This window comes from Mercenaria mercenaria, chromosome 11 (assembly GCF_021730395.1).
Source record: "Mercenaria mercenaria strain notata chromosome 11, MADL_Memer_1, whole genome shotgun sequence".
NCBI lineage: Eukaryota > Metazoa > Mollusca > Bivalvia > Venerida > Veneridae > Mercenaria > Mercenaria mercenaria.
Genome location: NC_069371.1, coordinates 2551569 through 2623657, shown reverse-complemented (window position 1 = coordinate 2623657; position 72089 = coordinate 2551569). Strand labels below are relative to the sequence as shown.

At 34.1% G+C, this 72089-nt stretch overlaps 2 protein-coding genes across 2 annotated transcripts; one reads left to right on the top strand and one right to left on the bottom strand.

The window, feature by feature from the left end:
* Window positions 1-12676: 12676 nt before the first annotated feature.
* LOC128546941 (uncharacterized) lies at window positions 12677-53356 on the bottom strand. Its single transcript, XM_053518362.1, has 21 exons — window positions 53341-53356; window positions 50666-50908; window positions 48222-48329; window positions 46138-46254; window positions 43078-43275; window positions 42650-42755; window positions 41744-41861; window positions 40112-40633; window positions 39323-39461; window positions 36063-36168; window positions 35589-35716; window positions 31617-31735; window positions 30372-30502; window positions 29050-29216; window positions 28408-28545; window positions 28090-28206; window positions 24250-24756; window positions 22821-23865; window positions 16058-16590; window positions 15398-15525; window positions 12677-12799 (listed from the first exon to the last, which is right to left on the bottom strand). The coding sequence occupies exons 1-21, from the start codon at window positions 53354-53356 to the stop codon at window positions 12677-12679; spliced, it is 4809 nt and encodes a 1602-aa protein (XP_053374337.1).
* Window positions 53357-53612: 256 nt separating this feature from the next.
* On the top strand, window positions 53613-55568 carry LOC128546940 (DNA ligase 1-like). Its single transcript, XM_053518361.1, has one exon. The coding sequence runs from the start codon at window positions 53613-53615 to the stop codon at window positions 55566-55568; it is 1956 nt and encodes a 651-aa protein (XP_053374336.1).
* The last annotated feature ends 16521 nt before the right edge of the window (window positions 55569-72089 follow it).

The window sequence follows — 72089 nt, the reverse complement described above, 5'->3', positions numbered from 1 at the left end:
AAAAATCGTTCAATCAAACCACATGGTTTACATGCACGGACTGCACGAGGAAATCATGACCAGGTACACGAAGTGAACAAATGGCTGAATGAAATCGCGCGAGTTTTTGTTCACTGTGTTTGTCGGTCAGAGTACATGTAGATTTACTACATTTCACAACAATTGAAAGCGTTAGGAAAAAAATAACGCCAAATTTCAATGAGGCGTTTCTTTATCTCGTCAGTACAGTTCAATGGTCTTTCTGACATTGCAAAATATTTAAAGATGTTAAAATCATAAGATTTAGAAATTTTTCTTTCTTGTTACGGATAATGTACATTAGACAAGCGTATACGTTCACATCTATCAATATTCAACTTTATGAAGGTTTCGTTACAACAAAATAATGTAAATATGTAGAAATAATAAAAAAAATACCTATCAGTAGAAATGGGATAATGACAAAGACAATCTGGTAAACTCCATACCTCCACATGGCGGCACGGCTCACCATGAACAGTCGTGTCCCGAGCGAATTGTCACTTTCAGCCTTTCTTTAAGCCTTTTATAGTAAATAGTTCGGTCTCGGGAGCATTTAAATGCTATCAAATGTTTTACAATGTCTTATTTTTCATCTCTATTGGGAAAAAAAGACGTCATTTTTCATAGTCCTAATAGAAAGCTTTTAACGTCAAGAAATAAAAGTGGTATTAAAACTTGTTAATATGAGAAACAGTAATGATTCTTACACCCGAGTCTTTCAGTCGTAACTTGCGGTTCCGATAATTTAATCAAAACCTTGAGACGTCTTGTGGTGGTGGGTTTTGGTTATTTTTTATTTAATACCAACTAATATGTACCTCAATGCTGTTCATTAACAACTAGAATAAAGCAGAGAATACCTGAAATTACATTTTGTCTATTAAAATTTCATGCCACCTGCACAAAATGTAACTTTATAAAAAAAAAAAAACAGTTTACATGCAAATAAAAAACAAAACATCTCTGTGAAATATCAATATTCACCACCTTTACTTTATATACTTCTGATTTATTTGTAACACTCTATTTGAAATAAAGCAAATGCCAACACATGTGTGGCACCGTTAAATGTCGCAACACCGCTAAATGTCGCAACCACCGGTAAATGTCGCAAGGTTGACGTTAAATGTCGCAACCACCTCTAAATGTCGCAAAATCATCTGCCGCTCTTCTTATCTCGAGTTCACGACTTCTTATCTCGATCACACGTAATCTTATCTCGAGCGCTCAACATCTTATCTCGAGCTCGCGACTCCTTATTTCGATCGCACGACATCTTATTTCGATTGCTCGTGATAAATGAAAAAACAACATAAGTGTGCGTCCTATACGTATACCACCGTACTCGTCTCGATGTGGTGAACATTTGTGCCAAGTTTCTTTAAAATCCTTCAAGCAGTTCAAGAGTTACAGAGCGGACACGAAACAAAGTCATATGACCTTTGACCCCTAAGTGTGACCTTGACCTTGAAGCGAGCCATCCAAAACATGCGCTCTGCACGTCGTCTCGATGTGGTGAACATTTGTGTCAAGTTTCTTCGAAATCCTTCAAGGGGTTCAAGAGTTACAGAGCGGACACGAAATTGCTAACGGACGGACGGACGGACACCGGAGTCATAACACAATACGTCCGCTCGGGTGTATAAAAAGCGTGTTGCTTCTATCAAATATATAGGCTAATCTAGCCCAGCCCAACCCAATCTGTTTCATTTCAGTAAAAGCTGCAACAAAATATATTTTTGTAATGGGAAAATGTAAGATATGTGCGACATTAAAATGCCTTGCAACCAAAGGATCGAACCAAGATAGATTGAAAGACATTCAATCGCAATTTGATGCACATGCGAGTAATGAGAACTGCACCGATCTTGTAAAGCCAGTTCATATAAAGGGGTGCACACGAGAGACTTAAACCTGTCCGTGTCACTTATAATATACCCGCAGCAAGTTAACCTAAACAGTGTTACTGTTTTTTGTACCAGTGTAGCTGTAGAAAACGAAGATTTTCTATTAATCAGCCATGGGTTCTATTTCTTTGTTGGAGGTTAACATTTAAAGTCATAAGGCGACTATCCAGCGTCTATGGCGGAGGAAAATCTTATGTGTCCCTCTGTACATTATTTCAAATACGAACGGGAATTTTGATTTTTTTTACTTTTAGTTTCTTAAAATTGTCTGTCTTAGTCTCATTCTCCCTGCCCACATTATCCTCCTTTCTCCACCACCCCATCCCCACACATAAACCCCCTCCCTCTATCTCTTCAAAAAAATGTAAATATATTTTGTATTAATTGTCTTGGTATTTGTGTCTTAGATATCTGTGTCATCATTCACCCCGTTCCCCATCCATACCCAACCCCGATAAACACACAACGCCATTACAGAATCGTATTTTCTGTTCTAAAAAACACTGGCCCTATTACAAAATAATTTTACAGTATTTTTCTTGCGTGACTATTCAAGCAAGGTGTGGAACTCAGGTGAGCGATCTAGTGCCACCAAGGCCCTCTTGTTTCAATACGTAACAGCACTTATAATTAAGATAATTATTTGTATAACATAAACCTGTTAATTCTTCTTCCCTCGAAAAATATACAAGAATGTACGAGTATGACTTCCGCCGGGCTAAAAGCTAACATAGCATTATTCTATCATTGAAGATTCACGTTAATTACGTAAACTAAAATTTTGAAATATACACAAGGAATTGTTTATATATGTCATAGTGTCAAATAGGAAGTGCGACATTTAGCGTTGGTGTTGCGACACATAATGGTGGGCAAATTTTTGCGACATTTAACGTTAAAGGTGCGACATTTAGCGGCAGATGATTTTGCGACAGTTAACGGTGGTTGCGACATTTAACGTCAACCTTGCCACAGTTAACGGTGGTTGCGACATTTAGCGGTGTTGCGACATTAAACGGTGCCACATGCATGTATGAGAGACAAACACAAATGTGCCTGAAATCTAAGATCTCACATGAAATTATCTAAATGGCTAGCTGGGTAACAGTGTAGGCTGGGAAGCAGTGTAGGCTGGGAAGCAGTGTTGCAATTGGAACTATTATGTGTAGCGCATGAATATCTTTTTGATATGATTAGGAATAAAATAAAGATTCTTTAGTTGTCAGAAGTACACTTATAACTTTGATAGAGGGTAAGCCCGGGTAGGTTTACGTGACGTCAAAGCGTCACTGTGTTTTGACGGTCTTATTATACATGAAGTAACACTTATTATTGAATTATCATGCATATGGTTTGTGTCTGAGAACATTATCTTTCGTCAACGTTGCCATTAGTCACCAAAATATGAATTGCTCCTCGAAATATTTGAATGTAACAAACATTGATAAACAACACAAAAGAGAGATCCAAACGACTTCCTTTCAGAATTAAAAAGCACAAACTACGAGGTATTAAGAACATTTCTTTCGGCCAGACAGGTTTTCCCCCGTGTTTTTACGCTGCTGGAAATCTAAGATGACTCTCATAATGTATTCTATGAATGAATGCGTAATTCATGTGCTAACAGAATTAAAAAGTGCTGAAAAGAAAAGTATTGATTTTATTTCATCTATGGTATGCAAGAAAAAGAATCTGTGACTGGTAGAAGGTGCGGATGGAATTGACTGGCTCTCGGCTGTTTTGCGGTAAATTGGCAGAGCCTCGTCACTGTTTTCTGCATCTTCACTTTACAAGATTTCAAGATTTATTCATAACACTCAGTACATTTTACATGTAACACATTAGGTACAAACAAATATACATACATTGCGAGGCACATACACACAAGATACAATAAATTAAACGACGTTTTGTATTATTATTTTTGTTTGTTTTGTTTTGTTTTGTTTTTTGTTGTTGTTTTTTAACCAACAGTCACTATTCTAGGTTCGTATAAGTGTAGTAGGCAGGAGAAGAAAACACCAGTTTAAAAAAGTATTCTAGCCGCTCCAGTGGTTAGGTCGATCCATACCTAAAGTCGCCGGCTACATCTGCGCCACAGGTCTGATCCCGAACACTGGCTAGCTGGCTGGATGGCTGTATGGCTGTATGGCTGGATGAAAAGCTGTATGGCTGGATGACTGGCTGGATGGATGGATGGATGGTAAACTTAATGCAAGCATTCGCAAATGTATGCCTTTGTTTATCTTACCGAAACGAAAATATATATATAAGACCAACGATAATTGATATTTGCGTATACTACGTAAAAGGACGTATCTAGCTGTGTTTACCTTGCACGAAACGAAAACACAAGGTCAGCTGGATGAGTATATACTTTGGATAGATATATTGCAGAAGTATACGCTGATTATTTAATTAGGACTGCATGCAGCATAGCTACAGTATTTCAGCTCAACATAATAGTTAAGCTGAAGAACAAGATATACACATACACAAAATAACATAGCTTATACGTATTACTGAAATCTGGCTACAATTTATTTCCCAAACATACATAATTGTTTATATGCAACAAAATTTCCGGGGTTAGTATTCATTAATTTTTCAAACCTTTTATAAAAAATATGTGTTAATGTATCTTTTTCTACTGTTATTAAACATTGGGCATTCTAGCAAATAATGTAGTTCGTCTCCGATATTTCCATTACATAACGTATATTTTCTTTCTTCCAACGCTATTCTGTTCTAATTTCCAAATTCTACTGGTAATCGGTGATTTCTTGTTCTGAATTTGATCATAAAACTCAAATATTTGTGAGGTGATTTAGTAAGATACTGTTCAAATCCAAATTTACTTTTGAAAAGTCTGTATATTTTACAGCTCGGAGAATTATACAAGCCAGAGTACCATTCATTTAAGAATATATCTGATAGTTTCTGTGTAACAGCCTCTACTAACCAATTTACATTTGGGAAATCATGAGATAGAGCCAAATATTGTACATTCCACATTCTATAAGTATTTGTTTGATACAGTGCAACCACTGGAAGTTGATATTTAGGTTCATATCAATATAATTATATTTACTCAACATAATAGCGTACATTTCACTTGATAATTTGCCTTTGTCTGAAACAATTAATTTAGACCAAAAAGAAATCATTCTTACTTTGATATCAATAGAGATAGGTTTAACACCGGTCTCGCCATAAACAATAACATTTGGTGTACTTTTTTGAGGTGAAGTATATGCTTTAAGAATTTCAGTTGCACTGTTTCAATAACGTCTATATTACCAGAACCCCAAATTTCAGATCCGTACAGTAAAATAGGTTTTATCATTTTTGAGAAAAGATCAATTTGTACATCAATTGGCAAACAAAGATTTTTTTTATCTCTTTATTAGTGCATACATAGCTTTTGTAGCTTGTCTGGCAATATCTTGTTTAGTTTTATAGAAAGATCCCGATCTAGAAAACAGGATACCAAGATACTTGTATCCAGATACCATTTTAATAGAAGTGTCCTTGAACTTAAAATCATAATTGCGTTGTCTTCCTTTAGAAAATACAAGTTTTTTTGTTTTGGTTGTATTTAACTCTAGCTTCCATGCATCGCAATATTCACTATATATATTCAGTATTGATCGTAGATCTTCAGCAAACTCTGCCGACAGAACTGTGTCGTCTGCGTATAACAATACGAAAAGTTTTAGAAAGTTAGTGGCAAGTGATTCTCTTCCATGCTTATTATAAGTAACAGCCGATACTCGATAACGGTTTTGAATAAAAGCAGCTAGGTCATTCACGTATAGGGAAAAAAGTAAGGGACATTACAGGGAAAATAATCTGACCGCAACCCATATACAAAAATACATGACTTCACGTTTTCAGAAATATTTTTAATCACTTATAAAAATTTACCATTTATACTGTTCAAGATCAGTTTAGACCATAGTCCGTCTCTCATTACGGTATCAAAAGCAGCTTTAAGATCTACAAACGCGCAAAATAACAACCTTTTGCTGTTGTTTTTTTTTTAATCTGAATCAACGAATTTAAAACAAATAGATTATCTGATGTAGAATATCCCTTACGGAAACCAGCTTGGGATCTATCAATGATGTTAGTTTCAGAGCAGTACTTCTAGAGTCTATTATTTAGTATTAATGTAAACAGTTTCCCTAGGCAGCTCAGAAGAGTGATTGGACGGTAATTCGCTGGACCTGTAGGGTCTCCTTTATTTTTGAATATTGGGTTAATCAGGCCAACCGTCCAAGACTTTGGTACTATTCCAGTATCAAAAATAGTATTAAAAATTTAAGTAGTATTTCTCTAATTTTTGGGAGTGCATACTTTATGTGTTCATTTAGAATAGTATCATCTCCGCAAGCCTTGTTGTTTTTTAAATGTTTAATAGCAGGTTCAATTTCATCCATGCTAATGGGAAGGTTTAGCATCTCATTAGTTTCGGGATTTAGAAATGCAGTATCATTTGTACTTCCAGCTTGAGGATCATAATTTAAATTTTAGAAGTAATTATGCAATTCATTTATTTCAGTCCTTCAATTTTCTTGGTGAATCTGCTTTGAGATTTTTAAATTTTTCAGCGTTTGAAGCCATAAAATTCTTATAAGTTTTATTCAGAACAGACTTGGAGCTTTTACTTTGAACTTTTAGTTTGAGTTTATTTTCATCAACCCAGGTGCCCGCTCGTGATGAAATAATGCACGGAGGGGCACCTGGGGTCTTCCTCCACCATTAAAAAAGCTGGAAAGTCGCCATATGACCTATCATGTGTCGGTGCGACGTTAAATCCAACAAAATAAATAAATAAATATTTTCATCAGTTTTTCTTAGTTTACATAAGTACTTGGCAGAGTGGAATCTTCTTCTAGCAATATGGCAGTCCCTGTTAAACAACTCTTTATCTTTGCTTTTGTTTGTGTTAATAGTTTTTAAAGTATTCATGTACCTAACACCAATTGTCATTTCTGCACTTTCGGTAAGTAGATTTGAGATATCACCCGCTATTTCTTTAAGTAAATTTTCTGTTTCATTCTCTGTATTTTCTCAAGTCGTCAATTTGTATGTATGTATGTATGTCAACAAAATTTATGTCAAACTTTAAAGTTAAAGATACTTGACAGTGAACAGTATAACTGAGTATAACTCACAAAATTTGTGCACCAACAAACGTTCAACAGACTCAAACATGCCACTGGTAAAAACAAAATAATTAACCGCGTCGGCAATTTTACATGTAAGTATACCATCAAAATCCCCTCTCGTCCTTCCATTTAATATAAACAGATCGTTTGACTGCAAAAAGTCTATAAATCGATACCCATAATTATTACTATTTTTGTCACTATTGTTTCTGTGGTACCTAATATTTTCATTTTTATCAAACTTACCTAGGGTTTCATTAATTTCAAAATATAAATCATCGAGATTTCTACAGTATCACTAATTAGTTTTGTCTTCGGATTCCAGTCGCCAAACAAACAGATATTGGAGCAGGTTTCAGAAAATTTATTAATTTCAAATTGTATTTCTGAAAAAGGATCGGCAACTGAAAAATCAGAATTTTCGGGCGGTATGTATACAACACCATACAGTGTATTCTGTTGTTTTTTTTTTTTTGTTTTTTTGTTTTTTTTTGTTTTTTTTTTTCGATTTTAAACCACAGTACTAAATTACTATCGTTTTCATAAATTGTAATATAAGGACTTAACTCTTTCTTTACACAGAGAGTAATACCCCCTGATTTACGTTTTGCAACATATTCTATATTTGAAAAACAAATCAAAATTATCAAACTCTACAGTGTCCTAACTATCTAACTTGGATTTTTGTAAACATAGTTTTCTATAAAAGAGCAAAATTCCGGACATCTTTGTTTTGATTTTTGCCGAACTTTTCCATTGTAAAATCATCGGTCACAGAAACACTTGCACGGGAACCTGGAGCTTAGAAACAGGTCTGAAGAAAAACTAATTCATCTAGAAGCATACACTTTTAATATTCTAAAGAAAAAGTAAAACAGAAAAAGAATTAATACGAATTTGAAATATTTGATGGCAAAGTGGAACGAAGAGGAATATAATAAAATCAAATGACACGATGACATGATTGAATATCTATATTTAAATAAAACTTACTTCAGGAACAACTTAGATAAAAATATAGTTGGAAATTTATACCGGATATCATTGCGCCAGATATATATTATTTAAAATTTAGATTCTGAAAACATACATCAACAAACCATACAAGGAGTGCGTTGGTTTACAATTTATAAATCAAATAAAATATGCATGTTTTTCTGCACAAAGAGTGTCATCTACTTGCCATGTCTTTTGTATTTAGAATCAGTTAAAACAAAACGAAGTTAAGTATCAAAGTCTATCTGACATTGGACGATTGTTTCCGAAGGTCGATGTTTGAAATAACAAAAAGGGAGATAACTTTGGGAAGACAAATAACATGATTGTGCCATTTTTAGAGAAATCTAGGTTCAATGTGTTGAAGAAATCATTTATCATTTAGCGAACCATTGGCCGCACATTCTAGCTAAATGCCACTTCACTGGATTTGTAGACACTGTCTAAAGAGAAAGCTGATCAGTCACTGGAAGTATCATATTCGGATAGACTAACAGTTTTCGCAGTAAAAACTTTGTACAGATATAGTCTTATTCTTCAATGCATGAAATATTGTGTGACCCAGAATGTCAAACATCAATTTCATTGAAAATGCAAAAGCATGAACATTGCCTTGTCAAAGCTAGCACCCCTTTTAATTTAAAAATGGCGACATTTGTTCATGGAAAACGTGGCAATAGATATTAAGGTATGTTGTCAAAGCAGTAGGAAAGTATAACAAAAAACACAGTTTAAATTTCATAAATACCATAGGACCACATACCGCGAGGCAACTTAAGTTACATGGTAAAACATGACAAAAGGTTCAGTAAGTAATGGCGACATTGAAATAAGGTGCACTAAACAATATGAAATACATAAGTCAGCCAACTTGACAAATTTTACAAATGTTAACATTTTCATCACAAACACAGAGGGTTAGACGTAATTTCTATTCCAATATCGAGCTGTACACTTTAAACAAAAAGATAAATGACTCTAAAGGGAAAGGCAATGTTGTTCTTATGTTAACTTCGTCTGCAAGGATTTCTTTAACCATTTAAAGAATTGAAAGATTTTTCAAAATCGGCTTAAAAATGAGAAAGTTATGAGCATTCAAATATTTTATCAAAATGGCGGCCATTTTGTTTCAATGGCAACAAAAAAAAAACAAAATGGCGCATTTATTAAATTTCTATATTCATATTTGAACTGTATTTACTTCTTCCTGTAAAATAATTTCTCTGCTTTTTTCCAGCTATAATGGAAGAAATTACCCTGTTTTACATGTTACACTCATGAACTATATGAAATTAATCTATTTAAAAGGTCATTTGCTAAATAAATAATTCAGCAGTGTGTAAATGACGTCATAAACACACTAAAATGGCTGCCTCCATGATCAGCCATTTTCTTAAATTTCAAACTGCCATATCTTCTTCAATAGTGGTCCGATTTTAAAATTTCTTTCAGTGTTTTGAAAGGCTTGAGGACGGCTTTCATATACAATTAACTTATTGCCAGGCATTCCTTGCCCTTTAACTCAGTTTGTAATGTTGTCATTTAAACTAATGGCTATTGGTTCTTTACTATTATTTACCGTTTCTTCGCAAGGCAAGTAACTGACAACTTTAGAACCTCTGTAAGAGGTGAAGGATTAAAGTCTGTCCCACCTAATTTTGGACCTCCGATAATTTGTTGTGACATCTTTAATACCAGAAGGTTAATATCTCTAGGCATCGTTTTCATTTTTTGAAAAAAAGTAAAATGAAGTAAAACATCAAGATTTTGGGTTTTTCCCATAGACTTGCGTTGTAAAATGACGTGACGTTCATTTCAAGATGGTGGCGTCCATACAAACGTTATTTGGGGGTTTGCTCACAGTTGGCGACGTCTGATCTATTTATTTAAGAAATAATATATCTCATTTAGTGATTTGTCGCTGAATAAATCATTGTTTGGAGTTAAGATGCGAAGGAATTATATTACGAGGGCGCAGCCCGAGTGATATAATAATACGCATCTGAACGACAATGATTTTATTCAAGAGCAAATCACTAAATGAGATATATTATTTCGATTCTAACACGATACCAAGGACTTTAAAGGACATCCTTGACGGCATTCATTAAATATTTGCCCGTTTTCAATTGGTTTCTTTTCCAGCGCGCCGCTATGCCGTTTGACGCTATGACGTAATAATTGTGACGTCAGAACAGTGAATTGTTGTGTAATAATTCACTGTTTTCAGCCTTCTTTGTTTAATAGGAAAATGAATCGGATCGTGTTAGAATGTTGAACAACAGACATGTAAAAAACAAACTTTGTCCAAAACTTGTAGGATTTACATGCACGGAAGGCCCAGAACTAACATTTTACAAATTAAGCAGTTATTTCCGTTTCAGGTTTTCAGCTTTTTTTCTGGAAATGTGTTTGTACGTCGTTAGCATTGACGTAAAATAAATAGTCAAGTCAAGTGCGTATCATTGTTTCAACCATAGATAATAGAGGTGGGGACAGCAGAGATGCACGCAACCCATTTAAACTAATTTTTATTATGAGTTACAGTTGTTAACAATCGTATTAAAGGTTCGGATGATAACACTCTGCTTTTTTAGCATGAAAACATGTTTTAGGTACTGACCGTTGCTTTCTATTTTTAGTGACCGTCCGATCTAGTTAAAAAAAACTCAATGCAATTAAGCTGTGTGAAGTTGGCTAAACATACGACATACGACATTCAAAAAAATTGAATGTCGTTCAGTACGCGACATACGACATTCGAAAAAAATTGAATGTCGTGTAACAAACGACAAACGAAAAATTGAATGTCGTTCTGTACGCAACATACGACATACGACATTCGAAAAAAGGTTGAATGTCGTGCAACAAACGACATACGATATACGACATTAAAAAGAAATTGAATGTCGTGCAAAAAAAACGACATTGGACATACGACCTTTGAACTTTAATCTAAAAAATTGGATGTCGTTCAGCACGCGACATACGACATTCGAAAAAAGTTGAATGTCGTCCAAAAAACGACATTGGACATACGACATTCGAACTTTAACCCTTGAAAATGAATGTCGTTCAGCACGCGACATACGACATACGACATTCGAAAAAAAGTTGAATGTCGTGCAGAAAACGACATTGGACATTCGACATTCGAACTTTAATCTAAAAAATTGAATGTCGTTCAGCACGCGACATACGACATTCGAAGTTGAATGTCGTCCAAAAAACGACATTGGACATACGACATTCGAACTTTAACCTATTAAAATGAATGTCGTTCAGCACTCAACATACGACATACGACATTCGAAAAAAGTTGAAGAGAATGATTTAAAATGTACGGTCTGGATATATTTTAATTTGAGACAACGGTCTACCTAAGGGACTACGTTAAACAAATTAATAATTGCCTTTATTCTTTATAATAACATAATATCTATTTTATCAATTCCATCCTCGCGTCTTTATTTCTTATGTTCGGTCGTTCAGTGAAATCCAAAGCCGAGTGGCGGTATGTTAAAACATTTTTGCGCTATTGATAGGCATGACAGATCTATTAGATTGGAAGGATTTAAGGATAGGCTAAAAGGAATTATGATTAAAGAATTTAACAGTGAATACTTAATGGCAGGATTCTTTCGTGCAAAGTAAGTTCTTTTTTTAATTTTCATTTTTGCAATTTTTCTAAATTTCGTTTGTAGACTACTATTTCAAACTGCTTTTACGGGAGGAAAAATAGCTAAGTGTAAAAAAATAAGTGTGAAACGTCCCCGAGGAAAAATACGTGAAATTTCCCGAAAATCTACAAAATTGAGACTATTTGGCAATTGCGGCCAGAAATAAACAACAGCGAATTTCCATAGAGAAAATGAAATTCAGTCGCACGGGAAAAACCAGACGATTGTTGCAAAAAAACTTAAAATTCCCGAGGGTGACTTTTTTTTAATTCATAAAAACATGTTTTATGTTCTTTGATCCCGTTCCATTTCTTTATATCAGTCCAAAGTTAATGTCCATAATTAGGTGGGACAAGCTTTAGTGACTATAAACATATCCTTACAATTTAATTATTTCAGAAAATAAACGCTATGCATGGAAACTGATCCTTAGATATCCAAACGCAAGGTCTCACCTTTGATGAATAATGACATAGACACAAATTAAAAAGTCAAAAACAACAATTATTGTAAACTGAGAAACCATTAAACGAAATATCAATATCATATTTAGAACAGTTCAACCACAAAAATACAAAAAAAAAAAAAAACAAACAATTTATTAAGACTTATACATGAAACCCCTTTTAAATTAATAACGGCCACGGCAATTATCAGGGTAACTGGACTGACTTTCCTGATTCCACCGGCGACATGTAGCGATCTACTTGGATCACAAAATTCATAAAATGCCAACCTGGTGCACAAAATATACATTCCCAAAAACTTACATTCTCCCTACATAAAAAAATACAATATCGAAACGAATGATTTTGCAAAGATACATACTTTAGCAAAAGAAAAGTAACAGATAAAATATGGCCGAAGTAAATACAAAACTGTCATTGCTTTCAATATTTCATTTGAAGTTCCTTAAAATCAGTTTCTTAATGAATAAGCCCAGACAGTAGACGTCTTCTGTTTTGTCAGACATTTTCGCGCACAAGAAAGGCTCATGTCGAATCTGTATATCTCCAGTCACCTGTAAAGCAAAACACACTAAAACAAAATAATTACACGGATCTGCTTACACAATAATAGATATGATTAACAATCGCTCTAACTGTTTCAGACAAATCATCTTCATTTAGTTATAAGATTAAAGTTGCCTCTGCTATGCTTTAAATGCAAAGCGCAATTGAATGATAAGTAATATGAAACTGGTGAAACTATTATTACTATTATACACCAAATCCGATTTTGAAGATGTCAGCATATATTTATATCAATTTCATCAGGTGGTTCCGTCTCGTTATAGGATTAAATTATTATTTCTGGTGTTCGTGCATGTGTATTCCTTGCCAAATAACATAAACATACACCTGGAATGAAGTCATGAATGGGCTTTATGCTAAATGTGTGCTATATGACGCATGGTTTACAAATGCATGAATAAAATACAACTAATCCTTATAATTTAATATAAACCTATTTCCAAATGGTTTTGTTATTTTTCTCTTCTATTAAAAATTTTGAAAACAACGTTTTATCAAATTTTGAACCGAAACTATAACCGTCGGAAAAGAAATGATCTGACTAAGTAAATGAGTGCTCAAACATGTTTTAATTAGAAATAAGAAAATCAACTTAGTTTTTATGGTCTTGCTGTCCTGTTCCGCCTTAATACACCACTGAAACACGTATATGAATACAAACTTGACAAACAAAGAGTAGACAAATTGTGGACGGCTCAGCTAGACCAATATAATTGCTTGAATCGAAAAAATGGAATAAGACCTTCGTACATTTCAAACAGTAATCATTTAGGTTCAGCAGATTGATTGAATATTACTTTTAAAAGTCATACCGATAGAACTCACATCATCTATATAACTGCTGCTGTTTCAATTAATGACTGTTGACATATATACAAAATTATATATATCAATTTGTGACAAAGTATATAAATGTTCATATATTATGCTAATTCCTACCAGTTCGATGTATGTTTGATTAGCGTTGGAAAAGCGCAGACTTTATAATAATGTAGATCTATGTTTGCTAACCTTTTTGGTAGAAGGTCTGACTAGAAATTTGTTTGATTTCCAAAAATGAGAGTTTCATAAAAAGATGGTTTCTTGTCACTCTGAAGGGTACATGCAGTTGAAGGATGAAGGGAACAATATGACCACAAACTCATTCAGCTCAGTGTGGTTTTGATTATCATATGGTTCGGCAAGTGCTCACCATCTGTTAAAATAAAATATTGAAAAATAATATTCTATATACAAACCACTGCTGCATTTGTTTTGACGTAGATAGAATTTTCATCAATGCGTTTCAGAACCAGTGCGTTCTTATGTAAAAACTGAAGACATTCTGTCAGTTGAAAAGCCATCTTCAGGGCGGTTTTGACAGGTAAAGGGTCAAATTTTCGAAGACATTCCTGTACTGTTATATACGAGACTGGTGTGTTTGAGTAGGTAAAATAGAATCGCCGAGTCAAAATTTTCTGGCTAACCAAAACTGTTCTTCCCAGACCTGAAATTAAAAATAATATGAGCCGTGCCATGAGAAAACCAACATAGTGGGTGTGCGACCAGCATGGATCCAGACCAGCCTGCGCATCCGCGCAGTCTGGTCAGGATCCATGCTGTTCGCTAACAGTTTCTCCAATTCCAATAGGCTTTAAAAGCGAACAGCATGGATCCTGACGAGACTGGTCGCAAACCCACTATGTTGATTTTCTCATGGCACGGCTCATATATAGTACAGCATATTTTTTTCTGGGGATATAAGTCGACATGATTTAATTAAAGACTTCATTGCCTTTGGTCAAAGAGGAAAACCTAAGGTGACCCTTCTCGGGTATTATATCAGGTACGGACGGACACCTGGTAAATCCTCCGACAGTCCTTAAGCCAGTTCGAACGAATTCTCACATGCCAACATTATTAAAACTTTAAATAAATCGCTAGTAGTATTCTCAAACGTTGGCTTATCTCTACTCGAGTTGTTTTTATCCACAGTAATGTTTAGTTACAGGGTGAACCGATGGGGCAGGTTTTCTTTAAGGAAATATCGAACAATACAGTGTTATATACCATAACACCAAAATGCAACCATATGTTAGGCTACCCCTAGGGTTAAGAAATTATGGATTGGCTAAATATTTGGAAAAAAGTAATATTCAATAAGACACCGGCGGAATGGCTAAAACGTTTCAGGCTATATGGTGCCCTGTTGTGTTCCTTCTTCATTTACCTTTGTGTTGCCTGTTACTTCTTTGTTTGATTGGAATATCAGTCAAAGTCAAACAAACACACAATCATACAGTAGAAAGAAGTTACAAAAGATATATACAAAACCAAAATTTAGAAAAGTAAAGCACAAACCGGTGTCAATTATGTCCCTTGCCTGTTCGTTTTTACTCGGAGTAAAGCTCTGCCAAAAGAGAAGTATACATTTTGACAGATTTTCTAAACTAAAAGAATTGGTAAGAAATAAATTATTTGTTTCTAATTATTAAACTCGGCATAAATCGGCTATCTATTTTCATTTAAAAAACAACAAAATGTGTTGTGACTTTATTTTTGTAAATAGTCGCGACAAATTGCAAAACGTTTGTTTGAATAGATACCTTTTTGCCAAGAATGGCGGTAAGTGTGTATAATAAAGGATTGAGGGCTGAGTTAACGGGAAGAATAAACACAGCTGCCCATGCATACACGTCACCGGAAATGACGTAACCTGACATCGCCATCAGACCTGTATAAAATGTAAAGGATACATTATACTAATAAGAATAATATACATATCGATGTGTATACTAACGTATATAAATAAACGTCAATAAGCTACAATAGCGAATATAAACTGTTACATATTTTCATAGGCATATACTGATCATTTTTTACACTCACAGTTGCATATAATTATACATACAATGCCAAGGAAATAGTTATCTTTCGTCGATGCTCGTGTGTACTGACCATGTTATTACGCATACGAAAGTCGGATTACATCTTACAATATTGTCAATAATAATATTAAAATGTACAGACCTTATGATCAAATACCGACACAATAAAATATACTTTAATATCAAAATTTATTGCACTGGTTTTCAATAGCGAATTAAAAAAATGTTTGCAGTACAAGGTGGCGTTTTGTGCAAAGGGGTCATTCTGGTGAGAAAAAATTGCTGTATAGTTTACATTAAAAACTGTTTATGAACCGAATAACGTCACACTGAATGAATGCTCTCTGCAGTTAAAGTAAACGATTCAAAATTATTTACCCATGCATCCGATTGGGAACCAGCACAGGAAGTCAGTAGCAACCACCAACAGCAAATTTCTTGCAACGGTTAGATCTTTTTTCCTTGACTGTGATTTCCTCAACATTTTGAGACTACTTGATTTCCTAATTTCCATGTAAATCAACCACTGACCGGCAGCAATTAGTAGAAATGTGGCAAAATTGAGACCGATGAAAACCAACATGGAATACAGCCAACCAGGAGGGCGGTCCCTTGTCAACGGCAAAGCAATGCAAACACCAGACTTGTTGTAAAATCTATTCTGGAAATAGGCAGTTAGCATGAGAGGGAACAGTGCAATAAACAACGATGTTATCCATGCAGCAATGGATACCATTAATGCTTTTCGTGTGTCGAATCGCACCTGGCCAAACGGGTATTTGATGACTAGGAGTCTGTCTAGAGTAATGAGGCACAAAAACATTACACTTGCTTCTGATGACAGTGTTGATAGCACGCCAGCAAATGTACACCATGGGCTGTTTCGCCAATAGTCGTCCATAAAGATATACCTGTTTTGATAAACAACACAGCATTTCTTAAAAATAATGATAAATGTATTACGTTTAACGCAAAACTTTAGTCCCCTTTGAATTTTAATCTTAAGTTTCCTGATACAGCACAGACCTCTGATCAGTCACCAGAACACAAGACAGAATTCACTGTAAAATGCTGACTTTGCTATTCAAATATAACCGTTTATTCAAGGTATGAAATTCAACGCTATTCGATCTAGTGCTACTTCATGACATCGCAACTAGAGAAGGTTATGCACGCTTATAAAATTCCTTCGATCTGAAGTATTGATAATATCCGTTACATATTAAATACAAAAAAAAAACCAACAAAAAAAAAACAAAAACAGGGCAAGCCACTCAACCAATTTTCAAAGTTTGACATGTAAGCTTTGATACGGAAACAAAATATACGTAATGCTACTAATGCTTATCACAATTCTAAGGACTTACTGAAGTTTACACTACTTAATTTTCGTTGGTATAAAACTATAAATGAAAATAACGGGGTCGAAAAAGAGGACTGTGAACAGGTATTGCGTGATTTTTTAGAAACCCATGTGGAAAACGATTCAACTGTAAATACAAGGAATGACATAACAGTGAGCGACATACAATTTGACCGGGTGCACCGATTAGGAGGCCCCGACAGAAAATCTACAAAACCAAGGCCAATTATTGCAAAATTTACATTTCCTAAACAAAAAGAAATAATTAGAGATGCGGGTGTTAGATTGAACATCAAAAAGGGAACATATATAAATGAACAATACCCACAAGAAATTTTGAGAAAATATAAACAGGTTAAATCAAACAAATGCTCGTTAGTAAAAGATAAATTGACCGTAAATGGCTGGGTATATAATTAATTAGACAAAGAAATTTTCGAAAAACCAATAAATGCAAAACCGCCTCTCGCACCCGATCGTCAAATGGACATAAATTTCCAGCCTGAAAATTCGAACGCCAGCCGTTCAAGAAAAACACTTTAATGCATGTATACCAGCATCTAGAAGTCAGTCACCATAAATCGACTTCAGGACGCCAGATAGATATGATGCCCTGAACGCAGGGGAGCAGCCACCATCTTCAGTGCGCAATAATAAACAGAAAGCTGGATCTCCACTGTAGGACGACAATTTCAAGAGACCTCGGGATGAAACAATGAGTAAAACCTTGTTTAATGAGAATGAGGACGAGCCTCATTTTGATTCAACGGTTTCGTGTATTAATAATGACGGTTACTAGGACAGGCGGGGAGAGTTACCGTTATATGACAATGTATTACTAGCGAATAGTCAGAGTTCTGATCATTGTGTCAAACGCTGTATAAATAAGACACCGGATTATAATCTGAAATTGCTTTCTTTAAATGATGTGGCCTCAAATCCAAACAAACTGCCCCTGAATTTAATTCATTTATTGAGAGGAATGATATTGTTGGTTTTCAAGAAACCAAAATGGACTCTTTAGATATGGTCAATTTACCAAATTTTAACATTCATTACAAGCACAGAAAATTCATCTCTAAAAGAAAGTCCGGTTGTTCAGCTTTAGCTGCCAAACAAAATATTGACAAATACATCACTGTGATTGAAAGTGAAAGTAAACTGGTATTATGGTTTGTTACTTCAAAGGCATTGATAAATCATAATGAAATTTTGTATGGTGTAGTTTATTTGCCACCAGAAAATTCCGAATTTTCCATCGAGGATCCATCACTGAAATTCAAAATGAATTTAACTCATTTTCTGAATTTTCTTCAGTGTGTTTATTTGGGGATCGGAATGCTAGAACAAAAAATTTACAAGACTATATAAATGCTGATTTTTACATTTTTCACGAAATCGACCTAGACGAAGTGTATTATAATTTTCAAATGGAATTAGATAAATTCGATAAAGGCAGTGTTAGACTTGAACGAAAAAATTATGACAATTCATGTAACAATTATGGCTGCAGGTTTATAGACTTTTTGCAGTATAACAATCTGTACTTAATTAATGGTAGAACAAATGGGGACATAGAGGGGAAAACTACGTGTAAAGGGGTCAGTACAGTTGACTATTTTCCATGCACGTCTAGTTTATTTTCACATATTTGTGAGTTAAAGGTAGCTGATTTTTGTCATTTGTTGTCAGATGTACACAATCCTTTAGAGCTTTCACTAAACTTTAAAATAGAAGAATAAAGTTATACAGAATTATATGTAAATAAGGTAAAAAACTGGGACCCTCTTAAGTCAAACTTATATTGTGATAACATTGATGACTCTATTGTACAAAATATATACACAAATCTCTGCCGCATTGAAAACTGTAATAGTGTTATTGAAAAGCAAATCGAATTTATTTATAGGTAGTGCTAGTAAAACATTTGGTCAGTGTAAACATAAGCTACATGTAAATGACATACAATATGATAAAGATAAAAATTTTTCACTATTTGCATTGTTCTCGGTGCTTCCGAGGGATCTACTTTCCAGATTTTATTTACTTCACAACAGCGGATGTTAAGTGCTGTGTGGCGGCCGTAAAAAGTCGCCCCGACTTCATTTCAGTGTTGTTATATTTTCTGGTCCTTCGGGATCATTGATTTCAACTCATTTAGATTTGAAGATTGAATACTGCTTATGCCGGTGCTAGGGGGCGTGGGCAGTGTTGCATTTTACATTACTGCTCATGAACAGACTCAATCAAACCGAGTCTGCAATTTTCACTATTTGCATTGTTCTCGGTGCTTCCGAGGGATCTACTTTCCAGATTTTATTAATAAGGAATGTAAAGTGGCACGAAAGAACTTCCATCGGGCCAAATACATGTACAAATTGCGTAAAAATGATGAAAACAAAAGAAACCTGCAATGTAAAAGTAGATCATACAAGTCATCGTTAAAAAATTCATTTGCTAGTTATAAGAGGACAAATGCCGAAAACCTGAAAAAATTGAAATTTTCAAAACTTAAACAGTATTGGAAGATATTGAATGGAAGAAAAACAAATAGATCAGGTGCGAAATTAAATGACTTGTATGAATACTTCAGGCAGTGTAATTATGCAAATGTTGATGAAAATAATGTTGATATAGATGTCACTAATGATAACATTATTCAGGATCTAAATCAATCCTTTTCTATGGAGGAATTAGAGAAAACAGTAAATAACTTAAAGAATAACCAATCAAGCGGTGTTGACAATATCTGTAATGAATACATTAAGGCCACTGTTCCGAAACTTAAACATGTACTGGTTAAACTTTTCAATATCATTTTTAAAACTGGAGTTGTGCCGAATTCTTGGACTGTAGGGAAAATTGTTCCAATTTATAAAAACAAAGGAGAAATCACAGATCCTGCAAATTACAGACCAGTATCCTAACTAAGCTGTTTAGGAAAACTTTTCACAGCGATATTAAATTCAAGACTGGAAAAATTTACATCTGATAATGATATCATAAACAAATTTCAAGCTGGATTTAGAAAGGGTTACTCCACAGTTGATAACATGTTTGTTCTTAGTACTTTAGTTGAATTGTTAAAACACAGTAAAAAGAATGTATTTTGCGCTTTTGTTGATTTAAAAAGTGCTTTTGATACCATATGGAGAAATGGACTTTGGGCTAAACTTATTGTTGATAATATAAATGGAAAGTTTTTAAGAGTTATTAAAATATGTATGACAAAGCAAAATCGTGTATTTTTTCCAATGGCTATAACTCTGATTATTTCCCTTGAAATATCGGAGCCAGACAAGGGGAAAATTTATCGCCCCTGCTTTTCTCATTGTATCTAAATGATTTGCATGATTACATTAAAAACAGTAATTTAGTAAATGGTGTAAAATGTCATAAACATGGTATAGAAAATTATATTAACAATTATATTAAACTGTTTGTTATTCTATACGCTGATGATACGGTTATAATATCTGACTCAGCAGCAGATTTGCAATCAGCACTGAATGTTTATGAATCATATTGTGATGATAACAAATTAACTTTAAATACGTCAAAGACAAAAGTTCTTGTTTTTTCAAGAGGTAGACAAAGAGCATATGATTTTAAGTATAAAGGTGAAAGTATTGAAACTGTTTCAGAATTCAAGTATTTAGGTATTTTATTTAGCCGAAGTGGTTCATTTTACAATGCTAAAAAAGAGATAGCCAAGCAGGCAACGAAAGCAATGTACTGTCTGATTAAAAAATCTAAAGCGTTATGTCTACCGCTTGACATGCAGATTGAACTGTTTTCAAAAAACTGTAAAACCTATACTTTTATATGGTTGTGAGGTATGGGGATATGGAAACTTAGATGTAATTGAAAGGGTACAGTCGAAATTTTTAAAGTATATTTTGAATGTGAAAAATTGTACGGCAAATAATATTGTTTACGATGAAACAGGTGTTACACCAATATCAACTGACATCAAATCGAGGATTGTGTCATTCTGGTCAAAACGTGTTAGCTCAAATGAAAGTAAGTTAACAGGGGATATGTATGCCATACTTTTAAGTCATTTTCTGGAAACAAATGTAAATAACCTAAGACATTATTTATGGATTAGAAATTTTAAAGATATATTGATAAGCAGTGGAATGATAAATGTATGGGAAATACAAACATTCCCAAATGGTAAATGAGTTTAAAGCAAAAATTACGTGATTTATTTCTAAATGAATGGTATTCAAATATTGAAAATTCAAGTAGTTGTAAAAATTATAGGATATTTAAAACAAAATTTGGTTTTGAAGAATATTTGATCAGTACACAAACAAAATATCTTAAGTATATGTTAAATTCAGAACGAGACATCACAGACTGCCTATAGAAACCGGTTGTTGGAATAGAATCCCTTTAGAATTAAGGAAATGTACATTATGTAATCAAAATATTGGCGATGAGTTTCATTATCTCTTAGATTGTTCAGCATTAAATATTGCAAGAAAAAAATTATTAAACCACAATACATAAGGAACCCTAATGTCATATCATTTGAAAAATTAATGACAACCAATTTACACAATCATGCTGAATATAGAAAGCTATGTATGTTTATTAAGGAAATTGTTAAAATATTTGAGTGATGTTTTGAATACAGTGATTTATGCGAGTGGTGATATATGTATACTTTTTGGCAGGCATTATTGTCATTACTACAAATGAAATGTTTTTTGTTATATATATTCTGTTGAAAGGAACATCTCCCTTTGTTTAACCATGTTAAATGTATAATATTTAGCCTCACTGATATTATATGCCAATATTGTATTTTGCCTCATATTATCATGTGTATCATGAAATGAGAGTAATAAATTGAATTGAATTGAACTGAATTGAATTGAACTGAACTATCAAACCTTTGTCAATAAATGTTATCGACACGTCAACTTTGATAATGATAGATGTACCCAGACTTAAGATAATGAGCAGAAACCATTAATGCGCTTGACCTTGACCTGAGTGAACAATTGTTCTATTTTAGTAACGACCCTAGTTGCCCTAAATACAATCCAAATCATCTCCGCCTAAACCACATACTCAACCAGCTTCATCTCTTTATCTCATTTGTAACTAACGTTATTAAGTGGAAACAGTTTTTATATATTGAGTAACAGTCAATTTGACCTTGACACATGTGACCCTATATACAATTCCAAGCTTTGTCTTGGTAAAAGCTATCAAAGCAAGTTTGGTGACAACAGCTGTACACAAACTAAGGATATTGAACAGAAGTCATTTTTTCTATTCAATGTTAGTGACCTTGACCTTGACCAAAGCGGCCCAATGTGTCATCCCAGCTGTCATCTCCCCTTAAACTACCTACATCCCATCATTCATCACTATAACTCATTACTACTAACTAAAGTCATTAAGTTAAAATCGTTAAAGCATTTTAGTAACAGTGACCTTGAGCTAAGTAGTCCTAAATACAATCTAAAGCTTTGTCTGGATACCTACAAATTTACCTACAACTAGTCTATCAAAACTAAAGATTCAAAGCGGAAAATAATTTATGTGACGCAAATATCCCACACGAACAAGGGCATACTTTATTCCGATAACATTTTTGTTGAAAACCTAGTAAATCATTTCTGTTGTTAATTATGTTTTGTTGGACTGCGATGTTATCTTTGGTCATTAGAAATTAGCTGTAAATATGCTATGCTAAAATGATCAACTCTTGGGATAGATTTATTCTTTCTTTCAGAGAACAGAGAAAGTTTGAATAACCTTTTTCTGAAAACTGCATCCGCTACGGCTATAATCATGAGATATATCCCCATCAGGAAATCGGCAACAGCAAGATTTGTAACGAAGATACCGTATCCAAGACGTAATCTTTGTCTATCAAAAATCAGTCTGTAAATGACAGATAATATATTTCCAATTAGGGCACAAAGCCCTATAAGCCAAAGCATAGTTTGTAAGGCAGAAATTCTCATCAAGTCCTCGCAGGATGAAAATTCATCTTTTTGTGGAAAACATTTTTTCTCCGGAACATAGTTTGGCCGTATACAGCAAAATTTGTAAGCCGATGTCTGCAATGACTTTAACGAAGAAACCCCGGTAAATACGCCTTTATGGAAGCTTGATATGTCGTTCCCTTGAAAACGTATGTGATTTACTGCAAGATTGCCAAGACCAAATTCTTCAATTTCTTGAATGTCATTGTTCCGTAAATCAAGTATTTCAAGATTTAAATCCGCAAAGGTGTTAGACCGGATAGTTCGTAATTTAGTTCCTGTTATACGTAAAACACGGACAGTCACAAGATCTTTAAACGCAAATGGATCCAAAGATGCGATATCACTGTTACCTTCTAGAATCAAAATTTGAAGTTGTTTTAAACCTGCAAAAGTGTCAGCTGAAAGCGCGATTAACTTGTTGTTACTAATGTCAAGTATTCTAAGATTTGAGAGTTTAATAAACGCGTTCTGCTCTATTCGTTCTATCCCAGATCCGGAAAAGTTTAAGAGGTATAAGTATGGAAAATCAAGTAAAGTCTCAGATAAAGGAACATGTATTTTCATATTGCTTAATTCTAACAATCGCGTCAATTTTGGAAATCCCCTAATATCAATGATATGAAAATCACGATCTTTGCAAGAAACTGCCAAACCATTACACACACATTCAGATGGACAGGTAAAATTACAAAGAAATTCATCATCGCCATGAATACAATGTCTGTAACCATCGCAAACTTCTGACAATTGCACACACATTTTGCTAGATGCACATGTATAAGCGTCTGGACAATAGGTCATTGTGGCTTCTGCAAAAAAAAAAACAATAGTGATGAAACTCACAGATAAATATATTGCACATTTTAAACATTACTCCTGAAATACCTCGCCAAACCAGATAAATGTAATGTTCGATGCTGTACTTTCATTTTGAATTTATTGTTTTCTGAGATTCGTATTCGATTAAACAATTTAAGACTTTAGGGGTCACATTTAATGTGAAATATAGGAGAAATGGAATACATGTATTAACATCTACTTTTAACATGGTGTTGAATATAATTCATTTTTATCTTTGAAACCTGTGGCCGCGTGTAAACATTTAATGGTATTAAAATTGCATCTAATGTTTAGATGAATAATTATACATAGTTTCGGCATATATCTTGCAGCTCATGGTGTTAGAAATATACCTTTACATAGTTTCGGCAAATATCTTGCAGCTAAGGTTGACATAACATTCCAGTTCTTTACATATACATCTTTAACATAAGGAAATTGACTTTTTGCAGTATCGACACCCTCCATTATCCTATAAACTGTAAAATCCGGCATTTTCGTAATATTTGAAAACATCAGACTAGCTATTACACCTGATTCCGGACTACTCTGTATAAACAGTATACTGCGTGATGTCTTTCTTGAAAACTGTATAACATCCATAAAGTCATTTGCTAAAACTTTGTATTCACATGTATGTTCTCTATTGAAAAGGTTAAATGGCTTAATTTCTTTGTCATTGATATGCATAACTCTGTGGTTGAAGAGAATGCCTTGTGGAACTTCTTCCGATTTGTACATCACACTTCTAACAATACCATTTGTTGAATATAATTGTCTCGCAATTTTGATTACGTCAGGTTCTCTGAATTCGGAATCCTCATGTACAATAATGACTTCTCTCTCTGTATCGTCACAGCCTGAAGGAAGGTGAATTCCAAAATGCAACAAATATTTGGTACTACAAACATCACACTAAATTACAACATCAAGATTCAAGAACATTTAAAAACAGAAGTAGTATTAACAAAACCTAAAGTATATATACTATATACTTTAACATTATCCTTCATATCCTTTGTTAAAAATAAAAAGAAAGAATCTAAGATGAATTGTCTTTGCAGCAGTTGAAAAATGAGACATAAAATAGTTTTAATAATAAAAATTACGAGGCCTTGGAATAGAAATCCTATCCCCGTCTCGGAATGAACCTAAAGAGGAGGGCTTTCAAAGAAAAATGTTGGCGTCTGTAAGGAAAACGAAATATTTTTATTAATCATTTGTTGACCTCAACACAGTTTGTGATACATGAAGGTCGGCTAATTGCCAAATGCTGTATGCGAATAATATTCAATACTAATTACCAAAATGTCAATCTAAATTATTGACTGTCAAACTGAAAGTTTCAAACTGTAAATGTTAAATGTACACTGCCAAGGATAAATAACAACAGATATCAAACGCTAATTGTTAAGTGCTTAAATAAAAAGCTGAGAACATCTGCGGATGAATGCATTATTTGAAGATGTAAATAGTCAATTCGTCAAAGCTGTCCGGTCAATGTATTTTTCAGTGAAATCGACAAATCCAGCTGCTTTATATGGAGAATTGGGACGTTTTCCCCTTTTTGTATATCGTAAAATAACATTAATCAAATACTGGGTAAAGATATTAAAGCAAGAAGAGTCATCATTAATAAAAAAAATATATCAACTTTTAAAAGTAGATGATGATTCTAATAGAACTTATAGCGGTAAAAATTGGGCGTCTCAAATCAAAAGCATTTTATCAGACCATGGTTTTTGTATGTCTGGCAAGAACAAGCTTCTATGGATATCCCTTTAAACGCAATTAAACAAAGAATCATTGATACTTATCTGCAGAAGTGGTATTCAGATATATGTAACTCTAATCGATTACAGTCATATTGCATTTTTAAATATAATTTTGACTTCGAAAAGTATTTACAAATAATCCAAGAGAAAAAGTATAGAATTGCATTATCTCGCTTTCGTGTTTCTTCTCATAGTTTGTTTATTGAAACAGGAAGGTATCATAATACTGCTCGAGAACAAAGACTTTGTAAATCATGCAACTTACTACAAGTGGAAAATGAGTACCATTTTTTTATTGGTTTGTCCCCGTTATCGTGAATTAAGAACAAAGTTTTTTAAACCTTATTACTGTCACTGGCCCACATTGAATAAATCTGAATCTATGATGTCTGCAAAATCAAAAAAAGTTATTTGCAACCTGGCTTAATTCATATATTTTGCTAACAAACTTCGAATTTCTTTGGGTTTTCCAAGATAGTAATAATTCTGATATAGATATTGTTGTCGTGTTAAACATTGAAACATATTGCTATTGTATTACTGGTAATGTTTCACTGAATATATCTCTCCTGAAAATTCTGTATGTAACATCTAGTTCCAGATTTTGGTAGATCTATGTTTACACTGTACATATTTTTGTATAGGCTATAAACATTGTAATGAATGTTTTATGCTTGAATAAATTATTCGTATTCGTATTCGTATTCGTATTTGAATATTAATTTTTTTGCTTCTTGTACAACTTTAACTTTTTTAGGCATTTTTATCTAGACAATTTTAGAGGAAGTACTTTCAGTTCCATGTTCACATTACGAGTAGAACATGCTACTATTTCGAATCATTATATAATTCCAAATAATTGAAAGTTATACATGTATTCATCAGGTTAAGAAAAACACGTTCTTAGCTAAGAAAGCTAGATAATTTGACAACACGCAATTATCATTGAACAATATGTATTTTGCATTTGACATTTTATATTTAGCACATCGCGATTGGTATATAGTATTTAGAATGAAATATTTGGCAATGTACATATTAGACATTTAGCATTAAAAGTTTGCCAAACAACATTTTACACCGGCCGGTCTTACATAAAATTTACTGATTTTTTTTATTACAAGTTTGATTTATTTCAACGGACGTTTGAGAGTTTTGAATGATTTTAGCGAATTTGCACTGATATGGCATGTTTTAAAACTTGATAGTCTGTACTATTGTAGTAAGTAAGTCGAATTATGGTATAAAAACTGTCAAACTAATATTTAAATAAGCAAAGAAAGGCACTGAAGTAATAATGCTTCTTTATATAACATTCACGGACAAATTTACAACAGATTTATTTTGTTATATCAAGGATGTAAGGATTAACATCAGTGGTTGTACGAATTCATTCAAACAGATATCTGTCAACAAACAACCTTTCACTAAATAAGCAAGGAATCTGTAAAACCGAATGATGCTCCCCGATGCTTGTGCTTGTCCCAATATATGGGAATAACGTTTTAGAAACCAAAAAAATGGAGATAATAAAAAGAAGAAAATTGAATAAAGTGAGATAATTAAAAAAGTAGGTAAGGTAGAGTTTTGGTTCTTTGACATTGCACTTTCTGTCATTGGCCTCTATCATTTTGTGAAGTTTCAATGAAATGCCATCAATACTTTTCAAGTAATGCTCCGTACAAGCCTTATTTTGTATAGTAAAGGGAGATAATTCAAAAACTAGATAAAGAAGGGTTGTGGTTCTTTAACACTGCACTTTCTGTCATTTGCCTCTATCATTTTGTGAAGTTTCAATGAAATGCCGTTAATACTTTTCAAGTTCTGCTCCGGATAAGTCTTATTTTGTATAATAAAGGGAGATAATTCAAAAACTGGGTAAGGTAGAGTTATGATTCTTTAACATTGCACTTTGTCTTAACGTTCTTTATAATTATGTTAAGTTTTAATCAATTGCCATTAATACTTTTTAAGTAATGCTCCGGACAAGCCATATTTTGTATAAAAAGGGAGATAATTCAAAAACTAGGGAAAGTAGAGTTAGGATTCTTTAACACTGTGCACACAGTCTCAATAGTCTCTATTACTTTGTAAACTTTCAATGAAATGCCATTAATACTTTCAAATAATGCTCCAGGCAAGCCTTATTTGATAAAGGGACATAATTCAAAAACTAGGTAAGGTAAAGTTATGATTTTTTGACACTGTACTTTGTCACAATGGCCTCTATGATTATGTTTTAATCATTTTTTTAATCAAATGCCTTTAATATTTTTCAAGTTATACTCCGTGTGACAAGAGTTTACACTATGATAATGAGCATAGTTTCATTCTTGACAATACATTTTGTGTCGATGTATGTATGTATAAGAAATGGTTTACAAAACCTTGAAAATATTGTACTTTATAAAGCCTTACCGCATTCATACTCGTCCTCGGCATTTGGACACTGTTCCACACCATCACAGACAAACCTCAGCGGTATACAGTAGCTATCAGGACATTTCACCGTGCCCTCTGCACATTCATGGTACTCTAGTAAGTTAAAGAAAGAATGACACAGTATATTTTTGTATATATCATGCTTTTTCTTTAAGTTCGATACATAAAATTGATATAGTATTCTGCTTCCAGGATTTTCGTATATCTACAAATATTGACACCATATTGCAATATGTCAAAAACTAACTCAAAATAACAACATGTTTATATACAACTTGTAAAAAACACACATACTGCAGTTTTGAAGGTGTGATCCACTTCTACATCCTACAACAGTTCCCGTTCTGTCAGTGTCGTAGACGCACTGCATTGATATATCAAACACATTACGTGCCTCTCCGCAACCGATTGTTGATACATTCGAGTAATACCCTGTCAACACAACATCCGACTTTTGTAATGTGTGATACGTATTATTAGATTGACAAATCTGAAATACTATGTACTTAGTCAGAGAAGGATATATACATGTAATAATGTTTTCAGAATAACAATCACTTAGCATTTGTCAAGCTGGGATTGATACAAACCAGTGAGAAGAAGACGTCATGCCACACGGCGGGAAACCCAAGGTTTTCCTCTGTTTAGGTCATCACTTTAAATCATAAATTCTGAAACAACGAGATTCTTTAAAGATAAGATCTGGAGTTTATATGATCTCCTCGAATCTCTAAACTTGATGTCAAGATATTTAATTCCATTCAGATCAAATTGAGACTATTTGTTACATGACTGAAATACTGTTGAAAAACGGCGTTAAACCCAAAACAAACAAAATATTTATTACATGTTATTAGTTTATATGGACGGTACAAATTATATTTTCTCGACTTTCTCAACTTTTTGTTAAATTAAATTTCATGAAAATATACCTACATTCCTCACATATAGCAGGACCTATCTGAAGACGAAGACTCTCGGATGGTATATCCATATTCTTCCAAGAAATTACTCTGTGATTGACGGTGTAAGTGTAATTAAATAAAATATGGTCTTTTTCATCCTCATTTAGAAGGTCACCTGTGTCACAGTCACTAGCAAAACTTGGAAGTAAACAATAACAATGTTAATATGTGAACAAAACAAAGCTGGTTGATTGTTAACATTGTCTTGTTAATTCTCTTTATACGTACTAATACCGTTAATGGGACAGATTTTTTGGGGGAAGCAAGCAAAGAGAGATCTTTATTTGTAGGTTGAAGTCCATCTGCAAATATTTATGTTATCTCATCTTGTATTAAAAACAGGTTTGACTGTCTTTGTTCCAGAAACAAAGATAATTTTCAGAATATGCCGTATATTGTATATTATTTTAATGATCAGGGCCCAGTTGCTCGAAACTTTAACCGGCGATTAAGCTAACGGTCGATTATCGTTTAGAGTTACATTTCGACATTTAAGAAGACTTATTAAAACATATTAAAATTTAAAAATCATCAACACTAAAATGTCTTTATAGTAAAATTAAAACACCATACTAATAGTTCCTATCATGCCTAATATTTTGAATCAGAATTTAACAGGCGATTAGTTTAACAGCCGATTAAAGTTTCGAACAACTGGGCCCAGATGTTACCGTCTTATACAAAGAATCTAAGAATCTACACGGATATATATAACATTTCACATGCTACGGATTTGATAAATAACATTATAACGTCATTAACTCCCCTGTTTGACGTCGAAATTACGTCCCTTGTTTCCTTGACGTCAACGTCAAAACTACTGAATTAATTCCCTTTCTCTTATTGCTATATATTTAGACACTCTGATGAGCCATTCACGGCGAAACTAGTTTATGACTTTTATATTAAAATTTAAGAAAAACTAAGCGAGCGTGTGAAGTCATTTTATAATTTTACGATATATATATATATGGATATATATCCAAAATGTATTGATTGTAAAAAATAATAACGGCATCTTATTCCTCTTTTTTTCCGATATATATATATATATATAAATATATATTGCAATTCTCTTTATTCTCTTTTATAATACTTAATTTTAACTTCCGTCTTGGATACCAGACGGCATGAGATTTATTATAATTATATCATAATTATTTTCCGAAAATCAAGTTCGCTTGTTTATACATTCAATATATTTATGTTATATTAAACTCTTCCTTGTTTCAGTCTATCAAATATTGAACGAGATGATTAATTTAAAGAAACATGAACTGTTACACAACTTACTTGATAGTTGGTTCCCAATAATCTATTCCAATTGTTATATTTAAACACCGACAGTATATATAGGACTGGTTGTAGTACAGATCGTCTACTGAAGACGCCGCGTCAAACGGTGGAACGCACGACTGTACAATCTAGAATATTAAATATTACACATTTATATTTACACACATATATCAACTTTGCAATCGCTACATAAATATTTTGTGAGGCCAAAAACAACGACATCGTTTGTCGCAATGAGGTGTATTTTTTCAGGAATGTAAAAATACTCTAAGCATATTCAAATATTATAGAACGCATAAGCACAACTTTCACAAGAAATATCAGAAAAACTACAGAATGAAACCCTTAAAACATGCGACTAATGGGAAAGTGTTTAACTACAATAATTAACATTTAAATATTTACTTTAACAGTTGAAAATCCCCATTAAATGTATCTAATTTAACTAATTATATTATACAGTTGACTCTTGGGCCAATTATTGACTCGGCTATCGCCCCGGTCAATATTGCCCTCTTCCGGTGAATATCACGTCATATCCAATAGCTCAAGAGTCAATAACTGTTTTATTGTATGGGTTCAGATTTATGAATAAGTAACAAATATTTGTTGCAACACATTTAATGTAACTGTGTGGAACTTCCATTCTATTTTTAGAACGTAATGTTTAATGGGGAAAACCCACTAACCATTAAACATGAAATATATTTTGAAAGATGATGAGCGGATTCGGCCAATGAAATTTAGGTTATTTTTAGAACATATAGTAGAAATTAATTGTTCATACAGAGCTTCAGTCATCATTTAATATCATAAAGTAACAGTCGACTATCGGATTTTAGTGGTAGTACACATCGATACTGTAAATACACATACTATATGTAGTACGCATCTATACTGTAAATTCACATACTATATGTAGTAAGCATCTATACTGTAAATACACATACTATATGTAGTACAGATCTATACTGTAAAATACACATACTATATGTACTAATTTCAAATATGAAATTGGGTGTAGTATACCTTTAACAAATGCATTTGTTCCAATACTAAATGAAAATTATATTGAATCACGGCTGGTACGGAAAAACAAACGTAATTAATAGTTTCTTAGGTCGCAAAAAGCACTTAACGATAATAAGAGAAAACTTCCACACAGACAACTTAATTCAGCCCGTTCAAAACTTGACTCAATCAACATCATTAAGTAGTAACACAATTACTCAAATCACTCACAGTAGATAAAGCTGCAGGACCTGAAAACGATAACAAAAAGATCCTGAAGGAACCATCACAAGAGCTAGCAAGACCACTCTGCCAAATGTCAACCCTGTTGAAATTAGCTGATGTATTTGCTGTTTATAATAAAAAAAAATATCCACAGACAACTACAGACCTATATCGCTTCTTCGCACTATCAGCAAGGCACTGGTAAAATCATTCATAGGCATAATTTAACTTCGTTTCAGCAAATATCAATATCTCAAATCTGGATTTGTTCCCAATAACACAACTATTAACCAATTTTCTTCTATATACAATACTCTATACGGTCCACTGCATTATTGTGCAGGATGTGTAGTATATTCGGCAACCTGATTTCTTATTCACTGGCCATCTACCTTACACTGTAACAAACAGACAGACAGACAGATATCTTTATTTTCTCCCAAAGTAAATATATTACAACATGGGAATGAACTGCATCCAAAATTGAAGCTACAATAACATTTCCGGCAGCACCTTATTTACTGATGAATGTTGTGCTGATTTTGTTTTCGAGAGGATTCTAGAGTATAAAATTGTAATTGATCGATTATGGGGAAATCCTTCAAGATGTTCACACATTATACATCAATAGATAGAGTGCGCTAAATTGATTTTGTTTTGTTTTTGTTTGTTTTGGGTTTAACGCCGTTTTTTCAACAGTATTTCAGTCAGCGCTAAATTGATCATAATACAATAACACATGTAAGGTAATAGCAAGTACAATGAACAATCCATATAAATAGAAGTCATCATGAAAATATTTTATAGAAACATAACTATAAGGTAATAACAAGTACCATAAACAATTCATATGAATGGAAGTCATCAACAACTGACAGGATATTGTGACAGCAATCAAAACTTTCTATACTGACAAGGTACGGCCTATATATAGCAGTTCACACTGACGTAATGCTTTCATTGTAAAAGTGTAAAGTTTTCTATTTCATTGTAGTAAAGAAAATAGTACGTGTCTCAATTTGCGGTTATTCGGTTATGACTCATATTATTTTGTGTAGTTAGAGATTCAATGGAATTCAGAGTTGGGAATATGCACATGTATTTATGAAAATCAGTAAGTAGTGATATATTTAAACGGCTATTTAAAACTTGAATTAATAATGGAAACAAATTTACTAAGCTTAGTAAGTTCTATTTCAGAGTGGCTCGATAGTATTCTCGCAAAACAATGGACATTATCAGAAATATTAACATGTTGTAAAAAGCTACTTCTTTCCCTAGTAAAATTGGTACATTTACGTAAATAGTGTTGCTCAGAGCCTGGTTCTTCAGAATCGCAGAGCCTGCACGTGTTATCTAGGTACGCAGTTCCACGTCCCCAACGTGCTGTTTTAATTGGGAGACGGTTATTGCAAGTACGATATCTAAAGAGATTAATAAAATCCACTTTTGGAAGAATATTAAAATATCTCTCGTATTTCAAAGTATGTTTAAAAGAACAGTAAATTCTGCCCTTATTGGATTGTTGTAATTGGCTGTACCAGTGCTGCTTATATTGATCGATCAAAATTTGTTTTACAAGTTTGTGAGCATTTCTATGCACTAAGACATGCTGATTTAGCCAGATATCATGTTTTCCAACAGTTTTAAGTATTTCTTTAATTTTACCAATCCATTTGAAGTTGACATTTGTCTAGTTAAGCATATACTGGTAAATTATAGCAGACAATTTGTTTTCTTTACCGAGCAGCAAACGCGACCAAAAAGATATCATTTTCGTATAAACATTTACATGTATATAAATTTGATATCTCCCAAGATCACCATTTAGCATATATTTCGGCGTGCTTTTTCTAGCAGTGGTAATTCGTCTCATAAAAACATTTTGGACTTTTTCAAGAAGATCTAGATTTTCAAAACCAAACATTTCCGAGCCGTATGTTAAAATGGGCAAACCGGTATGATCAAATAACTTAGTCTGGTGGTAAATCCGCGTTGTTTGATTGTGTGAATAAGTGATGCATGGCCTTATTTTTGACGCCGGCTAACATGTTGTCTTGCTTTAAGAAAAGAACCAGATGCAGAAAAAGTTAAACCTAGGTAGTGATAATTGTCAGTTATTTCAAGTTGATGTTCACCTAGATTAAAATTGTGAGCATTGCGATTTCTGTCACCAAATACTATTACTTTGGTCTTATTAGGATTAACTGTTAACTTCCATTGATTACAAAAGTTGTTACAATAATCTAAACAATGTTGGAAATCGACAGGATTATTGGAAACTATCACGGTGTCATCCGCATAAAGAAGAATCAATAGTTTAAGCCAAGTTTCGTCACTAAAGGAGTCATCTAGCTCTATGCCAGCGGCACCGTTAGCTTCCAAATAAGACTGTAAGTCGTTTAAGTACAGTGAAAAGAGGATAGGACTTAAATGTTCTCCTTGTCTAACACCTATTTCAGATGGGAAAAACTGCGACTGGTTACCACTATGCCTTACACATGATTTAATGTTTTGATACATGTTAAAAATAGTTCTAATTAGTTTACCATCAATGAAGTTTTGCGTAAGTTTACGCCAGAGTCTGAATCGCCATATTTTATCAAAGCATTGTGAAAAAGCATCCACAAAGGCACAATAGACCTTTTGTTTTCGTTTCTTCAGTATCTGAATAAGAGCATGTAATATGAAAATGTGATCAGAGCACGAGTACGAACTTCTGAATCCTGCTTGATTTTCATCAAGCAGTTGCGAGTCTTCAATGTAGTTTGTTAACCTAACATTTAAAACTGCTGTAAAAAGCTTTCCTAGGCATGATAAAATACTAATTGGCCTATAAGAGTTGGTGTCTAAAGGATTTCCTTTGTTTTTGTAAATTGGGATAATATATCCCTCAAGCAACGTCCTAGGTATGTTACCAGAATCAAGAATAGAGTTGAAAAGTTTATTATACATCGGTAAAAGCATGTCTTTTGTTGCTTTGATATATTCTTTTTTTTTTTTGGATTTAACGTCGCACCGACACATGATAGGTCATATGGCGACTTTCCAGCTTTAATGGTGGAGGAAGACCCCAGGTGCCCCTCCGTGCATTATTTCATCACGAGCGGGCACCTGGGTAGAACCACCGACCTTCCGTAAGCCAGCTGGATGGCTTCCTCACATGAAGAATTCAACGCCCCGAGTGAGGCTCGAACCCATCTGATATATTTATTTAGTATGTTGTTCGAAGGGCTACACGTTTTTCCATTATTTAAATTATTTATACATTTCAAAATTTCAGCATTTGTGATTGGTGCATCTACATACTGGTTTGAATTTTCTAAAAAGTCATATGTTAAGAACCGGTCATCTTCATTATCAGAATGAGGGTTAGCATTAATATTTTTGAAAAAATCAAAAAAATTCGAAACCGATGGTGCATCATCAACCTTGGACTTTGGTTTAAGCTTTTTAAGAAATTTCCAATTCTGTTTTGGGTTTTTATCATGCATATTTCTCAATTTATTATCATTACTTTGCTTAAATTTCTTAATATAGTAATTCATAACTCGTTTATACTCTTTGCTAGCGTTTTGAAGTCGCAATTTGTTATCCATGTTACGCTTATATCGATATTCAGATTTCGCATTATGGTAATTTTGTCTTGCCTTGTAGCATTTAGGACCAAACCAGGGTTCACAACAGCGGGTGTTAACTGCTGTGTGGTGGCCGTAAAAAGTCGCCCCGACTTCATCTCAGTGTTGTTATATTTTCTGGTCCTTCGGGATCATTGATTTCAACTCATTTAGATTTGAAGATTGAATGCTGCTTAAGCCGGTGCTAGGGGGTGTCGGCAGTGTTGCATTTTCCATTACTGCTCATGAACAGACTCAATCAAACCGATTCTGCAATTTTCATTGTTTGCCTTATTCTCGGTGCTTCCGAGGGATCTACTTTTCAGATTTTATTTATTATTTTTTCTTGGAATAAATGTACCTTTAGATGGGAAAGTTGCAGTGTAGGCGTTATGGAATAAAGTCTGTAGTTCATTTGTTACAGCTTCTACAACCTGTATTGAGTCAATGTGATCAACGTCAATATAGAATTTTTTTGTCATCTCGCCACTGTGGTTTTATGATATTAACATTTTCCTTATAGTATGACTTTGACATGTTTTTCATATTAATAGACCAATAGAGAGCACAATGACCATCTGAGAAAAATGTATCTGTCTCTAAAGTTTCAAAAGAGCTTAGAAGGGAGAAACATTTAGCAGACACAATCAAATAGTCAATCACTGACTTTTCTCGGAAAGTATAGTTTCCTAATAAATCGTTGTCATATCGCCCATTTACAACAAACAAATTGCTATTCCTGCATAAATCGATTAACATTAAACCATTCGTATTAGTTTTCTTATCCACTGACTTTCTATCCAGGCTAATAGATAATTTTTCAGGAATCGTATACTTGTCAAACTGGGACACTAACTCTTCGTCAATACCAAACAGTTCATTGAGAAATTGGTCTGAAGGGAGATAATCAGCAAGTTCTGCAATTCTGGCATTTATACCACCTGACAAAAAGACATATTTGTGTAAACTACATGCAGAAATAATTTCATTTTCAAAATTATTTAGGTCGATGTCATTTAAAAAGCGTGAACTTTCTGGAGGAAAATATATGATACCTAGAACTGCATTTTCTGATAAATGCAATAACTGCTTATCTATAGAAATCCAAAAATGTAGTCATTATTTCCAGGTAACACTTTTACATATTTTACATACTTTTCTTTCACACACAGGCCTATACCTCCAGACTTACGCTTAAAATTTCAATATCAACCAAATCACTATCACCAAGGTGGGTTTCCAGAGCACAGAAAAAGTCAAAAGATTTAACAAATTCTAAGAAATCAGGGTAGTCAAGACGTTTCTTTAGACCATTCACGTTCAGAGAATAAAGGTTTAAGTCAACAGTGATATCACATCGCGTTTAGGAAGAGTTCCCCCATATAACCTACTTAGAGTGAACAGGATCCCTGTATCCTGAGTTTCTAGGGGTGTTGTCATTTATTGTCCACGGTCTCACAAATTTATCGTCACAAGACCGGTCACGGCTATGAGTTTGTGGTCCTACAGTAGGACCACATTCGTATCAGATCGCATTTATAACAGGTGTTACAAATGCGATCGCATATGTAACAGGTGTTACAAATGAGATCGCATATGTAACAGAAATCAAGCACATATGTAACAATTACGTCGTGCAACATGTGCCGATGTAGGGCCGACGTCGGGCCGTTGTAGTGCCGCAAAATATTGAAATCGGTAGATCGACATCAATCAGTGTAACTATTTCGTACGTCGGATTGACATCGGGCCGATATTGGATTCTCTAATATAAATATATTTTTCAAAATATTATTGATAAACGTCAAAAAGTAATCTAATTCTTTATATTTGCTATATATATAATTCATTAAGCAAATATGATGTATGCCAGAATTAATCAAACTAGGTTCCAAACAAAATTTGTAGACGGTATTTATCAAAATTTTATATGTAATAAAGGGAGGTAATAATTAAGATGCATTTTTATTTTTATGTAAAATGCCGCCATAGAAATATTTATATTTACAAAAAATTGAAAATATAAATATGTTTAAAATTCTAATTGAACAATTTTAATAGTGTTAAGAATATACAGAAAGCTTACGTAACTGTATAAAACATGCAGTATATAGTTGTGAAAAATATTATATCAATAAAATCAAATAAGCATCATACACATGATGCGAGACACATCAGTTCTCAAGAAAATTACTCTGAGAATTTATAAAGTGTATATTTTAAGAAAACTTTGATAAAGCACTGCTTGTCACACTATTTCGCGACCCCGATATGATCTGCCAATATCGGGCCGATATCATTTTGATGTTGGCAAAATATCGTTTGCCGATATCGGACCAATGTCATTATGATGTTGGCCCGATACCGTCTGCCGACGTCGGGCCGACATCATTCCTATTTGCAGCCGAAATTGAAGCCGATATCGGGCCGTTATAGACAACAACGTCGGTTTGATATCGGACCGATATAGAATTCTGGCTGGGTACAGATTGTCAATTTATGGTGGTTATTTGTACCAAAGTATTTGGAAATCTGACTAAAGCGAGTTATGATCCGGACACAAACATATATATTACAACAAAATAACAAAACAAATCTAAGTTCAATGGGGAGCTGTGACCTTGATCTTGGATATAGCAACATGGATCATGATCGCAACACACCTTCTATCCATGATGATCATTTGTACCAAATAATTTGAAAATCTGTCTATGCATGGGCAAGTTATACCAAGGACAAGAACCTATATATAACTGCAAGAACGCAAAAACTCCGCTATTTCACAGCGGGATTATAATAAAAGAAGGCATATTACTTATTACATATCACTCCGTGGGGTGAGGGTAATTAAAAAATAAGGTGTATTTTCTTAAAATCTCATAGACATTAGTTCGCAGCACAAGGTCGGGCCCTCCTAGACTTAAGGCTAACAACTCCTTCCATGACAAGTTGCATATAATTTCACCCAGGACATGGCAACTTCCTGTTTGTCACCCAACTTGAAACAGCTCTGGATGACGAAAGATAACTACAAATGTATGTCGCCACCGGGTTCGAACCAGTGACCTGAGCATGTGGGTCTACATTTCAGCTAGTCGAGGTAACAGTAGAAGTGGCTGAACTTGTAATCATATTATAGTGGTAGTGGCAGTGGATGCAGAAATGATAATAAAAATTGAGCCACATCACGGGAAAATTGGCATTCGGACATTTTCGTGAATTTCCAGAAAGTGTATATTTAGGCTGACCTGTGCATTTATGCATCTGAATTAGGGTCAGAAAAGTTCATATTCAGGTTTAATAAGCCTTCTTTGAAATAACAGCGAACGGTGTGGGCCCTGATCAGACTGCGCGGATGTGCAGGCTGATCTGGGCCCACACTGGTCGCAAAGCCTCGAAGATTCCCGAAGGCCCATATTCTCATGATGCGGCTCAAATAATTTTATGACGTCATTGATGTCGACGACGACGACGCTAACTTGTGATGGTGCTTATGGCAGTCATTTATTGATGTTGCGATGACAACCAACTGATTAAACATTTGCAGTATAAACCTCAACATGATACATATGTGCTTCTCATGTCAACCCCCATGTTGGACAAACACATTCGTAACACATTTTACCTGTTACGAATGCGATCGCATACGTACAAAATCTGTTACAAATGCGATCTGTTACGAATGTGGTCCTACAGACGAATGTGGTCCTACAGAGCTTTCTTCCCCGGTGCACGTCCCCGTTGAGAGCGCGGTAATTTCGCTTCTCTCCTGTCTGGTGAAATCGACTCAATCCTTTGCCGACGGGTGCTCCGGGCGGGTGACTTGGAATCTTGGCGCACCATCTGATACGCGCCTGGTTGTTTATCGTTTGTTTGTCAAATCCCGTGCGCTGTCAGTATTAACCTCGGTCACGTGATCACTCATTGACGCGTTTTGTTTACATGGTTTATCACTACTCGGCCTATTTCTCTGATCAGCTGATTTATGTTTTGACACAGAATTCATAACTTCATCTCAGTCTGGGAAACGATCTAAAACCACCGTCCCATCCCAAATTATTTTTGCGGGATATGCCATAACGGTGAAGTACCAACCGACTGGCGGCATGCAAATGTCACGCCCATTTTCAAGAAGGGAGATCACAGCGATCCTGCCAACTATCGGCCCATATCCCTCACCTCTGTCTGCAGTAAGCTTGTTGAGCACATAATCCATAGCCAGATCATGGCCCACCTTGACAAGCACCATATACTGTCGGACCAGCAGCACGGATTGAGGAAGAGACGATCCACCGAGAGCCAGTTGATCCTCACTTTACACGACCTCGCAGAGGGCCTCGACAAATTGACGCGGTCTTACTCGATTTTAGTAAGGCCTTCGACAAGGTTCCCCACGAGCGACTTGCCAGCAAACTTGAGTTCTACGGCATAAGAGGAAATCTGTTGCAGTGGATACGAAGTTTCCTGGCCAGCAGATCGCAGAGAGTCCTGGTAGAAAGAAAGTCATCTGACTCGGCACCGGTTACATCTGGAGTGCCACAGGGGTCAGTCATCGGTCCTGTACTCTTCCTGTTGTATATCAACGACCTCCCCCAGAAAGTGACATCAACGTCCCGTCTCTTTGCTGACGATAGTCTCTTGTATAGGAAGATCCGCTCCATCGAGGATGCCAATGCCTTACAAGATGACCTAGACAGGCTGCAGCGATGGGAACAAGACTGGATGATGCCATTTAATCCTTCGAAGTGCGAGGTTGTTCGCTTCACCAGGAAGACTTATCCTACCAAGGCGGCCTATTACATCCATCGCAGCGAACTCCAAGTCGTCAAGGAAGGCAAATACCTAGGCGTGTATCTTGATGAGACACTCTCAATGAACACACACGTTGCAACCACTGCTAGAAAGGCGAACAACAGCCTCGCCTTCCTCAGGAAAAACCTGACGAGTTGCCCTCAGGAAGTCAAGGCACAGTGTTACCAGACCCTCGTCAGGCCTATCCTTGAGTATGCCAGCACTGCATGGGATCCGCACACTCAGACCAACATCGACAGACTTGAGGCTGTCCAGAGACGCGCAGCACGCTTCGTAAAGGGTGACTACCGCACTACTAGCAGCACTAGTCAGATGATTGCTGACATCGGCTGGCAACCCCTTCTCGATCGTCGCTTCAACGCCAAGCTGGTCATGACGTACATAATCGTCCACTGCCTCGTCGGCATCACACCACCAGGGAGGTTTTTCAATCCTACCTCCATCAACACCCGTGGCCACTCCATGAAATTCTATTTTCTGTTTTGTGGCATAGATGCCCTGTACTATTCCTTCTTCCCCTCCGCCTCCAGACTCTGGAACCAGCTCCCGGAAGAAACCGTCATGTCTGACAGCGTCGAGGCCTTCAAGAGGAGCCTGGCGACAGGGTCCCACTAATTCAGCACGTCGTTTTTATCTGCTTTTAATTCAGCAATGTAAATATTCGAGCGCCGCACACACCACCTTGTACATACACCACTGTACGACGCTGCCCCAGAGTGGTACCTGTACACCAATGGAAGAAGAAGATAACTGTTTTGCTTTGTGGATATCTCTGTTTAATAGTTTTATAAGTGGGCCATAAAGCTTTCCTAGCCGACGCTATCTCAGGTGGGAGATGTAGCTCTACCTATTTTGCTCGTTTTTTGAGATTACCATTATTTGAGATTAATTCCGCTCCGCTAGGTCGAATAAAACGCACTATAGCTGTGATATATCTAAAGCTTTTGACCGGATATGACACAAAGATCTTTTGTTCAAACTGGTATCTACCGGTATATTTGGATGTCTGTTAAACTTGAATATGGTACCTGCTTTTTAATTTTGTTTTTTACATTTCCTGTGATATGCAGGCTCCATAACCTCAGCTCCCCTTTCTAAATTCCAGTTTGTTTAGTTCTGCTCATTGTTTTCTCGTTTAGGGCAAACCCATTATTTTAACTGGGGACCATACGCCGCTTTTCATGGAATTACATGCAAGTGCAAGTGTATCATTGAAGTTTCCATATGTATGAACACACCCATGTCTCTAAATTATTTTTGTACTTGTAGCATGTGTAAATGTTGATTTCTGCTCAACCCAGGACTACAGGGCGTGGACGGTAGCATGCATTTCTACTACCGTCTACGAACAGGCTCAATCAAACCGAGCCTGCAACATTTCCGTTTTTGTCGTGTTGAGGGACCTGTGAGCGACCTGTGACGTTTCCATTTTTTCTATTTTGTTACAAAAAATAATAGGTAAGAGTAGATTTCTCGGAAGCACAGAGCACCAAAATCACAGCCCCAGAGCCACGCATTTGCAAAGTAGGCCTACAACTATCGCACGCACGTGAACAACAGATTTTGCATGTCACTCCGGAAAATATTGCATCTGGTGTTTACTCTATAAAATATATTTCGATCTTACATGAAACATCCTATAAACACATTATAATTTGTTCAACCAATTAGTGAATGAACAGCTATAAAATTGTGTGCATTTACCTGTTGTGTACAGTTAGTCGTGTCATCCGCAGTAATAAGAAATCCAAAAACGTCATCATGCGGTTCAGCCAGGCTTTCATATTTATCAAAACTTGTATAGAAAACTTTCTGTCCTTTCCTACAAATATTGAAGACGTAATTTTACATTATTTTGAAAACGGACCCAAAAGAAATAAATACGAGTTCTGAGCCAAATGTAAAGCCTATTGCCTCTGTTTGGCTTATTTTAAGCTTGATTTTGAAATTTAGCAATGACACATCCTAGGCCTCTATAAGGTCTGTCTCATAACCTCGAGCTCTGGTTTTGCTTTTCGTTTAGCCCTTGACTTGGTTTGTTGTTATGTTACGTTATTTTTGTCTTTTAGAATTAAGTTTTATTTCCTTTTAGATGAGTTTAGGTTTTTCAGCAAATAATTCTGAAATTCAAATAAGAACCAAGACAGTAAAATCATCAATTTATGAGTCTGAAGTAAGACTGAATTAGATCAAGCGCTTCCCGCGAAAGTAAATTACTGTACACTTTTCCTTAAACACATTGGTACAAATACAGTGTCGGGTCATGTGGAGATGTTCCATCTTTCAGTGGCCGGGGAAGAATCTTTCAGTGGCCGAGGAAGAATCCAGGTGCCTTTCCCAGCGTTACCTATAAATGTGTCGGCTACCTTGATTGAACTACTGAATCAGTATTTCTAAATAATCAGCAAAAAAGCCTATCATTACTGATAAACATAGACAAGCATTTAATTTCCTTGCAATAATGCTCACATATTATATAGTCTCGCGATAGGAAAAATCCTTTAATCTACAGACGAAAACACAGATGAAGGTCAAACAGGATATTGACATTTAAGGAACGTAGCCAGATGCTATACAACGTATAAAAATAATGATAAACATCATACGTACCATTCCATAAGGTCAACGTGACGGAAAATTGTGTAAATTATTTGCTTGCCCGTCACTGAGGTAAAGTCACATGTAACTGTCACTTTATCCGTTACTGCACTTGGAACTGTCATGGAAAACATATTCAGTCCTTACAGTAGTATTTAACAAACATAGAATAAAGATTATCAATCAGATTCTGAGTGGGAGAAAACTGAAAAAAAAGTTGAAAAAAAAACCCCGAGTATTATAGGCAAACATTTTGTTAATCAATTTCTACCCCCGATTCTGACTAAGCGGAATAGGAAAATGTCATAAAAGATTAACATAATTAAAGTAAGAACTTATTCATAATACTTAAGTTACTAAAGACAGGTGAGTTTCATATGTACACCCAAACAGTAAATATCAACTGTGATTATTTTTTCCTTAATAAATCAAAGTGAAAGTTATTTCGAACTCACTTGCATACTCGCCTGTTTCCCTATATCCAGCCTCCCACCATTCTTTACAGGAAATGACGTCACTTATTTCACATGATGACTCATCACTTCTGTCCTCACAATCCGGGTATCCATCACAAACAAGTCTCAAAGGCAGGCATCGCACGAAATCACAGTTGAAAACCGCGGGAGAACTACAAGTTTCTGTTTATTAAATACATAAGTTCAACTGACAACCAGTCCAACACATATACAGATATGCGTATAGTGCATAATGATGCCAAAAAAGAGAAGAAAAAAGGTGGATTAACAACACACAAAAAAGAAAACGAAAAAAGTTATATCTTAAAGAAAATGGTTTCTTGACAGATGTGTCTCTTCAGCAAGTTTGACTTTATTTGTTTGTTTGTTTTCTTGGGTTTAATGTCGCACCGAATTAATTATAGGTCATATGGCGACTTTCCAGCTTTCATGGAGGAGGAAGACCCCAGGTGCCCCTCCGTATAGTATTTCATCACGGGCAGGCACCTGGGTAGAACCACCGACCTTCCGTAAGCCAGCTGGATGGCTTCCGCACATGAAGAATTCAACGCCCCGAGTGAGACTCGAACCCACATCGGTTAGGGGCAAGTGATTTGAAGTCAGCGACCTTAACCACTCGGCCACGGATGCCCTTCTTGACCATATTTAAGTAGGTGTTTTGAAAATGGTATTACATAATCATTCAATGGCAGAAACAAGACTCAAACAAATACAGTTTTAGAAACTGCAATCATAGTTTGCTTGATGTAATTTGAAAAGGGAACAACCCATTGATATCCTGATTAATATTTTGGGTAATTGTCGTGTGCCCGGTCGGGCCAAAGTAGAAATGTATTGATAAATTTTCGAGTGCACTGTCAGGCGAACTAGCGATGTAATGCTTTATTGTCGTGTGTCCTGTCGAGCGGAACTCTCAGTGTATTGGGATTAATTGCCGAGTGCCTTGTCAGGCCGAACTCGTGATGTATTGATTAATCTATTGATTAATTGTCGTGTGTCCTGTCGGACCGAACTGGGAATGTATTGATTTATTGTCGAGTGGCCTGTCAGGCCGAACTCGCGATGTATTGAGTAATTGTCGAGTGGATTGTCGGGCCGGTCTAGCGATGTATTGAATAATTGTCGAATGCCCTCTCAAGTCGAACTAGCAGTGTACCCTGTCAAACAGAACACGCGATGTACCGTTTAATTGCCTCGCACCCTATCGAGCTGAACTCGCTAAACAATGATTCACTGTTGGGTACCATGTTGGGCCGAACTCGCAATGTACTGATTAGTTGTGGTGTGCCCTAACTGGCTGAACTCCCGATGTAGTGATTAAATGTCATGTGCCCTCTAGGTGGGCCGGTGGTCTAGTGGTAACACGCTTGACTGTCAATCCAGAGGTCCGGGGTTCGAATCCCGGTTCAGGCACTGGAAATTTCTGAGATGCTCTTGAGTGTCTCCCACCTAACTAGAGGCCTGTACTGGTTCTTCCCAGGAAAGACGGCTTCGCGTGTATCGGTGCTATACACCGGGCACGTTAAAGAACCAGACTGTCTATTCGAAAAAGAGCTAGGCTAAGTTAGCCGGACACGTCTGTATCTGAAAATTCTGTGGGCTTTATCTCACTCTGTCCCTCTGGTCAGATCGCTCTGTGTCTGTACTAGTAGAGGATGATTTCGCGCCCTGTGTGGCTGCAGTATATGTAAAGCGCCTTTGAACGTGTTTATCATGAAAAGGGCGCTATATAAATCTGGTATAATAATAATAATAATAATTCGCGAAGTATTGATCAACTGTAGAATGCCTTGTCAGACTGATATAGGCTGATCACAACCAAAACAAATGTAAGCCTCCGCAGGTCTAGTCACAAGAAGTCCAAAGATAAATAGTGCTAATCTTTTTTACTTTCCTAGTGTCTTTTCTCAATAGCAACGTGTTTTCTTTTTCTCTACCGCATTTTAGTATTATCACTTTGCATTCTACTGAAATCGGCATGCTGGGTAAAAATGGCGGCGTAAGAATTTAATGTCTCGAAAAGAGAAATTGAGAGAAGCGAAATGGAGTAAATTCAGCGGGTTGTATTTAACGAACTGTAGTTTTCTTATATAAATGTTAACACATGTTAACTTTTCTTTTTGTTTTTCTAAAGTAGCGCTATAGTTCTTTATGGGAATATAAGTCTCTGAAAATCTGATATGCTAGAAAATGTCAAACAACCGTTATAAAGTAAGTGCCTTTTATATGAAATAAAGAACAGCCGGCTTTAGTGGTGTTCAGCCTATAAGGGGCAATGCATGGTTTTTTGCCAAACTCTTCGAAAATCAATGAAAAGGCCATTACTTTATTCTTTTTGATGTAAAATGGTGACAAACGACAAAAACTCAACTTTCGACCAAGTGACTTGCGATTTTAGGACCTAGTAAATGTCTTTTTTTCACATTCAGCACTGCAATCGTCTAGATGTTACTGAGATTAGCATGTTTCTGATTGAAAATGACAAACATCTTAACGATTAAATGGATCTTGATTCAAAATTTCATAAATAATGTAATAGAATTTGAGATATTGCTTGCACAGGGCTAAATTTCATGTATTTTTTTGAATGGGGGTGACCTGTAATAAATGGTAATTTCTCTATATTTTCTCAATAATTTACAACGAAACTAAGCAGATCATTGTAAAATAAGGGAACCTTGAGAATGAATCCAAATTCGTGAAAAAATCAAACAAAAAGTATTTTTAATAGGCTGATCACGCATTTTATATGAAATAAAGAATAGCCGGATTTAGTGATCTCAGTTGCAGTATGCCTTGTCGGGCCGAACTCACGATTTTACAATTTTAACTGTCACAAGCCCAGCCGGTCCTAATTCATGATCTATCAACTGATTGTCTTGTGTCTTGTCTGGTCGAACTCGCGACCTATCGATTACTTGTCTTCTGCCCTATCAAGTGCAACTCATAGTGCATCGTTTTAAGCCAGTCATGTGTCCGAAGTAACGAAATTAAATCTGAAAAGCAGGTAAACTCCATACGTACGGCAGTCATTTTCATCCGTTCCGTCCCAGCAATCTTCAAAGGCGTCACATCTTTGATATGATGGTACACACTGACCACTTGCACAGGTGTATTCATCTTCACCACATTCTGGGAATTCTAAAATGGAGACAGATTAGTTTTTAAAACAGATCAATTTCTCATGCAACATCTTTATTCCTAATTATTCCTAATAGACATATGCAAATTAAGTCGAAGTGGAGTGTGAACACCTATGACGATCAATTTTTCAGGGGGATCATTTCAACATTACTTGCGTTAACAGTGAAATGCCTGGCTTATTCTGCCAATACTATGCGGTGGAGATATAGATTTTGCTTCGCCTGTTCGTCCGTCCGTCTGTCGATCAGAGAAAATTTGTAATACACATATTACACATATCGCAAAAAGTATTGAATGAAAGTCAAGAAATTGTGTGGTAATGTATTCAACATTAAGAGTTGTGCACCCAAGATTTCAGCAAAACGGAGCACAAAGTGAGCTATGTGTTCGTTGTCCGTCTTCGTCCGTCGTCGTCCACAATACACTGTTAACACTCCATAAGTTGCAATTCTAGTTCAATCGTAATGAAACTTGGTCAGAATGTTGTGTAGAAAATTTCGACATAGTTTGACACTGGGTCATTATGTGACTAGGCCAGATCATAGAAAAAAACTTGTTAACACTCTATATCCCATTTTTTTCTACTGGGTCTATATACGACCTGGTCAGAATATTTGTCTTAATGAAATCTACATCAAGTTTGAAACTAGATTATCTATAGGCCATTAGGTGAAGTTATAGAAAACATCGTTAACACACTAGAGGCCATGATTTAGTTTCGATCTTTATAAAACCTGGTAAGAATATTTGACTTTATAAAGTTTGTAATTGGATTTTCTGTGATTAGAAATGGGATCACGAGGCTGTATCTTAGAAAAGAAAACTTAATTCAGTAAGTATTTTGGCTAGAATTACTAAACCTCACATAATAATTAATTAGCACATGATATTTGCTCACATATAGTATTTCTCCCCTTTACCCTGTAAAAGTAGAGTATTTCCCCTTGATTTGGGAAAAATAGTGATGTTTTGGCGGTATCTAAGTAAGCTATTGATGGATCTTCATGAAACTTTTCACAAATACAGAACAATATAGGGCAGTGGTGCACATGAAATTTTGTCAGGATTTCTTCATTAACACATAGTTTGACACTGGGTCATTATGTGACTAGGCCAGATCATAGAAAAAAACTTGTTAACACTCTATATCCCATTTTTTTCTACTGGGTCTATATACGACCTGGTCAGAATATTTGTCTTAATGAAATCTACATCAAGTTTGAAACTAGATTATCTATAGGCCATTAGGTGAAGTTATAGAAAACATCGTTAACACACTAGAGGCCATGATTTAGTTTCGATCTTTATAAAACCTGGTAAGAATATTTGACTTTATAAAGTTTGTAACTGGATTTTCTGTGATTAGAAATGGGATCACGAGGCTGTATCTTAGAAAAGAAAACTTAATTCAGTAAGTATTTTAGCTAGAATTACTAAACCTCACATAATAATTAATTAGCACATGATATTTGCTCACATATAGTATTTCTCCCCTTTACCCTGTAAAAGTAGAGTATTTCCCCTTGATTTGGGAAAAATAGTGATGTTTTGGTGGTATCTAAGTAACCTATTGATGGATCTTCATGAAACTTTTCACAAATACAGATCACTATAGGGCAGTGGTGCACACGCAATTTTGTCAGGATTTCTTCATTAACCAGAGTTACTGTCCTTTAAATATTTTACAATCCATAAATTCCAACATAACAAAGTAACTTATAGATAGATCTTCGTGAAATTTATCACAAATATATATCACTGTACGGCGGTGATGCAAGCGTATCTTTCATCAGAATCTTTTCAGTAACTACAGAGTTAGTGCCCTGTAATTGTTTTAAAATTCATACATTTCCACTAAACAAAGTCATCCATTGATGGATCTTCATGTTTTCACCTTTACCTTTACCTTTTTGTCATAAAGAGGAATTATCAAACATTTAAAAAGTATTAAGTTAATGAAATACCACAGAGTTCATCAGAAGAGTCTGCACAATCACTGATAAAGTTGCATACCAGACTGACGTGTATACATACACCATTACCACACGTGAACTGAACTGTATTACAACCACCTGTAATAAATTACTTGTAAAATTATATCAACATAAACTGGTCCGTATAACACCAATCAGAAATAAAAACTTAAAGTTAATAGCGAAATTCTGCGTCAGAAACAACTTGATTAGTCCCACAACGTGTGGTGTTGATTTTATAGGGTTTTTTTTGTGTTTTCAGTAAAAGGAGTACTGCGTCAAATATAACCTGCAAGTTTTGGTAATCAATATACAGCTGAGGCTGTTTGTTTGTTTGCTCGGTTCACGCTTTCCAGATGATTTTGTCACTTTGGGGGAAAGACCCCATGTGCCTCTCCTGGCATTATTCAGCATGGGCATGCAAATGGGTAGAGGTGAGGGGCAAGTGACCTTAGGTAAGCGACCTTCACCATTCGGCCAATGAGGCACCATAAGTCTTAAAAATACGCCAGAAGCTGCAATAGATATTCTACAAAATTAGGAGGAATAAGATACACGAGAAAGTTACCATAGAGATACTTTAATCTACATAAACATTGTGACATCCTGACTTCGGCCGTGTGGTAAAATATTTCAATTTGGTTTTAAATCAATACAAATGAAAACTTGTTTTTACTAGTAAGATCTAAACAAATCTCTCATGTAAATCAGATTCAATATTTACAAATCCCGCAAAATAATGCATATGCTTTTGATTCGGTGAATGGTGTTCCCATCATTCAAAATCACTAGCTAGTACATCCATAATGAGACTCGGCAAATCCCGCGTGATTACATATTCACGATTGCTTAAAGAGGTAAATATGAAATTTTGTGTGTTTGTTTTCAAGTCTGTGCCGTTTTCAGAAATATTTCAGTGACTTAACGGAAGACAGTTAAGGTAACAAGTGTTTCTGGATCCTATACCAGTACAAACCTGAGAAAGTGTTCTAAACATGTAACTACTGCGAATGACTAAAAGGTGGAGGAGGAACGATTCCACACACAATGTCATTTATACTATAGTCACGGGGGAACATATGCCTCGCACGAGCATTGATTTCATGACCTTCTAGTCCGTAGACCCACTTTCTCCCTATTCATCTAAGCGGGCGGGCTATATATGGAGTGAAACATCAATATAAAATGAAGCATTAAAATATTTAACATAACTTCAGCTGTTGATTCCTTTCTTGAGCAGTTAGTTTCATCCGAAGCATCTTTACAATCAATTATTCCATCACAACGTGCTAAAGATGAGACCCACTCCAGACTGTCACACAAAAACAGCAATTCAGAATCCACATTGTCACTTGTAACAGGTAAATTCTTGTTAAAGAGTGGATGAACTGCAGAATAATAACTAAGTTGTAAAACTTGTGTGGTTACAGAATGTAAAACAATTTGTATCAGAACTTTGCCAAGATATAAAGAAACATTTTTAGGTCAACATTTAAATTAATAGTACGAATTCAGTATTTTTAAAGACAACTCCAACTATAATATTCTATCGAAAAACTTTTGTTTTTCATGCTAAGCTTTTTGTACAGGAATGAAGGAAACACCTCTGAGTGTCTTTTTGAAATCGGTACATGCTTTCAGCCAGTTTGCCAAAGAAATATGAGTCTTAGGTATTTTGTTCATGATTATTAAATCGTTAAATGTTTACGCCGATAGTGACAGCCAATTTCATCTGAACCATCTTCACAGTCAACTATTCCATTGCAGCGGGCATAGCTTTGCACGATATTCCCGCGTGTACAGTTAAACATGGTTGTCATGCTAGCGATGGGGTTGCCAAATGTCTCATGGAGTAGGTTTCCGTCTGAAACATAAAACAGTTTTTTTTCACTGTCGTGTCCCAACTGCCTAATTATCTGCTATGACAGCACTAAATCAGAAGTTCTAAAATGCTATTTCATTTTCAGATATGTACGAATAACGAGTAAAATAAATCTTCTAATCATCATGACAACTTTAATGATATATATTATATTTAGATATTTACACGACAAATATGTTTAAAGATGGCTATTGTTATTATACAGTTTGTTTTAATAGATTCCAACAATATTTGTATGTTTCACCTGTATCAGTTTAACGATCTTTAACTGAACAATATATAGAAAGTTATGCTTAGGGTTCAGTTATCACTTTATTAGTGCAGTTATCATCATCATCATCATCATCAACATCATCATAACTCTGTTTATAGTCAATATTTTTCCAGTTACTATCCGGAATTTTGCACGTCAGGTTTATGGCTTGCTACTAACCAACGCTTGTCTATATGTTCTCTCGGGAAAAGTAGATAAGGTGTTTTCCCGACCCTATCCTACACAGACAGGCATAGATAGATTCTTATGATCTGATTCATATACTTATCATAAACTTACAGTCAACCTTACAAATTTCCCATGACTTTCCAGGAAAAGTGGTGAAACACCACTGAAATCCTGCCCCTGTCGGATCCCGGCAGTAGTTGTTTGCTTCTCCCAAATTCTGGTCGGGAAAATCATACTCGTTAAACCGCCTAGAAACATGCATTTTCCATCTTACACAAACCCTTCCCGACACAGCTGAATTCTGAGTTCCTGCATATATATGATGTCTTGCTGCACAATTTTCAGATACACTATCTGCAAATGTAAATATATTATATTTTATTCCTTAGTTAAGCAAGGGCTAGCTTTTGATCAAACATAAGTGTAATGCAGTATTTTCAAATGTAAATTCAAAACAATGTTAGGGTGGTTCCATTTAGTTAGAAAATTCGAAAGGAAAATAATTCATTTCGAGAGTTCTGATACTCTGACTTTTTACATGATGTTTGCAAATTATATGTCAAACTAAGTTTTGTTAATTATACACTTTATGTTATATGCATATCATCTGAAATCTTAACATTTACAATGTATATTGTTTTGAGGAGGAGCGGTGCCTGCTTGTATTCAATTTAAAATATAAATATTCATTTTAAGTACTGTTTATAATCAATAACTAATTCGGCGACGCCGTCTAAATTCGTTTTCGTTACCTATGCCACGTGACTTCAGTTTGCAAATCAAACTACTTGATAACGCATTATAGATAATTTATCAAAATGGAAGATTTATGCAACACTCTGCCTGATTGGACGAGAGTGTCAATTTCTTTCACTCTATTGATTGTGCTACGCTGAGTGAAATGTAGACAAAGAGTTTATCCTAAACGACGCTGTTCACAGTTTTAAAGCTAACTTTGGCTCAGATATTTAGCAAGAATATTGATATATCTCAAAATGATAAGTAAGTTTAATAAATATGATAAAAACCTGTTCAAATACCAACATATATCAAATTAAAGAAAGAGCTGAATACGGTCTGCGTATCACATGAATAAGGGTGTGATAAGAGTCTTTTATGTAGAGAAGTGCTTTTTAAAAGAGTTTCCTTGTTACAATTGTCGTCTGTATATGAAAAGGTTTCTTGCTTTTGTGACTTATTCAGATTGCATATTAAAATGAGTACTTGTTTGCTTTGATATATTTGTTATAAATTATTTAACTAATTTATCATATATGAATATTTTTTTTAGATATGGTATGCAAATATTGAACTCAGTTAAAATCTGTTTTATTATATATATGCTATATAATGACTAAATCTCATTATACTGAAATGAAGTTACGCTTCATACAGTTTATCTATGTGATATAACTACGGTCAAACTTTGCTTATAAAACAGAAATATTGAAATAATTACAATTGTATGTTTTGCTTTTTATAGGTGTGACGTCATTGTCCAAAGATTCATGAATAGCGAATATGCATTAGTTAAAGCGGAATCAGTTGGCCTATTTTAGAAATAAATAAAAATAATAAATAAAAAAAAAATCCTTTAATTGATTTTTTCTCATGTATTCTAATCAAACTTGATTTGTAGCATCTTTATTAGGCCCGCAGCCAACTTTGTTCAGCTGGGACATTTAACCCAGATTCAAACTGGGAGCTAAAATTAGAAATGCCTTTATACAGCTTCTCATGAACAACTTGGTGAATCTTTGTCATACTTGGTCTGGAGCATCATTATAAGGTCCTCTTCCAAATTTATTTATATAGGAACTTGGGCTCTATTAGGGACCACTATAGCTAAAAGTAGATATGTCTTTCTTCGCATTAACCACTAAAATGTAATGGCTTTTTATCAAACTCGATGTGTAACAATATAGTAAGGTCTCCTGCTATTTTGTTATAAATGGGGATAGGGACCAATTTAGCTAAAAATATAAACACGTTTAATGACCTCTTCTCATGAACCGCTTCATGAATCTTCATCAAACTACTGCTGTAATTATTCGTCTAAGGATAAACGAAACAAAATTGCAACCCTACGAAACCTTTACGAAAAATTAAAAGAGAACTATTTAAATTGTTAAAGTGCTGTGTTTAGTTTTGCAATTTGAAAAATGTTAGATGAAAGATGAATGTTAGATGAAAAATTCATAAACTTCTTTCCTTATTACAATTCGCCGACCATCATTTTTAATGATATTTCTTGTTTTATATATAAAGTAAGGTAGAAATGTTTTGATTGGTTTGAAAGCCTCGCACCTACAGAATAATAGGTCATAAATTATGACGAATGTGTCCAAGTGCCCAGTTTGGGCATCGTTTTAGGCGTTAGCGGGCATGTTAGAAGAATCACAATCCGTAGCAAGCCTGATAGCTTTCTCACATGAACAAATTCTACACATCAAGCGACTGTGATTCGTTGTTACTATATGTAACATTTACTTTCTTCATAACATGTAACAATTACTCTCTGTATGATTAACATTGTTGTTATGTCTCTAAAGTGTTAATTTGTAAATACTTAACAAAGCGCCCCGCGGGCGGCCCAAGGGTGGCAAATTCAATTGTCCGTATTGCCCAAGTTGTCCCAAAGCTTGTACGGACAAGTGAAATTTGACCAGAATTTACTATATAACTATCATACGGAAAAGAAGTTTCAAGTTTATTCAAGCAAATGTTAAGTCCCACTTATGTGGGCAGCATTAACAGCATATAATATATACAAGTACATACATTACATTGGAAAACGGCCATTGTTATTGTCTTCCATAATTTTTATAACTCTAATTCGATATTACATGTATAATGAGTAATAAATGAAAATTTTAAACTACATGTATAACAGTTACTGGAGAACAGTAGCAATGAAAAAAGGGTTGTAAAAAAATGGCGGTAAAATGGCGGTCGTTATTTAATAACTGACGAAAAATTCAAGAATTTCCAAGATTGATGGCGCTTCACTACAAACTGAGTGAACACAAGAGCATAAAATAGACACGGTATATAAATTATGACAAATAAAAGAGCAAATAGTCAAAAACAAAAACAAAATCAACAGAGAAATGCAAAAAAGGCGAATGTAAACAAACCCCCACCCACTACATACGAACAAAGAGGGCAAAGTGCGAAAGAAAAAGTACATACAGACACAATGAATAGTGGTAGTGCAAAACACAAAGATAACTCGAGAGACATGAACCCAAATGCTGAGTGTTTTCAAATAAATGCAGCCTTACAAAATTCAATGACTACAAATTACGGACAACAAACGAGTGACAATGCTACATATATTACATCAAACTCCCTCCAACAAGCCAGAGAGACACTTTATTTCCAGCCTTTACCCTATCAACCCAATAGAAATGACCAAACTCATTCTGAAATGAACCAGAGTCCAAATCAGTATTATCAGATGAGACCAATGCAAAGCAATGTTTCAATTGACAGAGTAACAATGAATGATACTACAGGAGCCCAAAACACAAATGCAAACATGTCCCAAGAAAACCAAGTGAATCAGAACAGTGCAACACAGAACAAGACATCTGATGATACACCACAATGGGTAAAAACAATGATGAGTGAAATGAACAATCAATTTAAAATGATACATTTCCAATTTGAAACTCAAAACCAAAAATGGAAATCAATGGAAGAAAATATGCAGAGACAAAATAATAAAATAACAAATATTGAACACAAAATGCAACACTTTGAAAGTTTAGATTCAAGTGTAAAATCAATGAAAATCCAAATAAATTCTATGGACTCTTCAATCAAAGGCAATCAAAAGAAAGTGGAAGAGATGGAGGCATCAGTAAAGTTCACTGATATTATCTGTGAAAACATAAATAAGAACAATGAATCAACACAACAAGACATAGAGTACCTCACAAAAGAGCTACATGAACTGAAAAGTGAAATTTCAAACATGAATAAAAAACAATATGATCAAAATGAGAAAATACTTGACATTCAGACAAGAAGTATGAGTCATAATCTCATATTCATGGGGATAGAAGAACCAGCCTTACAGGAAGGAGAGCATGAAACAACAGAACAAACTTTAACAGATTTCCTGGATGAACACATGGGTATTAAGAGATATTTTGATTTTCATGCTGTACACAGGATTGGAGACAAAAGACAAGATCAAGAAAATCCAAGACCAATAATAGCAAATTTTGTGAACAAGAAAGATAAAGAGAGAGTGAAATATTCAGGTAATGTGCTGAAAGGTAAAAAGTTCAGTGTAGTTGAGCAATTCCCCAAAGAAATAGAGGATAGAAGGAAAAAATTATATCCAGTCATGAGAAAAGCAAAAGAAGATAAACAGAACAAAGTGAGACTTGTAAAAGATAGGCTATACATAAACAATGTCCAATATGAACCTACAGAATCAGATGAAATAGAGTCAAGGCATCAATTTGATCAAAATAAAGCACATGTGAGAAAAAACTGGAGAAATGAGGAAAGATATAGTGCACCAAGACAAAGAATATATGAGTATGATCATTACAGAGGATCAAAAACCTACTATCAAACCAAGAGAAAGGAAAGTACACAAAATGCCACACCCATACCAAGCTTTGAAACACCAAACAGGTTTGGAACACTGTCATTCACAAATGATAGTGAATGGCCACCAATAAATGTTAATAGAGAAAAGAAGAAGGCTACATCACCATTAGACAGAGAAATCTTAACAAAAAAGCAAAAAGAAAATAGTGAAAAGTCAAATTCAGATAGTGAAAGTGAAAAGAGTGTCATAGATGTTGATTCACAAGATAAAAATGTACCTGATCATGCATCAGGTTTTCTAGATCATGACAGTCAAGGAAGCAAAGATGAACACAATACCAATAGAAACAGCACAAGAACAGAAGAAATAGATACCAGAGAGACTCAGCAAAGAGACAGCAGTGATACAACAGAATCTCTACAGAATATAAATGGCAATCAATAGCATGTAACAGAGAACAATTTAGAATATCAAATAAATGGTGAACTGAACATATTAAGTGTAAATGTTTGTGGTTTAAAATCAAAGTTAAACTGTCCAGAATTTATTGACTTTATCAATAGATATGACATAATTGGGCTACAAGAGACAAAGCTAGATGATATTGACAATATAAACATAGATGGTTACTCAGTATTTACGTCAAACAGAAAGTCAATTGCTAGGTATAGATCAGGAGGAATTGCATTACTTGTTAAAAATGTGTTATCAAATCAAATAGAGATTTTAGACAGTGACAGTAAATTGATACTTTTGTTCAGATTTAAAAATATAAATGTGCAAAATAATATAGAAATAACTTGTGGTATTATATATATTCCACCTATAAGAACAAGATATGCACATGATGATCCATTTCTAGAATTGCAGTTAGAAATAGACAAATATAATGGCAAAAAATTGTTGTTGTTTGGAGACTTTAATTCCAGAATTAGTGATGGAAAAGACTATACTGAGATAGACAATTTTATTTATGACCTACATGGCAATAATGAAGCTGTAGAAGAAAACAAAGCAATGTTTGAGAAATTTGAACAATTCAATGTTCCTCTTGACAGACATAATATTGATAGTGTAAGTAATGAATATGGTACACAACTGTTGGAATTTTGTAAAAGTAATGACCTATTTATTCTAAATGGCAGGCTCAGTCCTGACTATGTAAGATGTAAAACAACATGTAAAGGAAAGAGTGTTGTAGATTACTTTATAGCAAATGTGGAATGCTTTGAATTTTTGAAATCACTGTTTGTTCATGACTTTTGTTCATTATATTCTGATGTACACAGCCCTGTTTCACTGTGCTTGAATCTGCAACATATAATTGAAACTGAACAATTAAATTTAGAGTATAGTGAACCTGTATTAAATACATGGAAAGAGGGTTCAAATGATATATTCTTTGAAAATATGAATATGAGAGATGTTGCTAGAATTTACAATAGACTATGTACAGTATGTGAAACTGATGAACCTACACAACTTGATGTTGATACAATTGTAAATGATATTAACTTTGTATTTGAAAATTGTTGTAAAGAAACATTTGGGTATAAGGTACCTAATTTTGCATCAAGCAACAGTAAAAAGAAAAAATGGTTTAATGCAAACTGTAGAAACATGAGAAATAAATATCACAAGACAAGAAAATTGTATAATAGATATAAAACTGAGGAAACAAAAAATGTTTTGAAACAAGTCAGTAAAGAATACAAAACAACAATCTCAAAAAGTGTAAGTCTTTACAAACAAAACAAAATAAAGTCACTGAGAGATAGTAAATATAAAAATAGTAGAGAGTTTTGGAAGATAATTAATTCAGTTGATAAGAAAATACCTGAAACTACTTCCCTAGATAAATTGTACAACTTTTTTAAAAATGTAAATGGTAACATATTTGATAGTGAGGAAGATATAGATGTTGACCCCCCAGATAGTACAAATGAGGATATTAATTTACCCATTACAGAAAATGAAATTTTAAATGCTATGAAAACTTTAAAAAACAACAAAAGTCCAGGTATTGATAATATTGTAAATGAGCATATAAAAAGTACCATTGACTGTATGTTGCCTATATATGTCAAGTTATTTAATCTGATTTTTGATACATCTGTCATACCTGAATGTTGGACAAGTGGAAATATCATACCAATATATAAACAAAAGGGAGATAAAACAAAACCTGAAAACTACAGACCTATTACTTTATTAAGTTGTGTTGGTAAATTATTTACTGCTATCATAAATAATAGACTGAATAAATATGTAGAAGAATATAATGTTATTAATAATTGCCAGGCTGGATTTAGAAAGAATTTTTCAACTATTGATAACTTATTTGTTTTACAATGTCTGACTGATTTGTTAAAAGCCAGTAAGAAGAAATTGTGCTGTGCTTTTATAGATTTTAAACAAGCTTTTGATTCAGTATGGAGACAAGGATTATGGCATAAACTTTTAAAGTATAATATCAATGGAAAATGTTTTAATCTAATAAAAAATATGTATGCAAATATCAAGTCAAGGGTTGTTACCAAAGGTGGTGCATCATTGTTTTTCCCATGCTTAACAGGTGTAAGACAAGGGGAAAACTTGTCCCCTCTCCTATTCTCATTATACTTAAATGATCTGGAAGGTTTTTTAAATGTAAATAGAGCAAAAAGTGTAAATAGTATTGCACAGACAGATGGGTTTTACCAATTTTTAGAAATATTCATTATATTATATGCTGATGACACAGTTATTGTTAGTGAAAATGAAACTGATCTGCAAAATAGTTTAAATGTTTTTGAAAATTACTGCAAGCAGTGGAAATTAACTGTAAACGTCAGCAAAACAAAAATATTGTTAATAGGTACAAGAAAAAGAAGTTATAATCACAGATTTGTATTCAATGGTCAAGAATTAGAGATAGTTAATGAATACAAATACTTGGGTATATATGTTTCAAGAAGTGGTAGTAACCTAGCAGCCAAAAAACATATTGCTGAGCAGGCTAACAAAGCAATGTTTTCACTTTTAAGGAAAATAAGAGTGCTTAATTTACCCATAGATTTACAAGTTGACATTTTTAGTAAAACAATTAGACCAATATTATTATATGGGTGTGAAATATGGGGTTTTGGAAATTTGGATATAGTAGAAAGAGTACAGCTGAAATTCTTCAAACTTATTTTGAATCTCAAAAAAAGCACACCATCAAATATGTTATATGGAGAACTAGGAATTATGCCTTTAGAAGTAGAAATAAAAAGCAGAATTGTTGCTTTTTGGAGTAGATTACATAATGTTGAATGTAACAAATTATCTAGTAAGCTCTATCTTAATATGTTTGTTAATCAGACTCAAGTTAAATCCAAGTGGCTTGAAAATGTTAAAAATTTAATTGTATCAAATGGTTATGCATATTTATGGAACTTATTTGCTGATGTTAATGCCAAATGGTTAGCATTGACATTTAAACAGAAAATTAAAGACCAATATATGCAAAATTGGAATGATGCTATTTCACAAATGTCTAGTGCAAATTGTTATAAGCTTGTCAAGGAAACTTTTACACAAAGTAAATATATAAAATTGTTGCCTAAGAAATATTGTAAAACAATAGTAGCCTTTTTATGTAGGAACCATAGGTTACCAATAGAGGTAGGAAGATGGCATAGTATTCCCTTATCAGATAGAAAATGTCAGTTATGTAATCAAAATATTGGAGATGAGTTCCATTATGTCTTAGAATGCAAACATTTTTTAGATGATAGAAGGAGACTTATTAAAAGATACTATATTAGATATCCAAATGTACTGAAATATAATCAGTTGTTCAATAGTGATAATAAGTTTGAATTAATTAAACTTTGTCAGTTCCTTGATATTATAAAGAGAAATGTAAAAGCTAGTTACAATTAGCCATACACATGAAATGTATGAAAATGTATAAATGTACATATGTACATGTAAAAGCAATATTTATGTTGCAGTTGTATAAGAAATGCAAATGATATTATTTAATTATATAATTTAATGTAAATAATATGTAAATACTGTATAGGCATGCATGTACAAAGTTTTCTTATATTTCGTTTCATTAAGATCACTTGTGAGACTACATTAACTTGCCTAATCTAATACCACAAAGTCACTTACTTAATAAAAAATATCTTATTAACAATAACTAAGAAATGTAAGAAGAAACCAGGACCCACAAGTTCAATTATCCCAAATATCGAGCATTAATATCTTCAACTTAGTCCTCCACCAGAAATATGTACTACATAAAAACCTCCATCTGTAAATACATGCATGCGTATACATTTGAAATTTGATAACCATCTATTGTACTATTGTTTAATAGCACATGACATGCTGTATATAGCCATATATTTATGCAAACCAATTTGCTTGAATGATGTAAAAATATTATATACACTTCGCAAACGGACCATAGACAGAAGCAGACATCATTTCAAGAGTTTGAAATATTTTAACATGACAACAATAAGCATATAAATTAAACTACTTACCAGCTTACACTGTGACGTAAAATAACCAGTAGCCAGTCTGACAGTAAAGCAACCGCATATCCATTGTCAAATATCCGCACCAGTCAAATATACTATCCAAACACACTTATTAGAATACATAGCTGGACAACGCAAGTACAAAGTTCTCTCAACATATAAAGCACCACAGCATAACAAGAATACTAGATAGATGACATTAAACACACATCGCTTATAAGCCAATCACGGATATAATTTAACAACATCCTTCACCCTTCCTTCGTAATATCCAAACTAAGTTATACACTTTCAAAATAACACGCAGAAACAGCAAGTCCAAACTTGTGTATCAACTGAACATAAACTACAAAAAAGCATGTAATTCATGCATCACGCACAATTAACCATAAAAATTTAAATATACACATCATAGCAAGATTTCTTTCATATAAAATTAAAATAGAGTTGCAATTAAATTTTAATCTGCTTTACAAAGTATTATATAAATTTGAATGAACTACCCAAAGCTACTATTCATGAACAAAAGACAGACGGTCAGTGTTTTTACAAGAGATGTCACTTTTAGGCAGTCTGAAATATACACAATTTCGTGCCAAATACTAGATTCAAACCAGTCTGTAATTCGACAAAACAAATATATCTGGTCAAAGTAATTATTCAAATAACGTAAATCCGAAAATTTCATACCGATGATTGCTAAAATAGTAAAAGATAAATACACTCAGCTACGGACTCGTGCTGGGTGCGGTGTTGGGTTTGGGGTGGTGAATCTTTTCCACATGTGACATACATATACTGTCCTCATAACACAGATTTATGATTAATAATATTGTAAAAAGAATTGTAAACAATAGATGGTTATGTTTTACGAAATATATCCTGTTTGTTCTCTGTAAATTAGATTTGCTATGTACCGCTGTTTAAAACGTATTGCTATATATATACCTCATGTTTGTATCATGTATGATGCACTGAGTGAATAAATTTGATTTGATTTGATTTGATTTGAAAATTACTGTTCAGCATGATTAAAGGAAACATGTTGCTGGAGAACAGTAGCAATGAAAATTACTGTTATAAGTATGATTAAAGGAAACATGTTGCTGGAGAACAGTAGCAATGAAAATTACTGTTATAAGTATGATTAAAGGAAACATGTTGCTGGAGAACAGTAGCAATGAAAATTACTGTTATAAGTATGATTAAAGGAAACATGTTGCTGGAGAACAGTAGCAATGAAAAGTACAAAATAGCAATTGACAAAAACGGACAAGCAAGTCAAAATGAGACTTCGCCACCCTGATAGGTTACACATGCTAGAATGTTTTCAGGTCAAATGTGATATGCGTTAAATAGGTAATATTAGAAGTGTACATGGTTTTATCATGGATTCTTTTTTAACTGTATATGAACATTTTAGATTACAACAGGAAATATTCTGTGCCTCTCTTAATATCACTTATTCATTGAAATAGGAATCGTGTTTTAAAACATGATAGAATGTTTAGTTTAGAAACAGTCTCATGTAATTCAAATTAGAATGTCTTTGTGCACTTTACACGGTTTCATTGTGGATATGTAATTGGTGTACATTAATGAGACGAAAATAAATAAATAAATAAATAAATAAATACTATATCGTCTTTGTTTAACCTCTGATACCCAAACATTGAAGCTAAATGGAAATCCCTTTCATTACATTTATTTATTCTGATTCCAATTCTGATTTTAAACACGATATTTAATCCAAAGTTTTTGCTTACCAATAATAAATGTATATAAAGCAAAAATGTAGATATAGTAAAACATCTGGTATAAAAAAACCTTTTATGCGACAAGTTTGAAGTTTTACATTTTCTGTTTTATCAACCGGACACAGTAAATAGCCTTGTATTCTTCTATCAGTAACATCAGGACAGTCGTTAGTAAAATCAACAAATGTTCCGTTGATGAACATTGAGACTGCTTGGTTTTGGCATTTCTGTTCCTGAAATGTGTCCTCCACATAACCAGTATATATAATAGGTGATACTTCTTCCTGTAACTCTAAAAAGCCAAAATTCTAAATTAGATTTCATTTCGACGTTTCAAAGAAGATAGAGTCATTAATACAACGCTCATTACCAAACTGAGTCTTTACATACAAAACCGAAATACTATCTCACTTGGGATTATACGCTTATTAACTTTCCTAACTCCACATTTGGTCTCAAATATAAACATATATATTCGAATGAATATTGAAATAATTTTATTTCAAATAAGAAAGAAATTATCAAGCAGGAATAAACAACTTCGCAGTCATTCGTGAAACAGCAAGAAGAATCTGTCGTGTAATATGGTATAGATCTATTCTAACACGGCCCGATTCATTTTCCTATTGAACAAAGAAGGTTGAAAGTTGTGTGTAATTAAACATTCTAACACGACTAAATTTGTTTTACTATTAAGATAAGATAAGATAAGATATGTTTATTTAAGTCTCACTTTGCATGATAATTATACACATATACATATTAAAATAACATCAGACTACATTAAAACATGCAAACCTTTCTAATCAGAAATATGAGAGACTATAATCTATTCACAAGTACATGTAGCTAAAATATTTAAGAATATCATACTAACTTTTATAAGTATAAAAAGTTTTAGTAAAAATTTTTCTTTTTTTTTTTTTTTTTTTTTTTTTAAACAAAGAAGGCTGAAAGTTGTTAATTATTATCTACATTCTAACACGACCAGATTTGTTTTCCTATTAAACAAAGAAGGCTGAAAACTGTGTGTTATTATTCAACAATTCATTTTTCTGACGTCATAGCGTTAGACGCTGAAAAAGAAATAAATAGAAATCAGCCTAATAGGCCTATATTGATGGATATCGTCAAAGACGTACATAATAATCCCTGAGTACGTGTTAGAATCGAAATTATTTATCTCAAACAGAGACTTGCTCATGAATAAAATCATTGTTTGTCGTTCGTTAAGATGCGTTTTATTATATCACTCGGGCTGCGCCCTCGTGATATAATTCCTTCGCATCTAAACTCCAAACAATGATTAATGACAAATCACTGTTTGGGATAACTATATTATTTCTTAAACAATTCATTTTTCTGACGTCATATGTCAAAGCGTCAAACGGTATAGCGGCGCGCTGGAAAAGAAACCAATAGAAAACAGGCAAATATTTAAACAATGCCGTCAAAGACGTACATAAAAATCCTTGATAACGTGTTAGAATCGAAATAATATAGGCCTTTATCAAACAGTGATTTGCTCTTGAATAAAATCATTGTCGTTTAGATGCTTCGCCCTCGTGATGTAATTCCTTCGCATCTGAACTCGTACAATGATTTTATTCAACGACAAATTACAAAATGAGATATATTATTTCATAACTATTTGATAAATTCTTTACATGAAGCAATTTTACATAACCTAAGGAGATATATAGATCTATATGTATTACCATTGAGGAAACAATTATCTGTCTTCACAGTCGGGTCGGTAGTATAGCAAAACAGTCGCTCCTGCCAGCCACTAGGTTCTCGGCAGTAATTCGCCGCATCAGCTACTGAATCGTCCGGGAAGAAATAGTCCTGCGTAAATGTATGTAGATGAGGGTACTGTTGGTCCCAGCGCTGACAGGTCAGACCCTTTTCGGTAGTGTTTAGTGTCCCTTTATACTCAGCTGCGTAATTACGGTCTTTTATATCTTCAATAAAAGCAACATTGTGTCTGTTAAACTGATTACAAAAGCAAAACTTATAATAAGATAATAAATAAAAAATATATCGAATACTTCAAACAATAAACTAAAACAAGAAAACAAGGATTGAATATTATACTGAATCTTTCAAATGTTAAGGTAATGTTTCAGATAATAAAGTAAAATAATGAATGAAAATTATACTGAATATTTCAAATGATGGACTGCTATGTATGAGTAACGTGAATCATGTATATAAACCTATTATCTTATTATGTAGGCGTAGTATTAAACATTATGTATTTATCTCTCAACAGAAATTAGAACCAAAATAATGTGTGTTCAAATCTCATTGTGTCTCTCAACAGAAATGAGAACCAAACATAATGTGTGTTATTCAAGTCTCATTGTGTCTTGCAATAATTTAAGATTTTTCCCTAGCTAACTATACGTAAATAACAGTAGTGTTAACGCCATGTAACAGTTCCACCCCAAAATGTAAGGGCACTCGCTGATTTTCTACTGGTAAAAATATCTTTTCTTATTCATGCGAATGTTTATAACTGTCCCATTTGTTAATTTAAAACAAAACAATTGTGTTTTACTCCATTTTAACTCTGTGTTTTTCCTATCAATTATTTTTTACACGAGTGTTTGATAAAGAAAAGTGACATCATTCTTTCAGAGACACTCTGTGTGTTTTTGTCAGTTAGTACATGCGTGGACAAATTCTAGAGCTTACTTTTTGTACTTCCGTCTCACATTGTAAAAATAACCATAGCTTTGTAGAAATGTGTGTTTGTCATTCGCCCTAACGAGAACTTGCACCAAAACACAAAACTGTCTCAATCTATCTTATGTGATTAACATAAACATATAATAAGATATTCCTATAATCAAATATACCTGTTATAAGATATTTTTATAATGAAATATACCTATAATAAGATATTTCTATAATAGAAAAAAATATGATAAGATATTCCTATGAAAAAATATACCTACAATAAGATATATCTATAATAAGATATTCCTATAATAGAATATACCTATGATAATATATTCCCATAACAAAATATACCTGTAATAAGATATACATATAATGAAATATACCTATAATAAGATATTCCTATAATAGAATGTACCAATGATAAGATATACCTATAGACCTGTTGCCAATGTCACGTTCACATACGAAATAAAATGCCGTAAATGTTGAGCAGTCAGTTGCTTCCCACGTCATATCTTCGTTAGCTAAATGGAAACTCATCCTTGTACAATCACCATTAAGTGGCTCTCCATCTTTCCTGTAATATCAAAACAATGTTTCTTAAAACTGTGCGTAGTTATACAACTGAGATATAATTTTTTCTTCAAACAGATGGAACATAAACCTATATAGAAACATGCAAAGGCAGTGAATTGGTATCCCCCGCCGAATGTGACAAAGGTTTCCTCCTTGAACACTTTAATTAAAATACCATACAGAAACTAACAACTAAGAAATAAACTTTTTTGAAATAGCGAGCATAAAGATACTACATCGAAACGTACGGTCTTGAAGTACTACTTAGAAACCGTACATGCAGAAACTACAGACAGCCTGACTGGTGTGCTGAAATACCTTAGGAATGTTTAGAGTACTTAGACCGTTTTAAATGTGATTACAAGAAGTAAATGCTATTTTACTACTTGGTGAACTGCCACTTATATTATGCTTTAGCGGGAAATATGTTTTTTCCCATTTATATAACATCATTGTGATCATAAAAGGATATTCTAGTGTTGAATGACTCCACAGAAATGCTTGTGTGAGTAAACTGAAAGTACAAATGTACTTGATACAGTGACGTGTCGGTTAACGAATATATGATATGCTGAATATCAACATTTGTGTCAAATAAAGAATTCATCACGAAGTATAATACAGTTTCATAACGTACATACCATGCTGAGTAGGTCACTGGAGTTCTATCTTCCCACATTTCAGTCACTTTCCCTTTATCGTCAATATGTCTTCGAAGACCTAAAAGTTTCGTATTTCTTAAAATTTATAGTTAACCACAACAAAATGATGACAGAAATGCCATTATTTAACTGTAGATATATGCACAAATACTGAAATTAAAAATTTTAAGTAACCATCAAGTTATTTTTTTCTATGTAAACGTATAGCATGTAGTTAAACCTTGTTTCTATCTAAACATACATTTGTGTTTTAGTGTATAATAAATTGTTGTTATTTCAGTAAACATGAAAATTTTCTATTGTACAAAACAAGATTATTTTTTCATACTGCATGACCGACCTTGATAAAACAATGCGCTCAATTAACCTTTGGATGAACAGAATTTGGATACTTTTGTTCCTTAGTTTTAATATCGTACATAATACAAAACGTATAATAACAAAGTCTGTGTAAATAATGCATTTTATAAGCAATAAGAATAAGTCTTATGAATGTGGAATTATGTCCCTATTCAATTTTTGTTCGTCTTTTTAAGTTCAATATTTTGTAAAATGTTGCTTAAAAACAAAATCAGTAAATCACCATAGTTCAAAATTTATGTGCAGTTAATAGGTTAACCTTGACACCTTCGGGCGAACAAGAGAAAATATCAATAATCATCAAAACGGTATGAAATCTTGTTGATATCGCAAGTGATATCACAAGTTGCGTTCTTTTCCTATTACTGTTCAACACAAGTAGCTTGCTGTTCCTCTTATTTGTTCAGAGCTTGTCGCTTACTGTTTCTCTTACTGTTCAGCGCTTGTCGATCACTGTTCCTCTTACTGTTCAGCCCAAGTAGCTTGCTGTTCCTCTTATTTGTTCAGAGCTAGTCGCTTACTGTTCCTCGTATTGTTCGGCACAAGTAGCTTGCTGTTCCTATTATTTGTTCAGAGCTAGTCGCTTACTGTTTCTCTTACCGTTCAGCGCTTGTCGATCACTGTTCCTCTTACTGTTCAGCCCAAGTAGCTTGCTGTTCCTCTTATTTGTTCAGAGCTAGTCGCTTACTGTTATTCGTATTGTTTGGCACAAGTAGCTTACTGTTTCTCTTATTTGTTCAGAGCTAGTCGCTTACTGTTCTTCTTACTGTTCAGCACCAGTAGCTTACTGTTCCTCTTACTGTTCAGCCCAAGTAGCTTACTGTTCCTCTTACTGTTCAGCGCTAGTCGCTCCCTGTTCCTCTTACTGTTCAGAGCTAGTCCTTTACTGTTCCTCTTACTGTTCAGAGCTAGTAGTTTACTGTTCCACTAACTGTTCAGTGCTAGTAGTTTACTGTTCCTCTTACTGTTCAGAGCTAGTCGCTTACTGTTCCTCTTACTGTTCAGCGCTTGTGATCACTGTTCCTCTTACTGTTCAGCCCAAGTAGCTTACTGTTCCTCTTATTTGTTCAGAGCTAGTCGCTTGCTGTTCCTCGTATTGTTCGGCACAAGTAGCTTACTGTTCCTCTTACTGTTCAGAGCTAGTAGTTTACTGTTCCTCTTACTGTTCAGAGCTAGTCCCTTACTGATCCTCTTACTGTTAAGTGCTAGTATCTAACTGTTCATCTTCCTGTTCAGTGCTAGTAGTTTACTGTTCCTCTTACTATTCAGAGCTAGTCCCTACTGTTCCTCTTACTGTTCAGCCATTGTAGAGTACTGTTCCTCTTACTGGTCAGCGCTAGTTGCTCACTGTTCCTCTTACTGTTCAGCCCTAGTAGCGTACTGTTCCTCTTACTGTTCAGCTCTAGCCGCTTACCGGTCCTCTTACTGTTCAGTGCAAAAAGCGTACTGTTCCTCTTACTGTTCAGCTCTAGCCGCTTACCGGTCCTCTTACTGTTCAGTGCAAAAAGCGTACTGTTCCTCTTACTGTTCAGAGTTAATCGCTTACTGTTCCTCTTACTGTTCAGCCCAAGTAGCGTACTGCTTCTCTTACCGTTCATAGCTAGTCGCTTACCGTTTCTCTTACTTCCCAGAGCTAGTCGCTTACTGTTCTTCTTACTGTTCAGTGCTAGTCGCTTATTGTTCCTCTTACTGTTCAACCCAAGTAGCGTACTGCTTCTCTTACCGTTCAGAGCTAGTCGCTGACTGTTTCTCTTACTGTTCAGAGCTAGTCGCTTACCTTTCAACTTACTGTTCAGAGCTAGTCGCTTACTGTTTCTCTTACTGTTCAGTGCAAGTAGCTTACTGTTCCTCTTACTGTTCAGTGTTAGTTGTTTTCATATACCCAAGGCTAAAGATTTATCAATCTCAAAGCAGTGACTTATCAACGTTTACAAGAACATTTAAAAGTTTTACAATATTGTTTTATTGTAGGCAACAATCACGTAAATATTTTCATTAAGAGAAATAAATTATAAATCGGGAATATAATACAGCTGACATGAAAGAGTTTACTACTCACCAATGTATGCGTAATAAAACACAGTCATGCTGTGTACAAATCTAGTTTCAAATATTTCCGGGTATTGTGTCATCATTTTGAAAGTTCTGAGCAGATATTTCACAAGCTTTAATTCTTCTATAGTTCGAATGGAAACAAGTCTCTGATGCCTCATCCAGCACTCTTTTCCAGCAAACTCCCATGATTCCGAGTGTGAATAAATCATGTAACATTTATTCAAATGTATAGAACATGCTGCAAGTGAAATGCATTTCTTATATTTATTCAAATGTATTGAATATGCAGCAAGCAAAATGCATTATTTGTATTTATTCAAATGTATTGAACATGCTGCAAGTGAAAGGCATTGTTTTTATTTTATGCTAACTAATGAAATACTGTATTCTATCAGTTAAATACTTTCATATCTCATTACTCACACTGTGAAAATATGAAATCTATATTTTCACACTGTGAGAGATATAGCTCCGCCCCCTCATTGTGTATGAATTTTAAATTATTTGCTTAAAACAGGATGAAAATTGTAGTCGCACTTTGTTCTTTTTAGTATATTTCTCGATTCAAATTATTTTACTTAAAAAGAATTTCATAACGTTATGCAGCAACAAATAAAATAAAATGGGAACTTTATGTTGTATGCGTCTTTATAACGTCACAGCTCGTCTGACGTTATGTCTGTTTACACGCGTCTGTTTCCCGCGCTGAGATTAAAATAGTTGTAAAATGCACATCTCAACGTATTTGAGCATAAAATAAAAAGAAAATTTGTTTGTTTTTCGTGAATATGGAATATATCTCACCTCGAAGTGAGAAAATTTTCACATTTTCACTCGCGCTACGCGCTCGTGAAAATATTTGAAATTTTCTCACTTCGAGGTGAGATATATTCCATATTCACGAAAAACAAACAAATATCCTCTATATATTTATTCAAATGTATTGAATATGCTGCAAGTAAAATGCATTATTTGTATTTATTCAACTGCATTGAACATGCTGCATGTGAAATGAATTGTTTATATCTATTTACGCTGCAAGGGAAATGAATTGTTTCCATTTATTCAAATGTACTGAACATGCTGCAAGTGAAATGAATTATTTACATTAATTTTATTCAAACGTATTGAACATGCTGCAAGTGAAATGAATTGTTTACATTTATTCAAACGTATTGAACATGCTGCAAGTGAAATGAACCGTTTACATTTATTCAAACGTATTGAACATGCTGCAAGTGAAATGAATTGTTTACATTTATTCAAACGTATTGAACATGCTGCAAGCGACATGCACAATTTACATCTGTTCAAGTTCATTGAATGTGCTGCAAGTATACTGTAAATGAAATGATATATGATTGAATGTCCGATTCACCTATTCAATAATGTTATCGTAGTATTTCTTTGATTACTCTTTAATAAATTCGACAATACTGTTGACCTTACACATATGTTTATTAATGAGCCAAATATTTACACTGGAATTTTATTTTGAAAATAACATTTTTTTTCGATATAACTAAAATGGTTCGAAATGCTTTCTGAAGTTTTCAACTAAACTTTGGATAACACTTCACTTGCCAGCAAACTGATTATGTCTAACATGGGAATACAAAATACAAAGTTTGTCTCAGTTATTCTTCTTTGAAAGCACATAAGAAACTTTTTATTGACCGGCATGAATGCATACCTGAGCAAGTTAATCTACCAAACCCATTTGTTGAACATTCACAACACGCATTACCTGGTGAATAATATAGCTTATAATATTATGGAAAAGTCATGTTTTAGTATGTACATTGTTTAGCTATCACAAGCAATAACCTACAGAAAAATAAAAATAAAAATTTGACTATTACCTTTATGCAATAGGCGTGGTATTTTGAGAAGTCTTCGTACTGAAAATAAAACAGAAAGTCTACATGTATATCAGTTTCAAGACATTTCTAAAATACAACTAATGGGATGGATGAAAAAAAAATCTAAAATTTTAAGGTTTCGTAGTTGATGTTGTACCCAAACACAAGCTATTCTGACTGCAAATTCATAATTCGAACAACATAATGCTTTAATAGCCTGAGTCACTATTTGATCACATTCGATTTTCATTAAATTATTGTCACGAATATCTGCAAGATTTAGAATTTATTAGTAGGGATAGAAGTACAACTTAAAATGTCATGCTTGATAAAACTATCTACGAAGTTTTAAGAAAATATGTGGGAACAAAGGTATGGAAACGCACATGTTTAGGTTTTACTTACATGTATATTCCGTTCGTTTCAGTCCATACTGATGGAGCAGTACGTTATCTATAAAAAAAAATAAAACTTGTTGTTTTTTAACTTGAATATCCAAAAGCAACCTAGTTTTCATCAATACTGAAATCAGACTTATACCCAAAAAAGCCACGAACGAATAACTAGGTATCAGTAAAATACTTTCACAACAAAAAATAAATTTACCAACGACTCTGAAATAGACACCTGAAAATGTACATCTTATAACGTACACCTTCCGTATTGAAACTCTGCAATTAGCTGATATAGCTTTCTGTCCAATTCCATAATTAATTGTTCTGTAAATGTTTCATGTATTACTGAAATAAAATATGTTTAAACTAAACTCTGCAATTGCCGTTCCATTCCGTATTTCAATATTCATTGACTGTTTCGGAAATGTGCGTGCGCACGTGCTTGTATATAAGCTACAGTAACGACGGAAGAATGCCGAAGCGAAAATCGAAAGGAATTTGTCCATAAATATTGCACATACACCACCGTAAGGATAACATTAAAATACCAGATCACAATATTCTAGAATATTACGAAATCTTAAGAGGCAACAACTTTAAAAATTACACCAAATTTGAAAAAAAAAATCAAACTTTGTTTAGGTTATCTTGTACATTTGAAAAGCGGTACCAATGACCCTATAGTATAACAAAGTCTATAAAAAGATCCCTGCGTTCCCTGTACTGACATTTGTATTTAGAAATATCTTGGAAAAACACGGGCCTAAACATTAGACTTCTGGTGTCAGTACATACTAGAGTAACCCTCAAGCATGACATCAGCGTTGTAAAGATGGAAGGTACTAACTGATGAAGCTTGGTATAATTACATTATAAGGTTTGGAAAAAGGGCTTTACTAGAAACAGTAGTAGGATATGAAACTCCTGGTCCCAATTTCACGAAAAACTTAAAGCCACTATAAAGGTCCGGACTAAGATTTATATTCTCCCCAATACACGCCAAATGTTGTCAAGTACATATGTTGATAGTTTTAATAACCATTGAGGATAATGTGTAAGGAATTAAATCATTTTAAATGTGAATATACTAATGTCAAATTATTCAGTCTGATGTTTGCTTCAAACTGACCTTCCCCACAAAGGTCATTTACCTGTTAGTAAGGATTTTCTATTAACAAAACATAGGTGTGCATTTTTTTGGTCTAAATTTATATCTGTATTCCTGATTTTCTAAAAATTAGATTTACACGCTTCAAATATTGCTTTAAGTAATTGCTCAGCTAAGTCTGTTATTTCAAATGCTTGTTTTTGCCCTTTATGCGTCTTCAATGTTGACTTTTTTATCTATATCAGAACCGTATATGACTATTTCATAGATCAAAACACAACAATTTTGAATTTTACAGAACACGAAGTAGGCCTACAGAAATAAGAAATATACTTAAACAAATACTTAAGTTCGTTATATCACTCTTAAACAGAAATATCATATTTGCGTGACTGAAATAAAAACTGCAGACAAATACTACTAACCATAGTATAATTCAGGTATAAATACACTGTTATAGAACAAATAAACATTAAACAACAATAACGTAAGCAATAGTACGAATTTAAAATAACAGATTTAACTAAGTAATTACTTAAAGTTTTCGTGAAATTGGGGTCAGATCCTGAATAACAAGTCTTATTTGAATTAAATGGAAAGTGTGAGTGAAGTTGAGTACACAAAGTTTAAATTAAAAAAAGAGGCATAACTGAGGAAAATAGAATAGGGTATAAAATTCCCGACAATATATGTACTTGTTAACTTCATGCTGATAATATACATCAATGTAGTTGTAATACGGACAAGCCCAAAAAGGAGACATAACCCTAAAAAAGTATCGGACATGAACATCCTGTCAACTTCATGTTGATTATGCATACCAAATTGTATTTGAATGGAAACTGAGGACTTAAGTACACCAATATCAAATGAAAGTTGTAATATTTCAATGCCAAAAAGTGGCGATAATCCAAGAAAAATATTTGTCATAAAAGGCCCGATGATATGCGCATGTCAACTTCTAGCTGATGACGTATATCGT

Coding starts and splice junctions, on each gene's coding strand:
- LOC128546941 (XM_053518362.1), bottom strand. Junction 28,546..29,049: donor TCCTGCTATATGTGAGGAAT/GTAGGTATATTT, acceptor TTGTGTTGACAG/GGTATTACTCGAATGTATCA. Junction 12,800..15,397: donor CCGCCATTCTTGGCAAAAAG/GTATCTATTCAA, acceptor TTTGCTTTACAG/GTGACTGGAGATATACAGAT.
- LOC128546940 (XM_053518361.1), top strand. CDS start 53,613: ATGACAAATAAAAGAGCAAATAGTCAAAAACAAAAACAAAATCAACAG.